A 72,089-nucleotide genomic window follows, 5' to 3' on the forward strand; every position below is an offset into this window, starting at 1 on the left:
GTGTGTTGGATGCAGAACTGCAGGTGGGGTTTCATGAGAGTGGAGCAGAGGGGCAGAATCACCTCCCTCATCCTGCTGCCCACACTGCCCAGGACACGTTTGGCTTTCTAGGCTGCAAGTGCACATTGCTGGGTCACACTGATCTTCTAATCAACCAACACCCCCAAGTCTTTCTCCTCAGGGCTTCTCTCACTGTCACAGACTGCACAGAGTGGCAGTTTATCTATGTGAATTAAAAGTGAACAATTAAAGAGCTAATATTTGTAAAAGGAATGTTCATAGGGGAAAATTAACACAATTCTGAAGGAAAAAATGAGTAACTTGTGGCAGCCTGAGGGCAGGAGGAACTGACACGATGTTATTGCACACTTTATGCCCATGCAATATTAATGCAATCACCATGGCAACCATGACATCCTCTGAAATTATACACCTTTACAACTATGGAACATCTTCTGAAGGAAAAAAAACCCCACATCTACAGCTTGCAAGAAGGCTGCTTTATCTAAAATCTATCCTTTTTATAAGGATTCAAACATTTCTTCAACCTCCCTTTTTCCTAAAGGCTACTGTAAGTTTGTTTCTAATGTGTATCTGAACCAAGCATAGCCATGGCTGTCTGGTTCTTTTGCCATCCTAAAAAATAAATGTATGCTCTAAATTTACAAGATTATAATTTAAAGGCAGCAAGTCATACAAGAAAAAAAGAAAAAAAGTCTGCACAAAGTAGCTGACCAAAGTCTTATAAAAACTGAAATGTTCAACATGTCAAAACCAATCACGGCTACACCCACCAGACACCTTGCTTAATCAGGAGCTGAGGTAGGATGCATCTTTTACATTTCTATAGTGTTAGCACAGTGTTTTCAGTGAACAAATAATCTGGATCGCACTGAGAAAAATATGGGAAACTACATAATCTAGGAGCCTGAATAGGAGCCATAAAGTAATTGCTCAGAAAAGTAATATAAAGGCCACCAGACACTGTGTCACGGCAATGTTATCCTTTTCATAATGTATTCAGAAAAATCAAAATGACATAAGCAGGCTTTAGTAATGATGCCTCACTTCTAGAAAAATGCCTCGTGGATTGCATACACTGCAATCCTCTGCTTTTTATAGCCTTGTTACATTTCCTTCCAAATTGAAACCAGGCTGGGTTTCAAACGCACATTCTTCCACTCATTTCAATGGGAAGTGAAAGCATCAAAGTACCTCAGGTTTATTAGAGAGAAAATGCGTAAAAACAGAGTGGTAAGTGTCCTGCCCCCAGCAAAATCTGGGCCAGAGGTTTAAGGTAGCAGCTACTTAATTTTGTTGCCCTGTTACTGGGGATGGATGCACTGGACGGTGTCAGAGGGATATCAGCCTCACTTTGTGCAGTGGCTGAAGTCCTCATCCAAAAAAAAAAAAAACCTTAAAAGCATTTAAGAGTTTCAATGTCCCTGCTTATTTTCATAAAAAGCTGAAGATAGAGAAAAAGATAAGACAAACTGACAACTCCTTGATCCATCAAAATCAAGTTCAAAAGTCCAAAATTCATCCAGCTTTGCCGTTTCCTGGTTGGACACATACATGGATCTTCCCACTGCTTTAGCCTTACAAGGTACTCCAGCACAAACACAGCATACTCAGAACTTATGACAGACATCAACACATTTCAGTGTCAGACAGCCACTCTAACACATTGCCAGAAGAACCCTGCACTGGGTTTGTCTCTCTTACACTCCAGGCAGACAGCGGGAGCACAGCTCTGGTGTCAGGTAATGCTCTGCCTCCAGAGGCATTTCCAGGCAGAGGAGGAGAGGGATGCTATGGTGCCAGGTGGCTGGTTCTGACCAAAGCATTCATCCAGTTGAAAGCCTGGACACTGACCTCAGGGATGGACACAGCTACTCGTGAGAATTCTCCAGCATCTTTGCTGTTTCCCCAACTCCAACACAGATTCCCTCGTGTGCTTGTCTTGGGAACAAAGACAGAACCATTGGAGACAGGCTCTGTGTGATTACGTGGCCCCACCCAGGGGAACAGAGCAAACACTGCCTTTTAATGAATCCCTACTCTCACCATGCTTATAGTGATGCCTAAAGATTTTAGCTTTTTATACATTTTTCATATTTTGTAGTTTTGTAGAGTGTTAATACATGGTTATATGGCTCCTTGTATTTTTCCTGCCCTTTCTCTTGGATTTTAGAATAATAAGCTAACCCTTCTAACAGATACTTGGAATTCTGTTTAGTCTTATTCTTAAGAAAAAGAAGCCTGACAAAGACATTTTGTTTTCCACTAGAACATAGAAGACATAACAAGAAAGCCCCTGGAACAACTCTAATGGGGCAGAACATGGGGGGAAATTGCCTAACCAACTGCTCTTCTAATTGGACAATATTTGTTAGACTAATTTGTTAAACTTATAAAAATTGTAGAAAACTGATGCCAGGTCGGTGCATAACCGGGCACCTGGAAGCTTGCATTAAAGATCTGCTTTTTGTCTTACTATTTTAACACTGTTGTGAGTTTTGTTGTATTTTTATTTTATTTTAGACAAAAATAGCAGAAGTGAAATTGTCCCAGTGACACAAATTCTTGAGCATAATTTAGTGGGTATAACAGTGTCTACTTCTGGCAGTGGCTGACTAGTGCAATATGGGGTAAGACTTGCAAAGGAGAGAGTGGGAGCCCTGGAGAGAGATATTTGCTGTATTGCTTAAACCTCTGTATGCTTTGCCACAGTAACAATAGCAGCATAGTATGGGTGATCAAACAGGGGCTTGGCATAAAGATAGATAATAGTCTTACACTTTCAGATGAAAAGTTATATAACCAGAAAAACTAACCAAGAAATGTAGAACACATCAAATGTTTTTCCCTACAACACCCCCTGCCAAAAAACCATATAAAAAAACAGTCAAGTAAACTAAATCTGAAAATTCTTGGGATACATTTTGTCCTACATTTAGTCAAAATATTTTATACATGTATATGCTAGAAAAACCTGGAAGGGTTGTATAACATCTTTTTTTGGAAAATACTACTGTCAAACAACATTATGCAGAGCTCAGTTCCAGTGACACAATTTTATTCGTGACACTAATTTCTGTGATTATATTGGCAGGAATCATTGAGCCACCCACTAAAAAAAATATTAGAACATTTTTTTAATACATGGGTTTTGGATATACATTTATGCACATTCACTAAGATGAAACCACTTCTGAAGCCAAAAAGAACAAGCAGAAGGCACTTTAAGGTCAAATTTGAGCCAAACTGGTAGGATCAGATAAGGCAAACACTGCTAAATCTTTACCTCTGTATGGAGCAAATCAGGCTACAGCCCCTTCTAAAGGACTGAGATCACAGCAGGAAACCCCTGAACTCTCAGCTCCCCAGCTGAGCCCAAGCCCCACTCATGGAAGCCTGACAAACACCAGACTTCAATCATTACATCATGCCTTCGAACTTATCATTTACCCTGGAATTCTACTATTATAATTTGGGTTATCATAACACCATGGAACGCCATGAAGAACACTACTTTGAGAACACACAACAAGAGGCTCCATAACCTTGACTAAGTTCTGTAGCCTCAGCACAAAGCAAGAACCAGGAGATTGTGCACACACACTGGTGTAGAAAAAGCAGTGAAACAATGTCTGTTAGCACAACTAGCCAGGATCCCAGCACATCAGTGGGTTGACTGTTGTAAATTAAGCCAATGGAACTGTGCTGATTTACTGAGAAAATATCCTGTCGAGTGTGTATTATACTTAACTGCTGCTTCATATTTAATTATAAAAATCTTAAAGCAACACAAAAGCCTACAGCAACACAGTAGATGCCTGCTGTGCACCAGCTGTCTGCAGTGACAGAGCATGACAGCCAGCCCCAGCCTTGGGGGGGTCTAAGGACTAAAGCAGTCCCTCAGCAACCAAAACCACTGGCTTCTTCATGCATTACAATCTTTGTTGCAAGAGTACTTTCCCACTGTGTCCATTTCCATCACTGGGAAATAATTAATGTTGTCTGGACAGATTCTGTTTTCATTTCCTTCAGTGTGAGGAAAAACACCATGAGAAAGAAATTACAGGGCTGGAATTTTAATCCTAATGCATCTTTTGGGAAGACTGAAGTCCAAATTCCCCTGATCTTTCCAGTGTTGCCCACTGGATGGGCAGCGCCTGGTACTCAACCCAGGGGAAGCTCCAGGACTCTGCCAGGCCATCCAAAGCCCCACTCCCAAAGCACAGGCAGCACTCCAGGTGTTGAGGAAGTAAAAACAGCAGGCAGAAATCCTTCCTTTCAGGGAGGAAAAAAACCCATGATGACCACCTGATGTACAAGTAAGAGCTCATGGTTAGCTGGGGAGAGAGAACTCAGATTCAGCCCTGGATTTGTGTTTTGGGGGAACAGGAAAAAAAAAAACCTAGAATGGTATTTTTTCCTCCTGGACAAATTTAGTGAGTCAGTTTCAGCAAATTACTGTCATTAAACACATTTGAAAGCAGCTGTAAGTAGGGGAAAAACCAAAGATAGTCATACACAGAATCATGCTGCCAGGACTACAGCAAGAGTATTTAATATTTTAGAGGAGACTGGAAGAAACTTATAATAATGCTAAATTATGAAATAACCAAGCCAGAAGAGATTTTTATTTCTGCCTTCAGCTGCTGAAGATGAATGCCTGATAAGTCCCAAAGGATGTTCCCTCCCCTCTTCACTCTCCATTCCCTCCCAAAAAAAAAAAAAAAAAAAAGAAAAAAAAAAAAAAAGAGAAAATATAAAAACAGGCTCCAAGTTTTCTGCACAGTCTGAATCTGAGATCAAAAGAAATGAAGTTAATAGAAGGGGATCCAACACAGAATATCACTCGCAACTTGTCAATCTTATTTTCAGTCTCCCCTTCAGGTATTAATCACTTTTCCATCTGTGTCAAGAGAGGATCTCTATGATTTTGGAAAATCAAATGTGATAAAAATCATGCTAAAAATATTTCAGTTGCAAAATATGATGCTTCATACCAGAAGGCCAGAAATAATTCACAAGGAAGCTTTGAAAATGCTTCAAGAACACTTTTGGTAAAATTGCACTCTGAATCATAAAAACCCTAGGAGAGAGAGGGGTCCCCAAATAAATTTAAAGCTAACTGAAACTTTTTGTAAATTAACATTTAGAAAGAAGAAAAAAGAAGAAAAACATTGAAGACATTTTCAAATGCGCTTTACAAAGAGGACCCTGGGTAGATAGTCACACCTCCAGTTCAAAAGGTTTATATTTAAATTTTCAGATAAAATTTAGAGAAATTTAGGTGGAACTTTAAGGAATTTGTAACACATGCTACTTGAACAAACTCTGTAACAATGGGATTTTCGTGTGTCACCAGTCACCTGCAGAGCCAGGCACGATGGCTCTGTGCTGTTCTGATTCCATTGTAAAGAACATGAACTGACAACACCTTGACAGTTGAGTTTGCATTTGCCTGTGACTGTGAGCACACACATGGTTAATCAGCTCAGCTGACAGCAGTAATTCATGTCAGCTACGCTGCTCCACTCACTGCATGTTCATGTGTGAAAAGCCAGTTCCTAATTTGTCTCAGGCAACTCTTTGAGTCATTATTAGTTTGCAAAAATACCCAGCACTTCTGTTTCTGACTAATTCACTTAATTATAATCTCTCTATATGCTTTAACATGTCAATTCCTCTGTGCCTTTGGAGTGGGCTGCATTTTTCACATGAAAGGAAGATTGAGATCCAGAAGCAAATTTTAGCTATCTGCAGTCAATATTTTACATCACCATTTCACAAGGCCAGGAAGAGGTTTAGTGCTGCTCCTCCTGAAGCAGAGCAGTAAGGCAATATTAGAAATGATCTTGTAAACCACACTTCAGTGTGCTACATTTGAACTGCTCCAGAGATGGCTCTGAGAGAGAAAAATCAAGAAAATCATGTGCCAAGAAAGGGCAAAAGGCAGGCAAGAACAGAGAACCATTAAATTCACTATCGACTGTATTATTTTTGACCATTTATTTGTGACAATACCCTCTCTGCTGTCTTTCTTCCACTTTGTGTTATTTTAAATGACAAGACAGACAAAATATTGTACTGCAACACCCAATGCAATAACACATTTTCAGAAAATTCTCATCTTACTGTAGCCAATAAACATGCAATCATCTAATGTAAGCAGGCCAAATTACATGGCTGAACAACTCAGCTCTCTCCATGTGTTTAAAAGAGCCACAATGATGAGCATAAAGCTTAAATTTGTAATTTTTAATCCCTTGCTACCATATACACTAGTAATTCTGCACAGTTGTGTATACCTCCCCAGGAAGCAAGCTGTCAGCATAATGACCACATTTAAATATTATTTCTGAGATCAAATTGGTCTAAACCAAAGAAAAACATAACAACTCAGTAGCCTTCACAGTCTGCCACTTGTGCGTTAGCATCATGGAACGAGCTTTTCATTTCTGCCTTCCTAGGTGGGAAACTCCAAACTTTCCATTCCAAACTTTATATGTGCACCCTGTAGCAGATATTACAATGCCAATCAAATGTGCTACTGCTGTCCATGCTGTTCTTCAGCTAGAGCAGCCGTGCTAGGCTTCTGTAACTCATAGCAAGTCATAACAATGTTACTGTCTGTGAATAATCACCTGTGAGAACTGCTGACAGAGGGGAAGGAGGAAAGACTCTCCATTATGTTAAATCCAGCTTGGAAGAGCCCAAAGGGAGGGGGAAGCACAGACTCGTGGTCCTAAGGTGCTTTCAGAGCACCCTACCATGCTCCAGGCAACATCCTCTCCCAGCTTTCCAAAGCTCTGACATGTCCAAGTATGGGCACACAGCAGGGCCAAAGGCAGCCTGGTGTCTGTGCACAGCAGCTCTGTTTCTTGGAGACTCTACGTAATAAAATGACCAGAAAGCCAGAAAGGGTTGAATTCCACCTCCTATTCTACAAGACAGAGGATGAGGGCAGAAAATATTTCTTCTGTAACATCACCCACATTATGGAGAAGGCTTGGCTTATCACAAGAGCCTATGTTGTCCCAGGAGCATCGAGAGGAATCAGTAGTTTAGATCTACAGGAATTTTATGGTTAGACCTATGGGACAACCTTTGGAGCTTGCAACTCTCCCACTTATCTTCAGTGGCATTTACTAATGAGCAGCAAAGCAAGCACTCTGTTGGTTTGAAGAATTTTCAAAATAGATTTTGTTCTGCAGGTGTGTGGAATAGTCAAAGCAGACAGGAAGGCTGCTGTGAAGAATTAAAGCAGATCAGAAAAAAAGAAAGAAAAAAAAGATGTTCTATTCCTTTATTCCTTTATTAGTGCAGTTGTAATGTTTTGCTTCAGCAATATGTTTGTTGCTGCTGTGAAATAGGATATTGATCGGAGAGAAACAAGGAATCCACAAAAGCCTGAAATATCAAAATTGTTTAAGTATGTCAATTTTGGGGAATGTCTGGTCTAGAATAGTCGAAAGAGCATTTGATATTTGCTTCTTTTCTTTCCCCTTTCAGTCACAGACAGCTGCAAATATAGATCTGAAAAAACAAGAGTCAGTTGCAAAAAGAAAAAGATTCATTTTAGAAGATGCTTTATGCCTTATTTTTGATTATCACGCATGTTACATATTTGCTTAGAGTATTTACTTTTACTTTGTTAAAGTATAGGTCCAAATTCATTAACATACTGTACTTGCTTTATACTACCCCAAAGAAGAAAAGCAGCCATAAACTGCTGAAAAGCACCTGATTCGACTTGCTTTGTATGGACAGAATTAAATAAACCAGCATGAATACATCAGTCATCGTGGACATAAAAATCTGGTTCTGCTGGTAATAGATAATTTCCATCCTAAAATGTTAAGCTTTAAATGGCAGATGTGCATCTTTTCTTCTGACATAATTTCCATCTTTGCTATAACATTGAGATACATCTTAAAAATTACATATTATGATTGTAGTTCATGTTTTTTAAAGGTCATTTTTACCACATTTCTAAATCTGTTGATGATTGAGCTTAAACACCAGGGGAAGGATTCCTGTAATGGCTTTGTCTGCTCAGTGTCTATTTCTCTCTATTTCCTGAAGGAAATCAAATCATGAGGAGTATTTAAGTCCCTGGTCACATATGTGAAAATTTCATAAGAGAATTCTGTATTTATTTTCCTAAGAGAAAAGGGATTCAACTCTGAATTACTCTGTTTAATATAAAGTATTACATCCAAAGTATACAAAAGTCAATTCAAGCATCCTGAATGACATTAGTTGACTTAACATCAGGCCTTAAAGTCATTTGTGGCAGAACAAAGATGCCCCTGTATGCCTGGCTCTTTAGATTGAAAGCCATTGAACTTGTTCATTACGAATAAGTTGATGATTTGAACATTATTTGTTGCACTTTCAACTCCAGATACAAGTCAGAGACATCTTGGAAGGCCACTTCATCATTTTCTCCTCACTTCCCTTATTGTTACACATTGGAGCCCAAAGACACGGTCAGGTCTGTATGAGGAAAACCTGGGTAGTACACACGACGTGTGTCATTCAGCCGTTTTCTTTACAGTTTGCAGTACTTTCCCTGAGCTGTTAATGAACTTGTCTGTGTACTGGCTCAGCCACATCACGAGCTGTTACACGTCTTCCTCTCTCTGCTAGAGCATCTACATTTTCACAGGAAGTAGAAGATGAAAAGTTCGCAAAACTGTCTGTGATTTAATATACTCATCTTTAAAAACACCTCATAGATCTCAGTCATAATTAGCAATGCAATATAGAGGTTGTTTAACTAGAATCTCCCCTTCACTGAAAGTCTCACAATAATTTAAAAAGTTTGGGGGTTTTTAATTACCCTTGAGATGAAAAAGAAAACCAGCTTTTTTTCCTCTCCCAACAGATAAATATTTTCATGCCAATTTCAAGACAGTGCTGTCTTTAGGAAAGACAGTCAGCAGACCACCAGCTTCCAGTGCTCAAGCAACAGAAATACATTGTTGGGAACCCTTCCTGCTAGACTTCAGCTGTGCTGCCTCTTTAATTACATGATTTAGTCATGCAATATTCCCTCTTGGACTCATCTGAAAGCAATACAATATTTTGAGGACAGAATTATAAGCAAACCTACCTCAAAGTAGTAATGATGCCTGGCAGCAAAGTGCACATGATTTACATCAGCTCCTTCTTCTCCTTCTTCTCCTCCTTCTCCTCCTCCTTCTCCTCCTTCTTCTTCTTCTTCTTCTTCTTCTTCTTCTTCTTCTTCTTCTTCTTCTTCTTATTATTATTATTATTATTATTATTATTATTATTATTATTATTATTATTATTCACTCTAGTACTTGGATGCTGCAATGCTGGGAATGTCTCTTTCTTTCTTGCAGTTTCTAAAAGAGCAAATCTTCATTTACTTTTGACATTCAGAGCCAATGTAGCTTCTTAAACAAGATGAATAGAGTTGGCATCAGACACGCAGAAACTCTCAGAGTCCTGGTGCTAGGCAGAACCAAGTCAGAGCTTCACCGTCTACTTCTTTTTAAGGAAATACTCTTACATATATTGACACCCAACCATATCCAACGTGACAGGGCACAGATATCTCATACGAACAGCACAATTATCCAAAATATGAAATACAGACGTAAGGCCTCCTGAAGAGGGAGTCATACACATACAGGTTTTGGTTCTTTGCTCAGCAAACTTGCCATAATCTACAGGACTTTTGTCTTTTATGTAGGACAGTGATAACCCTTAATTTCTGAATGTATTATTTTTGCCTACGGATGCTGGATACCCCCTATGTGGTGAGTACATATACCACCTATGTGGATGATATGGGATACATTGACACTGAATTCTGAAAGCAGGACAATCTTTCTGATTTTTACAGTAGGCTGACACATTGCCCAGTGACCCTTTTAGCACTCTTCTACTTCAGTTTTTCACTCATAGGGATGGAATAACTATTTATTTCTTTTAATAAAGTCCTTTGAATGAATATTAATATATTTATATAAATAAATTCTGTAGCATTAATAAACTCTGTAACACTGCACTACCAATAATTTGTTACATAAGTATCATAACATATTTATTTATGAAGAACTTAAGGATTAATAAGAATCATATTAATCTTGATTAAATGTTTGCATTAAGGTAAAACACTTCACAATAGTGTTAAAAAGCATGATGCAAAAGGCAGCTGAAAATTATCAATGCAAGGAGGACAATCCTTCCTCTTAGAGCCAAGTACACATGAATACCAAACACTTCAACCGCACCAAAAATGTCCATCGCTTGGAAAAAAGGAAATAAGAAAACAAATGGAATTCCTCAGGGCTGAAATGTAATAATCTCTGAGATTAGACTTCTGTTAGGAGTCTCGTGTGCAACCATTACACACTTAAGCAGACCTGACCAACCTGCTCAGGGGAGCGGAAAAAAAAAACAAAAACCCCAACAAACCACCAAAAGTAAGAAAACTCACTGGAATTTGGAGTATAATTGATAATCTTTCTGCTAACAAAAAAATATCATGACTGTTAAAGAAATCTCCTTAAATAGGCTCATGGGTTACAAGTTTCATTTGAAACAAATACCTTTAGCTTGAGTCAAGGCACTTCAAAAGATAATTTTTCATCTCTTAAAATTAAAATTGTCGTTATTTTCTAGAAAACAGGAGATTAATTAGAGAGACTCTGAACTTCCTTTATTAGGACAATAGAGTAGTTTTTCTTCCTTTTCTTCTTTTTGTAGTTTGCTTGGTTTTGCCATTTTTTAGCAACAAATAGGAATTCTGAAAGCCCAAAATTTGTCACTCACATAATCAGGTGATTTCATTAATTGAAGAAATTATTAAGGACCTGAAAAAAAAAAAAAATATTAACTCTGTTGACACATGGAACACAACATTAAATACCTGGTGTTTACCACCAGCTTTATCACTTTATCACTTGAGGAAAAAGCCTATATGGGTAGATATACTTTTTGGGTTTTTTTTTAAATAACAACAGATGTCCCTGAAGAAAGCCCAAATGACCCTGCCTTCTCATTTTCACTGCATATTGGCTCAGCCTCAAAGCTAACCAGAGGTCACTCCTCTCAAACACAGGACTGTGAAACCCCTGCTCTCAGGGTCTAACCCTTGTTCTAGAAGGGTGACATCATTGCCAAGCACCAGTAAACTGAAATAAGACCAAGCAGATTTCCTGTTACTTCGTGTACCTCCCTGAAAGATGCACTTTACAGTCCGAGTTCACTGCCTTGCAGGAAGAGGATGCTTATTTTTAGCAACAACCTTGAATGTTTCGACCAGTGTGCAGATATAGAAGCAAACAGGACAATTGCTAAATCTCATTACTCTGTTTTTTTTGTTACTGAAGGACAAAGTTAAATAGAATACAATGGTGGATTTATATTGCATAATCAAGCACCAAAGACTGGAAAGAAAAATATAATCATCTTATGATCTTTTTTATTAACTTTTTAATTTAAAAAGTAAGAAAACAAATTGAGGTCACAGTTTATTTTTCCAAACAGAATGATTCACATCTACAGTTTTGAAAACATTACAAAATTCAGACTATGCAATCGACCAGCTTCAGAAGATTTGACTTTAGAAACCTCCAGCAGCAAATCTGCCCTTTTCCTTTTCTTCCCATGCCAACAGTATCTGGTCTGCCATGGTATCTGCCATAAGATTCCTGAAAGGAATTACATATTATTTCACCAGAGTTTTCTTCACCCATCAGTTCAGCATCAGTATTTCTTGAATTGAGACAAGGACAGAAGCTGCAGATCCTCAGATTTGCCATTTGGCATCTCAGAGTTCACATCCCCATGATAGCTTTCCTCTGATTTGGGAAATCCTAAGTATTCCATGTGCTACAACTGCATGGACTCAATACCTCTGAGGCCCTTGAAGGCCTTAAACACAACATCATCACCACCTTCCTGCCTCAGTCACAAACAGCCCACCCCAGCCCCATTATGGTAAGGCAAAGAGCAGGAGCAGCCCTGCATGGCTTGGGCTGTGTTTGTGTGGGCAGGAGGATGTGCCACCAGAAGCTGCCAGCTGGGGACACGTGGTATGGGATGAAAGCCAGCAGCTGTGGGAGATGGACATCACAAAACATGAGTCACTCAGTGTGGAACAGCTGATTACTATCCCACTGGCATCTTCCCTGGCCTCCACACTCTACCTTCTTCCCACAAGACTGTTCCAAGCTTCCAAGACTGCTTGTCCTCTACCAGGACAGCCTGGCCACGGTGTGGATCCCAAATATTGACCTCCTTGGAAGAAGGAATAATGGTAGATTTTCCTGCAGTGCCCGCGCCACGTATTTTACTGCAACCAGGAAGAGAAGCAGATTCCATAGTCTCAGATGTGGCCAAGAAGAGCAACTCCCAGCAGAAGGGCATGTTTCCCCAAAGGACGATGTGGCTACTGTGATTAATTATGGATCAAATCCTTCCATCAGTGCAAAGGCAGCATCCAGTCCCTTCTGAGCAAACAACAAGGGAAAAACAGGAATGGATCAGTAGTATCAAACCCTTCCCACAACACACCCAGCCCAACACTCCCAACTCAACTGCTGTTTCCCACAAAAAAACTCATTCCAGGTTCTCATCTCTAGGTTATTATGGAAACAGGGAGATCATTCAGAGTGAACACAGGGCACTGCCATACTCTCCCTCTCCACACTGAAGGACATTTAGCAGTAGTTAGTATGTCATCTCAGTATCCAGTTGTTTTCAATGTTAAGTTTTCAATCTCTTTTTGTTAAAAATAAACGGGTGAAATGTTGGGGTCTCCCCCTGCCATGTGGTCCTGGGAGAGGGGCCCTGGGAGGGAGGCACGGGGTTTCCCTGCCCCTGGTCAGCCTCGTTCCCCATTGGTTGTTTTGTGTTCCCCTGCATGGGCAAAGGACCCTCGGGTCCCGTGATGGAGCAGTTCCTCGGCAGAGCCCGGCCATGCAGCTGGAGAAATAAACATCTCTGAAACATCTACCAAGAATCCATCCGTATATATTTCTTTTCCACAGGCCTCATTGATTGATACACGTGTTGCAGTTTCCCCACTGTAACACTTCTGTAAGAAGTTTTTTTGGTATTGTCATCAAGGTGAATACTCTTGCTAAAACCTTTAGTTTTGAGATCCCAGTAAGCTAAGCACAGAGAGGGGAAACAATGCATGTCTTCAGACTAAAACAGTTCCTCACCACAAAAAGATCAGAGACTTTAGCCTCACCTATCCCCAGGCTTGCACATACAATTCAGTGTGGGTCACACATCAGCAGGTTGATTTTCAAAATGTTGCAAAAAAGAGAAGCAGAAGCAATAGAAAAACAGACTGTCTGATGGGCTGCATTTGAAGGAAGATCGTGGACACCAAGAAAAGAGCAGTTCCTTGGTCGTGTTTTCTAATCCAAGTCTCCTATCCCAGAAGACCCCATGACAGGACACTTTTCTGGCTCTACAAGGTGTAGCAGGTGTCCAGGCAGAGGCCAAGTAGGGTGCCATCAAGACAGCTGACAGCCTCTCCCCAGTCTCCTCCCCACACAGGCTGGCTGGATCCATATAAAAAAAAAATCTTAAAAAACAGGTTTTTTCAGTGTTTTGATGGGAGCCTTTTCTGCTCCTACACCTCTCACAAACATTAAGCTTTTTATCAAGAAGTCAGCCCAAATAGATGGTTGATACAGAAATCCAGGCTCCTAAACAGAGAGTTATGATGGAGGAACGCTTTATCTCCACAGATAAAAGGCTGCCAGCAGTAAGGAGAAACACCCAGAACCTGTAGAGGTTTGGTGATAGCTAAAGAGCAGCCTTCCAGCAGCCTAAGAGCTTTCACAAAAACTTTCATAGCCCTGTAGAACAAGGATAATCTTTATGGTCAATAAAGGCAACATACTGCTTGTGCCTTATAAGGGTGTCCTTATGAAGTGCCCTTATGCATTATGGGACATTTCGTGCACGCAGCAAGCTTCCACTGTGGAGAAAAGATCAGTGCTCTAGGGAGGGAAACAAACAATACAGATAAGTGCAATGTCTGGTTGTGCAAGAAAGGGGATAGGGAAGTTTGGAGAACGGCAGCCTTAGACAAGGCTGAACAATTCACTGGGACTGTATGGCACAGCTCACAGCTCTCTGCACAGTGGTTTCAAGCACCTTACACTGCTGGTAGAAAGGCTGCCCCAGACCATCCTTCTCCTTAATGAGATGACAGAAAACATCCTGCACGTCAACAGAGAAGAGTTAGGAGACTCTCAAAGCAAGTGCATGTACCTCTACCTCCACTGGTAGAGCTGAATGGTAATGAAGACCATGGAGAATGAGTTTTTCTTTGAGGAGAAGAAATATACCTTCAGTGGAAAAAGGCTGATGTGTAAAAGCCAATTTGTGATGTAAGTAGTTGTCTCTGCTGTTGTTGCAGAGACTCAGTGAGACAACTCTTCCACAACCTTCCACAACAGCACACAGGGCCTGTAAAATGACAGAACAATAATTACTACTTCATACAATCATGATTTTATTATGGAAGCTGCATACAGGGATGTGTACTCCTTTTTAGTTGAGAAATAACTAATAACACACCAGTACTGATTAACCTTGGGTATACAACCGTTACAGACCAAACTACACTAAAAGTGAAATATGGCATCACAAGCTTAGGCCACCAGCAGAGTCATCTTACTTTGAATTGATTCCTCACTGACCAGTGCAACAGCAGGATTTTCAAGATCCAGAGAGCAGTGGTAAGGCTCTCTTCCAGAGGTATGAGCTCCCAGGAGACCACACCTCCACTGGAAATAAGAGCACTAGGCATGGTGGCTGTAGACAGGTTGCTGCTTGTTTCACAGAGGCTGAGCATCTGTGTACAGTCTCCCTGAAGTGAATAATGAGGTGGGTGTGTCTCCACTAGTTTGAATTTTCACCAGGAATGTGTTTCCAAAGGAAATGCATCCTTTTTTTTCCCATGGTGAATACATTCTGCAAATCTGGTTCTGCACCAGGAGTGCTGAGCTGCTGAGGGGCACTTGGTCCAAAAGAGCAGCTGGTTCAGAGTAACATCCCATGAAACAGAGACCTTGGGCATTGCACCCTGAACAACAGGCATTTTACTCAAACAAATCTGCTTCTCATGGTCTGTGCTGCTTGCTATCAGGTATAGCCAAGGTGAGTGTGAAACAAGTGACCCACAGGCACGGGTGGATGAGAAACACACTCCAGAAAAAAACAAGAGTTGGTGTTGCACAGTACAGCCCAGGCAAGCCACTGTAGAGCACAAGCAAGAACAGTATGGTGACAAGTCAGTCTGCAATACATTGAAGAAGGACTTAAATGCCCTCCCTGATGATCCCTATAAAAGCTTGCAGAGATGCAATTCTCCACTGATTCTTTCTATTCGCAAGGTATGTTACAAGTGTTCTGCTCTTCTCTAGTGGATATAAAAAGCATGTCATGCTGGAACAGGTCTGGCAATTTTAGTTTCAGCTACCAGCTGGTTTTAGTACCAGCTTTTATGAATCCTTGAAAAGATGTTCAATTTAACTTTAACAGGATTGCTGACAGATCATATTGTAAAGTGTTAGTACATAACATTTACTACCTTATGCCTGGATTTGAGAACACTATATCTGAAGAGAAACTATGAAATCTATTTTCTATGGAGAAGTTAATACCACTCTGAAGTCAGCTATTTTTTATCAGAGAGAAAATATGATAAAACCAACTAATTTAAGATAAGGTTCATATAAACATGTTTTCTAAAAGGACATAAGCACACATTTTCCAAGAAAAAGTTTATAGATCTAGTTTCTAAAGAAGTCTTTTACTGTCTCTTTGGAAAGTTTAGACTGCTTTTCTAACCTACGCCTTTAAAGAAAGGCTCAGTACCTTTCCAGGACATGAGGCTAATTAAATACTAAAAAATTGGTCTGTACTACATCACTGCAGCTCAGAGAACCAGATCTCAGAAATGGCTGAGGGATAATAGTGCAGTTTTAGAGATACCTAAAGAGTAAGGCTGAATATGATTATCTCATATTCACTTGCTCTGTCACAGACTTCACGTGCAACCTCAAGTAAGAAATTTATTATAATGAGTGAGGCATGCCAGGAAATGGTCTTTCAGAGATTCTACAGAAGTCAGTTTTGGTCTCTGTTTTCAGTAATAGAGTAATACCTCAAGCCATTTCCACCAGTGGAAAAGAAATTCCAGTTTGCTCTTACAGAAAATATCTTTACCACATGATAGCACATTACAGCACATGTTTTACATGTAGAAGAACCCTTCTCAGCTATACTGCACATGGCATTGTTTATATACTCATACAGAATAAATAAAAAGCAACTGAACTCAGAATAAAAGGGGGATTTTAAAATATACAGAACCACCTTGTTGATGTTATTGTTTATGACAGCATTTGGATCTAATTGCATCAGACTAAACAGAGAGCATCTTAAAAGCTCACTAGATGCTAACTATCATGATAAAAAGTTATGCATCAGCCAACATCCATTATGCAGCCAACATCCATTTTAAGTCCTGCCATGTTAAAAGGTGGTCGCTCACCTGACTTACTGGCCAGCATGGGGCTTTGTGGTCATCACAGGTAAGGCAGAATTCAGCTGCGTGGGATAGACAATGCTGAACACAAAACTCCCATCCATGTTGGCAGCAAAGTGATGGGCAGCACTGTCAGGTATGTTTTAGTGTTGTATTCTAGTACCAGAACCTTTTGCTTGTGTCTTGAGAGAAAATTCCTGACCTCTGATGTTGGTTTTGAGGCATGAAATGTGATGTGGTCTGATGTTTGTGAGTTTTTTTCCTAAAGAGGATTTATATCCCTCTCCAGACCAGGCTAACATCTCTAGTTTATTTACTGCAGTGAAACCCTGTCCGACTGGTAAATCATGATGTCCACTGCACATGCTGCAGACTCCTTCAGCTGTGATTCACTTTGCAGGATGACTGCTTACATGTCCCAAATAACTGTGGGGAATTGAAAACTACCCACAGCTCAGTCTCATTAAATGCTATTTCAGATAATTCACCTCAAACAATCATGTATGGAAACAAAGCAAAAAGGGTCTTGCATTCGTGGTCAGAGCAAGTATTTGTGTAGGAAATGAGGCAACTTCCAAATGGCAACTTCCAGTTCAGGATGAGTTTGTTCGCTTCAAATGGGAAAGATCTAGATAGTCTGGTTTTGGCAGTCCTCTAACTCATCTTGGATCATCACTGCTTCATCCCTGATTTAGCATGGTTTCACACTTGGCACTCCACTGCCTTGGGTCAGACTGACCAGCTGTGTCTCCCACCATTGAAACAGCAGCCAGCCAAGGAGTTCTTGTTCCACCAGCAGGGTAAGAGTGACCGAAAACAACACTTTTAAAAGTACCAACCCCAATAAAGACACATGGTTACCATTTATAGTGGGGCATAAAGCATTTAAGAACACAACACAGGTGCTCAGAAACAGATGCCAAAACCTTCTTCGATCACACATAAAGACATGTCACTCAGGAGTTGCGTAGTGGACAGCCAGAGGCTGTGTACATAACCATGTAATCATCATACGGAAACTGTTGCAAAAGAGGAAACACATAAGGATTCTATATTGCTTTAAAAGGGCTTATTCTTTATCTTTCCACAGTGTGCAGACCTGATAGCCTCTTTCCATCTGCTTCCTCTCCAGAACACTAAATGTAGCATTCACAAGACAGATGTTAAAATATTATTTTTCAGGTACAACAAATCCCACAGCCACTGGCCTCCCCAGCTGTTTCCTCTTCCCCAAGATCCACTCACTGCATTTCCTGTTACTTCCCTCTCCTAAAAAAAATTCCCCTAAATCAATTCATCACTTGGCAAGCACATTTATTGTAGCTGTGGATAAATAACTAGAGAGGGGGGGGGAAGCCCTGTAAATAGAAAGGTACACTGGTCACAGCTTCATGGAACTACTCAGCTTTTACCAAAGTGTGTTTTGTGAGCTAATGGCCCAAGTTAAGCTACAGAGAGATTTCAGGCAGCCTGAACTAAAAAGTAATTTTGAAAAGCGCTGAAGAGTAATTTTAAAAAGCACTCAAAGCTTCAAGTGCAGAACGAAAACAGAAAAAGAAAACATGCATGACGCTTCTAAACTGCAGAGGAAAACAGTTACTGTGGTCCATAATAATTGACGTATCAGCAAGACTATAAGTACTTGTGGGGGTTTTTTTATCAGTATCTTTAGCACAGCTGCAGTACTACAGAACACCCAAAAGAGTGCAACAACAGAAAAATTAAAAAAGAAACCACAGAAGGAAAAAAGACCTCTAAATTAGACCCATCAAATATTTAAACCCATAGCAAGACAATGAGCAAGCTTATATTGATTATTTGAGGCATTTTCCATATATTGCATATATGGAAAGCTCTCAGAAGAGTGATAGTGATGAGGGAAAACTTTCCAATAAAGACAGTACGAAATTTTTTTAGAACATTGCAAACTACTGCAGCCACAAAACTACCTACCTGCCTCTTGAGCTGAAGAGCCTCCAGGGAGTAGCAGGCAGCTCAGATCTAAAGCAAAGACCCATTGAACAAAGCTATTCAAATATCCCACAGAACTATTGAGCTCTGTCACTTAGTTGTAACTCCTCCATTATCTATAGTCTTTAGCATCAGAACCAAACTCATCCTTGTGACGCAAAATACATTTTGCTGACGCTGTTTCGTGATTCTCATTCTCTGTGCCTTGACCTCCAGGCTGTTTGACAGCAATAGAAAAACAAATCAGATATTAAAGACTAGTCAATATAGGAGGATAAATGATTGTACCTTCTTGTTACAGCGGGGATTCTGTAACACAATGCACCAAACCAGGAGTCCCGTGGAAAGGAAATATGTATGGACCGATTCTTGGTAGATGTTTCAGAGATGTTTATTTCTCCAGCCACATGGCCGGGCTCTGCCGAAGAACTGCTCAATCATGGGACCCGAGGGTCCTTGCCCGCACAGGGGAACACAAAACAACCAATGGGGAAAGAGGCTGACCAGGGCAGGGAAATGCCATGCCTCCTCTCAGGGCCCCTCTCCCAGGGCTACATGGCAGAGGGAGGAGACCCCAACACCTTCTCACCATACTTCTCATGTCATTTCTCTTTCAAAGAATTCAGCAGGACTGGGCTCCTAACAAAGAACACAAGTGAAGAGGTGTGCTGATACAACAGCTAACAAAGCACCTTATTTGATATAATGAAATGCTATAAACATCACTTTGCTGTGTTTAAAGCACAGAAGCCTGTGTAGACATGTTAACTCTACTATCTTGCCTTCTAAAATAAGGCTCATAAGAAAGATCTGCCTTAGAAGTCCAGTTTATACCTCCTGGGCCATTGGAAAATTGATTTCCTAAGAATCTTTTTTTGAACACAACAAAGATTAATGGCTCTAAAGCAGAATAGTGGTTGGCAATGAGGCAAAGAAATGCTTTCACAGCAGCCTTTAGTTAAAGTCCATTCAGGCAATGGACAAACACCTTGAAAGGAAGCTGCATGTCTTCATTCAGGAATTTGAAAGTGTTCCATTATTCAGTTAAACTCCTGCAGTCCTGTTTCATCATTCAGCCTTTCCTCAGTGTGCTACCTGAATTCTTCCAGAATGAACACAGTATTCCGATTTTTGTCTGTCTCCCCTATGTCTAATGGCATCATGAGTTAATGAAGTCATCAATTAACAATTCTTGTCTGACCAGAAACAGGACAGAGGCAAAAAGGGGATTAAGTATGAGTTTTCTTTTTAATCTGATTTTTTTTGTAATAAAGCGTATTAAATAGTTTAGCAATGTACAAACCTCTCAAGTAATGTCTCATCTTTAGGAATGGAAAATTTTGAAGCTTGCTGAGATGATTCAAACTGGTATTTTTTAGTAAAACACTCATTTTGTATTCCATCCCCATCCATCCTACCAAAAGGAAATTAAAAAAAAAAAAAAAGCTTTCCACTTTTAAAGCCCTTTCATTTATAAATAACTCCACAATTCAAGATACACAAGGAGAAATGCAAACTGATGCAAGAAAAAACTGCAAGAATGAATGGCCTAAGAACACATGCATTGTACACAAAGTCTCCTCAGGCCAAATCCATCCAGCTCAAAAGAGAAACAGCTAATGTATGACCCACCCAGTCTTAAGTGAGCTGGCAGTTCAAAAAAATGATTTCAAACTGAATTAGACATTGTGAACTATTGTAAGTAAGATGGTGTCTGTGAAAAAAAAAAAAAAGTCTGAAAGGATGATTTTGTTATCATCCAAAGGTGAAGAGGAGGGACAGAAATATTCTCACACGATAGAGTACAACTGGCTCAGGTCCTCCTTCAGGATACCGACAGAATTCAGCTTCAGTTCAGGGCAAGAAGCTGAGTAAGGGCCTCACTCTGAGACCTTCTATGGAACTTATTTTATCTTAGTAGAAGATACAGACATTTGTTGCAAAGGAATGAATGGTTAGGATGCAACTGTGACACAGATTCTAGTCCTTCAAGGAGAGAGGTCAGTATCATATAAATGAAATCAAATCGACATGACAAGGTAAAATAACACTTTCAGGGTATCTACTTGCCCGTGTGTCAGGAAGATTTTCTCAGATATCAGCAGGCCAAATGTAATTCAAAAATCAGACTGAGACTCAGCATCCCAACTGCCACCCAAACATCCTTGCAATTGGACTATAGAAAATACTATTAGTGTCATCATCCCCTCACTTACATAGAAAGCATGGCAATGAGAAATGCTCCCTGGCATAGATCTATTTCAAAAATTGAGTTTCTGAAATGCTGACATGAGTGTGTTATTGGAAGAATGCAAGTCTTAGTTACCTAATATGCAATTTTAATTTTGCAAATTATTTCCTTAGTGATCATGGCCTCCTTACTTCTCAGAAGTACAAGTTTTGTTGTTTTAAATAATGTGAACTACATTGCACTCGCCAAAGGCTAAGAAAACATATTACCCCATGCCAGCTGACAGGCAATCACTTGAAGAACTCTTTTAACTCACTTGAAATGCTGAACATTAAAGTGAAGCAAATTATGCATTTCTAGCAGGACTATTCATTGCTTTCTGCAGTCCTTTTGAAAGTGAAGGAACAGGTAACTCCTTTCAAAGCTTTCTCTGAAAGTCAGTTTGTATAAACAACCCATTTGCAGCAGACATCACAGTTTGGCCTCAAATGACCCGAACACTTGTACTCTGGTAGTTTAGGGTCCTATATCATTGATACTATTCCAGTATTTCTCTCCTCTTTGCCAAGGATGTCAACTGTCAGCATACTGGATTAAAAACACAAGTGTTATCAGGAAGTGCTATCAGTTCTTTGCTGTAATTCCATGGGAGACAAATCCTTCATTCTGCTTCTCTTACAGCCTAAGGAAGCATTGTATTTCAACACTGGTCTTGGGAAGACTCACACAGAGCACTTGGAGTTCTTTATTCATCTTCATTTCACAGATTTACTGGGGAAAAAATGAAGTGATATAAAATAGCTTGTTCCTGTCTCTGCACTTTAATATTTAAAACACTATAAAGCCCATTTAACCTCCTGATTTATCTTTCAGATCATCTTTGAAATGCTGCAACACTAAAATTATCTGGTGAAGACAAAACTCATTCAAAACTAGCAAACTATTACTCTGCAGCTCTAGCAGCATTTCTTTCCGGTGTGGCTTTTAACTAGAGGGAGAAAGATCTTGAATGACTGAGAATCTGGATAGGACAACATGCTCCAAGACTAAGCGTACAGCATACCAACAGCTGTCTCCTAGCAGCACCCAAATACAGCACCTCTACCTGTAAAACTGCACTAAACCATGATAGGACTCAAATACAAACTTAACAGACATCAGAAGTGCAGCTGTGTCCCTCCTCCTCCACCTCTATTCACTCTGCTGAAGAGTGCTTCCTGTCTCCTCTCCAGGAGGATCAAGGGTGCCTCCTGCCCATTTCTTTTTGCTGAGCAGCTCAGAACCCTTTCCCTCAATATATGGAAGATCAGGCAGCCTGGGCCTTTAACACACGGACATCAACCACTGCACCTGGGAAAGGGATAGGTAGCTGAGCAACTGCAAATACCTCACTGTTACTTTCTCATGATTAGAGCTCCACACAACAAAAGCATGCAAAAAACATACCAAAAAAACAACTTCATGCCACAACACCCTCTCAAAGCTGCTTTCTTCAAATGCTGGACAGAGCTGTGAAGATCATCGCTAAATACTTTCTTTAAATGTTTTCCCAGAACTAAAATCTCATGTGCCAGACTGACTACAAACATCTTGAAAATGGTTTTTTGTCTCAGCAGATCATAAAATTTATGACTTTCTTCCATTCCTTAAATAGAGTCAGAGGGCCAAAGACTGAGAATTTTACAAAGAATTAAGTTAATAGGTAGAAAAATAAGGCAAACTAACGACATTTAAGCCAAACCAACTTAGCTATGAAAGATACTGGCAGAATCTATACGCAACAACTTCAGAATTTGATCAAATGTACTCATCTCCATGTGCAGTCCCTAACAAATTTGACTTTTTTTCCAGTAATCTGTCTGGAACTATGAAGGATTAAAATCACATTTTTGTTGAAGGCCAAAAATAGTAGAAAGGTCATCATTACTGGATGTAATGAAGTATCCTTGCTGACTTACAGACCTACAGGCCAAATTCACATCTTCAACACGTTTTAATGTTTACAACAGTAAAATTACAATGTAATTTTGATTTTTTTCTTGGTTGTTAGTGTTCAGTTTTACACTCTAAATTATGCTGTTGACAACTACAGATATTTGTTTTTAAAAATTCCCCTTTAATTCTTATTAAGAGGAACAGAAGCCTAAGTTTTGTCAATTCACACCAAATCAAAGTTAGTATTCTCACAAGAATATTCTGTGTTTTAGTAACAAAGCTCTTGATGAAAGTTAGACAAGGTATTGTAGGTTTGTGATTTATGGAACCAAAAGAGGAATAGCTTCCTTTGTTTTAATCTATCAAAAAAAAAAAAAAAAAAAAAATCATGACTTACAGGACAAGTATTAGCATTTTTTAATCAAAACAATTTAACATTCTCAGGATGACAGTTTCATAGGGTTTTTAGAACAGATTTTGTGGCTTGGTTATTTATTCACATTTCAAGAGAATCATGACACTGGAACAGAGGAAGAGTGAAAATTTGTGACCGTAACTCACCGTATTTTTTTCACAGGAAGATTATAGTTCCTGAGACAAATTATTATGAAACTATATACAAAACTGCTGTTTTATTCATCTGATTTAGTCTAGAAAACTGTTACTTTACTCTGACAAAGGACAAAACCGTCTAGAAGTATGTTTCTATTTGCAATGTGTTTCCCACTCAGTCACTTGTACTGTACTCAGTGCATTCTGATTTTGTAGACAGGAGGACACTTGTTTGGAAGAGGTATTTGCGATGTGCTTGGTGTCATGTTGTAAGGACTTTTGATCAGCCTGTGGATCATTGTGGAACTTACTGTAAGCTACAGAACTGAAAAGCTTCACCTGCTCGGGGTTCCTGGTTTCCTAGACTTTTCTTCATGCTCTTCAATACAAACATATGCAGTTTTAAATACACTTATTTTCTAATCAATCTGCATATTCTTACATTACCATACTAATAATAATCTTACATCAGGCATCTGCATGTTCTTGATCTGCAAAAGAAAGTACATATCAGCATATTCTGCAGGATTCAAGGTACCCATTCCTCAGATGTCGACACAAATAGCACAACCCGTGAGGGAAAGCACAGTGATACCACCTCTCCCCAAACTTCTCAGTAAGTGGGAGGACAGAAAAGGAGGGAGACTAAAGACTTAGGTAGCTGGGAACAGCTAGTTCTGTGAAGCTGCAGTGAGTTCCAGTGACAATGTATTTGGTCTTAAATGTCTTTTGTTCCATTGCAATTAAAAACAGTCAAATTTCAGATAGCACATTCTGATCAGTACATCTTTGCATGCGTAAGTCTTTCTTTTGTAACAGATGCTCTGAAATTCCTTTCAGAATTGACACACAGCGCTAAAAAAATACAGTTCTACTACAGAAGTGTATTTCTACACTGTGGGCTCAACTTTTTCCTGTCCCAATACTCAGAAGGGAGTGTGACCAAAAATGGTATAGCATTACACTATCCCACAGATAGATCCCAACCTATTGACGGCACTTTTAAAAGGAAGTCTAACTATGCCTTAGATCAAGTAAATTACTCCTACTGCTCAATAATCCTGATCTCTGTTGTGTCAGGTACCAGTCAAAGTTTTCTCACTACCACAAAAAAGAAAACACAAGCACAGCAAACCAGCCAGAAACACCATGTCTGGAATCATGACCAACTTTGAAAAGCACTGCTTCTAAATACACTAAGGACAAAAAGCTTCATAAATGCATTTTAACTCAGCCATTTTTAAGTACAGCATATTTTCATGACCTGGAAATACAACTGAGTAAAATACTGGACCTAGGTCCCTCTATGTCAAGCCAGCTTCTTTGCAAGAACTCCAGGGACAAAAACACAAAATAGTTTTCCTGCACCTAACAAAACTGAAATTTCAATATTACTGTTCATCAGAGTCCAAAAACCCAATACTTGCACAAGAACTACAAGCACTGCTTATAGTTCCATGACTGATTAAGCTCCTCTTTTACCAGTTTCATCTTCCACATTCACAGCCCATGAATGCACTAGCATGGGCTGTGAGTTATTCAAGGTTTTTAAAGACTTCTGTTGCACCTCCTACACCTTTTAAAAAATGAAATAGAGTCAAGGCTTTGAAGCTTACAAGCCTGGCATTACACTTTGACCCACAGGATCTTAGTTATTAATATGAAGTAAAGCAACTTCAAGAGATATTCACACAGTAGGATAGCCAGCATCCTGGCAGGGTTTCCTTTTTGCTTGATTTGAAACAGACAATTATCTTTTAATTTTCCCCAATTCTGAAAGCACACCAGCCACCATGCTGTTCAGCCTGCTGCAGATGGATCTCTTTTGCTCTCTAAGGTTTTACATAGATTTTAAATCATGAAGATGCTAATTGCCTACATGGAACCAGAAACAGCAATCCAGCAAATGCTATATTGTTCCCATGCTGTGATCCTGGACCTTGTTTTAGTTAATGGTTACTACATTTAATATCAAATTAACTCCAGATTCCATAGGTCGTGTAACGAAGCCAAACAGCAAATTTTCCAAACCACCCTTCCACTGTGTTAAGCCTCTTAAAAATAGCTACATGTTTAATGACAGCTGCATTTTACTGAGACTTCAATCAGACACGTCCACAAGAGCACGGGGGCTGGAGAAGTCACCCCAAAGGTCTGATTTTTTACATATACTACATTTACAATAGCCTGAAGGAATTTCTAAGGTAATAGAGGGAGCTTCCCTGTGCAATGCTAGAGAAAGCGGTTTGCCAGCACACTCTGCAAGAAGAAATGAGAGGAAGGGGGAACTGGAAGAGAACGGAGCTCAGGCTGCTGAGGGCCGAGACCGTCCCACACACAGTGGTGCACCTGCAGCATTTCCTCTGTGTTCTGCAATGCTCTGACACAGAAGCAGGCTCCTGATGGAAGAGAGGCGCAGTGGAGCCTTATTACAGCTGCAGTGAAAAGTAAGAGTGTGGCTCCCACCACAACTGCAGGCAAAATCTAGCTTTTCCTAGAGAAGTGGGCTAGGCTGACAACTTTATCTCTGGACAAAGACTGACCAACCAGTGCAGCACATCCACATGGAAACATCCCTGCTGGCTACCCATCAGGTCAGAAAAAACAAGATTATCTGTGGACTAGCAAGCAAAATCAATTCACAATTTTGTTCTGTGTTAAGATATGAATAAACCACTAGGTTAAGAAATTCCAAAAATTCTCCAAGTGAAGGTGCTGGGAAAAATGGTAAAGGAAAAATATTAATTAATTAATAATTAATGCTTCTAGCACAAAGTTTTTACATTTACTCTTAACTTCCTATCTTCTCACTTTTACTACCTATTTACCTCCACAGAATGGATGCAAAAAGATTTCCATCAGCACATTTAATGAAAAACATTTCTTTCAAGCAAGGCACAAAATTTCAATTTATTTAATTTGATTAATCCCAATTTTTTGTTTTACATTAAGTACAAAAACCAGCTTGAACGTAGGTGTAAATACAATTCCACAAAGTAGTTCAGTGAGATTTAAAATCATATCCAGAACTGTAAAGCACAATTAAAAGCAGCCCAGGATATACAGATTGCTTACCATAACTGCTGAAAGAGCTCATGATGTATCAACATATTTAACAACCTCCAGCAATAAGTTATCTCCTTTCTAATCTTTCATTTAAAATGCATTTACCAATTCTGTACCTAACAAACAAAGCACTGAAGAATGAGAAGTGCAGGTAAGTTTTACTCAAGCAGAGGCCCAACTTAAACACATACACAATCAAAAATTAAACAACAGAACAATGACCTCGATATTTTGAACATGTCTAAGAACATAAATGCTAAGATAATACAGAAAAATAGCCACAGGCTCCAAGACTTATTTACTTCTCAAAGAACGTATGGTGTACTGTAGCTGCCTGAAATATTTTAACAATTATAGAAAATTGTATCTCCAGGTTTGGTACGTTTGTGTTTTCTAGATGACAACATACATTTAAGACAACCATCAGCTTATTTACAGTTAGAAGCTTATTCCTTTTAAAATCTGTATTAAAAAAATCAGTTTTGGCACTATCCCTAAGGCAATGGATGATATGTACCTAAGATAGCAAATCACATAATGAAAGCATAACCAGAAGAAAAACATCTTTAACTTAAAAGAAACTGTGAGGCTATAATTAAAGAGAAAATTAAAGAATCAGGACTTCTAAGTCACTAAAACGCCCTATCCAAAATACTGAAGAGTCTTGCTATATGCAACAGGAAATTGCTTCAATTTCTGAAGTCCCTGTGCCTTGTTTTGTGGGAGAACCCAATATTTCTATGGTTATTAAGTTGTCCATCTAGTTTTATTACCAGAAAATAGCAAAAAGTTAAAGGAGAACATGAACTTATGTTTTAAGTAAGCAGAAAAAACATTACTTTGAAGTCTAGCCTTTGCTAACTGTCTATTTAAAAAACCCCAAAGGTAACTTTTCCATTCACTCCACTGAGTAAAGACCACAGCATCAAATTTTTTCATTGATATGAATAGTTTTAACAACTTCCTTTTTGCATTTCCATCAGCTTCAGTGATAGCTGACCCTTAAACATTTATTTCCCAGTGCTGTCACATTTCCACTGCAAAGACAGCAAGCCTAGATTTCATAAACTGTGGATTTCACTTAAATTTTAGAATAATCTTTGCATTTATCCTAAATTTATAAAAAGATTATTTTTCAAAACTTAAGGCAAAAAACAAGTTTATTGGTTATGTTTCTTTAAGTCTGAGAAGGTCTACGAGGCTGTTTAAATATCAAAAAAGCTAACGCCATATACAGTATTACCAACAAAAACAAAGAATAAGGCAGCATGCACCCTTAAGATGAAAAGAAAATTTAATTTTACAAGATGTTTAAATAATCCAAAGGCAAAAAGTGTCTGTCTCCTCTAAGAGTAAAACAAGGAAATTTTAGAGGAATGTTTTAGAGGACATCAAGTTACTAAAATATTCCGTTCAACGTTTATACAAATACATTACTACAATTGTAAGTTTACATACAATCAACTGACATCTCAGTGTTAACTAATTACTTAAATTTACAAGACAAACATAAATAAAGCTGTTAAAACAGGCAAGTACAGTACTGATCTATCATTCAGCACAATGCATTTTGTACTTCTTTCACCTTGAAAAGAATCAGATTAGAATTGTGCGAAGTCAATCTCCAAACCTAAAAATAAAATAAAAGAGAATTAAGTATATCTATGCAGGTTTTACACAGCATGGGTATATTCCAAATGTTTAAGTCCTGTTTTCAGGCATGTAATTTACCATTTAACAACCTTTTGTCTGTTCTCAGAAGAGGCCACAGTCTTTAAGGTTATTTTTAATAATGACATCAGTTACAGCATCAAAAACAAACTGCACATTTTTTGTGTCTGTGGCACATGTGAAGTGAGTGTAGATTTCCTTTGTGTCTTTTCTCTTGTTCAGATCTTCAAACTGACACTGAATGTAAGCAGCTGCTTCTTCATAAGTGTTTGACCCTAGAAGAAGAAAATTGCACAGTAAGCAGGTTTCCAACAGAGGAAGAACAAGATGCACACTACCTTTGAAGGCACTGGTTCTTTGGAAACAGTTTACCTAAACCTGAAGAAGAGTGATTCCACACCCATTGCTTTAAGATAGCACTAAAAAAAACTTTTGGATGCATTTGTAAGAATAAAACCTTAGCAACCAATTCAGTTCCAGGCGCAGGAATAGTCATTCCATAGTCCTCCATGCCAGAGGAACAAGTCATTAATGACCCATCACTTTGCTAGATAAGGATATTTTGTTTCCTTCATTCAAGTTATGTGCTTTCAAATTTTATCTTTTTAAAAGGTTTGGGGTTTTCCCACACTCAAAAGACACTTGGCATACACATTTTTCCTAAGCTTTTTACCTCCAACATGCTATTTTCTCTACAATGCAGTAGTCTGAAGTTACAGTGAAAATGACACATAAAAATGCTGACCTGTTAAATGAATTCATTCTCCTTTGCTATGTATATCCTGAATAAGCCACATGTCAAAATGTATGTACACTCCCTGTTCAAAAAATTCTCATGTATCTCAGGAATTCCTACTTATATCAAAGTACAAAAGTAAGAGAACATCAGAAATAAGAATGGGCTAAATAAATGAGCCTCAATAGTTGCAGCAGTAACATATAAATGCTATCAGTGGACCAGCATTATTTCATCTGGATAAAAAGACTTAAGCACTATTTTATTTATGATCCATAAAAAGAACTCCCCATCTTAAACCTTAGGTCATATAAGTATTTTAGATGCCTAGAGTCATACAACTCCTCATGATCTGTGCATCAAAAACTAGGTATTTAACAAAAAACCCCCTTGATATCTGCACATCCCTCCAATACCTGCATATTCAGGGTAGCAAATAGTGAGAGGACTTCTTTTGATTTTTTCTTCGAAAAGATCTTTCTTGTTCAGGAATAGAATAATAGAAGTGTCTGTGAACCATTTATTGTTGCAGATACTGTCAAACAATTTCATGCTCTCATGCATCCGATTCTGTAATTGAAAAAAACCCCAGTCACTTTGTATTTTATCAGACTTCAGTAGTAAGATCAGGATACATATTTTTGATTAGTTACAAATGAACCAGTTACAAATCTTAGTTTTTAGCAAACAAAATCACATTTTACTGCAGGGAAATAGAGAGAGGCCAAGACTACCACAAAGATCACTTCCACCAGCAGGGTTTAAGCAAGTACTTTTTCTCATTTCCAGGTTTAAGTTTTTAATATTACAGAAATTTTTAAGTGTTTTTTGACATTTTGCAGTACAGATATTCAATTGCTGAGTTACCTGAATTTGTCTTAACACTGATTAGATATTCTGGAAATTGAAAATAAATTCTGCACCTAGCTGATATTCCAGAATAAGGAAAAAAGTTCTACAAAACTAGAGAATCAAGTAAGCAGGTATTTTAACTCTTACCATAATATTTGTATATCTGTAGAAAAATTATCCAACATGTAAGTACTTTGGCCAAGTGCCAGTCATTTAAGTAGAAGGATACTAGCTATGACCTTCTTTGACTACATTTGACTTGAAAGGTTTTCTTATTTCTCTGTCCTCCCCAAATTATATTTTATAGAATGTTGCAGAACACAAGGAAGAGCACAAGAGTCTATTAATGATTCACACATAAGAGGCAAGCATCACTTCAGACGACAAGACAGTAAAATGTGCACAGTGACACAGAAGGAGTAAACTCTTGAAAGAGGAGAAAGGAGCCAAGGGTGTTGGAAAGGAAAAGGAAGAGAAACATTTCTGAAACTATGACAAGAGACTGGAGAAACACAGTTAGAAAGAAACAAAAACTGAAGACTGAGGAAGGAAAGGAAAACAAAATGTACTAAAGCAGATACAGGTAAGTAAAAAAATTTCTTTCCATGTACTTCTAGCATCCATAAAGAGACTAAAATGTGTATTACTGACAATGAATCCTCATTAATTTATGGCTCCTATAAAACATGAGAAGTGTAGTTAAAAGAATATTTGTCTTTTAATATTCCTTCTGAGAATATGAGGAAATACTTTGGAACCCAAAAGCATGACTTGCATCACCATTTCACTCATTTCACTGAGAAAGCACAAACCCCATACATCTTATAAAGCAGTAATACTTCAAAAGACCCATCTATAGCTCTCCTTCCAAGCTTAGCTTCTGTCCAACAACTATTCCCTTCTTCAACATTAGGGTACTTGCCATTTCTTCGTCTTCAGCCAAGACCAAGTCATAATCACTTAGTGCCACACAAAAAATAATTGCTGTAACACCCTCAAAACAATGAATCCACTTCTTCCGCTCTGATCTTTGGCCTCCAACATCAAACATTCTGCAAAACAGAAGTACAAAGTAGGGAGTGAACTTTGGAATTTCTAGCTTTCTGAACATTAACCAGTAAAATCTGGAATTATCAGCTGTGTAAGTCTGAGAACAACATCTTAAAAAGAAAGCAAAAATCCCTGTATCATTAATTACTATTTTTCTCAGTATAAACCTCAATTTTAATAAAGCCTTAAAAGTCTTCTTACACATTTTAGAGAACAAGAGAATGTATGATGTGAAAGATAAACAAAATTAATTATTTACAATATTATATTTCATTAACAAAGTTAATTATAACCTGTATAAAATAAAGAGTTAGCTTTACTAAAAAGTCTAAAATGATAAAAGATACTGATCAACAACATGGACTCTCAATCCTGGTGAGTTTTAGCTCCTCTCTTTACTAAATCAAATTACAACTTAAATCTGTTCTTCAACTGGCCATGTTTAAATAGGCTATTTTTTTAAGAGATTATCTTAGAAGACAAAATAAGCATTAACACAGTAAAAATAACCATCATTTTCCCTCTAATAAATGCATTTTCTGGAAATGCAGTTAGGTCTCACATATGACACACTTACTGAAGCTGACTTGTACTTTTTATTATCCCCCTTTCCTGTTTTCCTTGAGTTGCAACCTTTCAAGGGCAGGGCAGGTAAAAAATCCCACCGATTTAATGGTAGCGCACTACACAAACCCTGTAAATTGCACTTGAAGGGATTCAATTACACTTGTTATTTTTAGGTATCTTAAAGTGTTCCAAGTTGGTAGATATTAATTTGAAAAACAAACACAGTAAAAGTAAGTAGAAAAGGAAACAAATTAGAAAAAAAAGAAAAGAGCCTTTGCTTTCTCGTGGAAAACTGTCAAAACACTGTAACCTCTGACAAGGTCTTCTACTTGGGTGAACAACTGCCTAAGTGACAATGCTCACTGTCCTTTTAATATTCTACACTGAGATAATGCCATGTTAAAAACACTGGAAAGATTATTCCTGGTGGAAAAAAGGAAAGATATTCCTGCTCCTTACCTTCAGAAATATATTTGAAGGGAAGTCTTTGGATATCACCCTATACAAATGTAAGCCAGCCACTTACTACTCCTACTTAGTTCTCAAACTATCAGCAATGGCTGTACCCATAGAAGATACTTTATACTTGTATACCTTAATAATGAATCCCTTAAATTTTAGTAATTACTTCTGTCAATTTTAATGCTATGCTTTATAACTTTATACTGAGACCTGAATTTCCATATTAACACTTGTACAAAAAAAGTATTATTCAAACACAAAAGTAGTAAATAATCAGACTCAACTTTTGGACTAGTCTAAAGAAACAGGATGAAGATGACTTGGTATTTGCATTTTGGATTGAACCAATAATCAAAGCTATGCTAAGCGCTTTATAGAGAAGACTGAATTGAGGCTCAGTCTGAAAGAATCTAAACACACACAGCAGAACAGGAAAGAAAAGATCATGAAAAAAAATGATCCTGTGCAGCTAGTCATACTTCTGTACCCTTGTCTTGGTATAATCGAGCCTTTCATGCCTTTGCTTCATCTTAAAAGCTCTTTTCAAGGTTATGTAAGAGTGTACTTCAAGCCCTCCCAATAACTCATTACGCCTATTGCCTAAGGCACAGGTACAGGTGTTTGAATGTACAACATTACAGCTAAATAATTCCACAGGCCTGGCTCAGAGACACATTTTACAGAAGTGTAACCATATGGTCCTAGTAACAGTCCCAATAATCTGTACAGACCGGACCCATCTATAATAGAGAACAAGAAACATTAGAAAGTGAGAAGATAGAGAGGTCCTGAGAATACTGAAGTCCTCTCTTGAGACTTGGCTAAGGACCACTCTCCTTATGTTTGCAAGAGATTCATTACCATTTATCAGATATTCTTTTGTGGATTAATACAATTTTGTTTTCTTAAACCCTAAAATAAGGAAACAAAACAGATTTCCACAGTACTGATGGTCCTGAAGTATCCATATGTCAGTATTGCTGTGCATTTCCATGAGAAAAAGTATTTTCAATGAAGATACTAAGCAAATTTATAATATAGACATGCTGACAACAATTTCTGCATATTTAATGTGTGTTTTACTGAGTTTTTTTCACATTCTTCCTCATCAGTAGGAAGCAGTGTACTATGATGGCTAACACTATCTTGTGTTTTCACCTTGAATGCTGCACATGAGTCAGGAAAAACTTTTTACAAGAGCATGTTGTGAGAGGACAAGGGGGAAATGACTTCAAAGAGAAAGAGCGTAGGTTTAGATTAGTTATTAGGAAGAAATCCTTTACTGTGAGGGTGGAGATGCACTGGAACAGGTTGCCCAGGGAAGTTGTGGATGTCCCATCCCTGGAAGTGTTCAAGGCCAGGTTGGATGGGGCCTTGAGCAAACTGGTCTAGTGGAAGGCATTCCTGTCCACTGTAGCGGGGTTAGAACTAGATGATCTTTAAGGTCCCTTCCAACCCAAACCATTCTATGTCTTTAGACATAAAATGCTCAGAATATTAACATCATTTTAGAAATCCCACACCACAGAAAACATAAGTTTTTCATCTCTAAACTACTACCTTTAAGTACAGCACATATTTGAATTCAGCTCTTCAGGAAAATGGATTTACTCTTTAATACAACACCAGCAAACTCTTATAAGCCTCCAGTTCTCCAATAGAATTTAAAACAAGAATACAATAGAACAGCTATTTAACATGGCAAAAAATGCAATATTTGGCTTTGAGATTGAATTTACATCAAAAGTATCCTTACAAAACATTTTCAATAAAACCAAAACATTTATCAGAGCTCCAACAACTCCCACATGCCTTTTTTTTTTTTCCCCATAAAAAAATGGGGGGAGGGGAAATAAACTTGTGATTAGACAAATTTGTTAAATTACACAATTGAGTGCCCTATTCTATAATTTTACAGGAACTTTGATGGACAGATAACCATGCAGCATGATTTACATACTTAAAATGAAGATCTTTGAAAGTAAAGTGAGTTTCCACTATTCCTGTAGTTTTCACTCTAGTCCTGAGAACGTCCTGTTGAGTTGGAATGTAGCTGGTTTGTGCTATCCTGTCCAAGTCATTCAAGTAACTAAAGGTAAAAATAAACACTGCTTTCAGTTATTCATAAAACAGCAACAAAATAATTGCAAAAAAATTACAGAAGTTCTAGGTCCATTCATTACATTGTGCTTGAATTTTATAAAATAGTTTTCTCTGAGACACAAAAGACACAATATTCCACTCAAATTTCCAAGTTTTTTCAAAATAAGCTTTAGACACACAACGAAATTTCATCCTAGATGAAAGAAAACTTAGGCAATTTATTCCACTGCAGAGAAGTTTTCCTTTGCAATTCCAAAATGCAAACATGGTTCCATATACATCAATGTTATTTGCACTAATTAGAACATCTTCGTAACCTATTGAACTGCAGATTACTTTGAACCATAAACAAAGCCCAAAACCTCTCTATTTGGTAACAGATATGAAAAGAGTAACTCAGTGTTTCGCCCAAAATTAATGTGTCTAAAAAAATGCCTAATACATAACAATTAAGTTTCTATCGAGAATTTCTAATTGCACATCTTTTACAATTAGCATGCTTTCATTGCCAAAATTCTTGCAATGTAGGCCAAGTCCAGTGTTTCCAAAAACCATAGAGCTTACTCGTACTTTTCCCATAGTAAACAGGGAAGGCATTGTGTTCTATTTTCTTCATAACAAGAAGTTAACAATTTTACAGATACATTTATATGGCTAGAAGAACAGTTTTCTTATGAAACTTGAGTTAGAGGTTTCTAAAACAACAAAACAGAACACAGGAGGTTACCACAGGAGAGTATGTGAATCTCCAAATGAAGTGCTCCATATGGAATAAAGTTTACACAAGTGAGAAAAAACTTCAAGCACTACAAAATACTTCAGAATCATAAAGCTTTAAAAAATTGCACTATAAGGCAGTATCACTGCTATTGCTACGCTTTACCATCTTATATTTCCCTCAGTAGACTCTCTTCCTTTACTGACTTACCATTACTTGCTACCACACCATCATATTTTTGCATTCCTAATTCCTTAATATTTTATTTTCTTACTGAAGTGCCCTGGCATAAAAGATACATTCTAACTGTTTCTTGGCTCAACATATTTCCAGTAGAGACCATTAATTAACAATGAAAACGTAGCAATGTTGAAATAGGACTATTACGAACATGAAAGTAGTATCCTTGGTAATACAGATCATGTCATCACATTTTTTGGACACGTTCAGATACTGAAAAGGTACTTAACTCATGGTTTTGTAATAGAAATGCTATTAAAGCACCTTAAAGCAATTTTTGTCTTCTTTAAGGGAGTGAAACCTGGTCAGAACATGACAAGTTCCTAATTACACTACACCCCATCCTTTCCAACCTCAAATCTTTGCTGCAGCATTTTGACCCAAGCATACACTATCTTTGTTCAGATACTTCTGTGGTTTCCATCTACATAGGAGCAGAATTTGTCAAAAGATGGCACCTCATACTGCTTTAGCTACTAGTTAGAAGGCAAAGGGAATCTTGTCTGTCAGACTGTACTTACTAGGCAGCAGAGTCATTGAGCTGGTATTCTCGAGATCTGTTGAAACAGGCTTGAACCCCGCTATCTTTCCACAGTCTCCTGATAACTCCAGCAAGCTCTGAAGTCATAAATCCTTCTTCTGCTGCTCCAGCCAACACAAAGAGCTGACGAGCATCATCCTTTAGGGTGTAAACACAAGGTGAAGAGAGAAATATTGAGAACTACAACAGAAGTATTATCACCTAAGTAATGCATTTGCTGAATATAGTTCTTAACTTAGTAAATGTGAATGTAACCAAACTAAAAAGTGTGAATGAAAACAATTAATTTTAGTGTTCTGCATTGGATATTAATTCCCACATTTTTCAACAACAGAAAGACTACAAAATCAAATTTCTCATTAGTTGATAAAGCTTCTCCTCGTCTGCTTATAACTTGAGCTAAGTTTTTGTAAACAGGAGTAGTAAGATATTTTGTGCTCAAACCTAAAGTTAACCATATTTGCTCATAAAATACCACATATTGGATAAAATGGTTACAATACAGACTAGACCCTTCAGAAGTGCAGATGTATATTGAATAACTTAGGAAAACACATTAATTACTTAATTTTAATTAATTACACAACTTCAAAAGTGAGAAATAATCACTTCTTCCCAAATCATGTGTCAGGAATTAGAAAAACACTTCTAAAAACCTTTCCAGATAAATCAGCTACAAATATCCATTGCCTTAATTATTCTACAGAGACCAGGTTTTCCTGGTAATGGAGTATCAAGCAAACATGAAGATTTTAACAGCAAATCCTGGATTTTAAAACTATATATAATAACTGGCTTTGACAGTGAGGCTAATGGAGTACAAGGTGTAAATCCACCATTCCCCTTTTAATAGTATTTGACCAGTTGACCAGTGACATCCAATTTTGACTAAGAAACTTAGTATTTTATTTTTTAAAGTATTTCTATTACATTTAGACCTGTAAGGCACTGAAGGAAAGACAGCAGATGGGTATAGGGAAGGTCCACATTAGTACTCTCCTGTGGGTAGCTGCTTGACCTTGGTTATTGGCAGAACATGATCCAATGCCAAGGTACATCAGCCAGAAAAATCAGCTTGTAACTACTACCCACAGCATGTACAGTTTGTCCAGTAATTAAAAGAAAGAGAACAATGCATCTGGAAAGGAGGAAGGAGAAAAGAGAGACTTAGACACATCAGCTGGGAACTGGAAGTATTTCAAGAAAGAGGAGGATTTAAAAAGGCAACATATAAGGTTATTCTCATAAAACAGTAAGTGAAGACACAGATGCAAATCTGTAGAAAAATCTGTCACTTTGCTGTTCAAACACTAAGCTGTGGAAAAAAAAACATTTTCAGGATAAGCACAGAAAGCAGTGATTGTTCTAAAGATACTGTCCACTGTAGACCTAAATAATCAAAGATTGTGTGACCTAACAGGGGAATTGTTTACAGATGGATTGGGTGATACTAAATTTCAGAATCTGAAAATGAAAGGCTTGCAGTCCAGCCAACACAACACAAACTTGAGAGGTTTAAACACATATATATACATTTGTAGGTACACATATGAAGAACAGTTATCTGATGTATAATTTAAAGTGTCTTTTGAAAGCTAGAGTAGGTAGAAATCTAAAAGAACATTCGTCAAACAAAAATACTGATTACTATACATAGACCACACAAATTGTGGACAAATAATCTAAATTTAATGGATTGTTCTAATAATTACATACAAAACCCAGAGCTGTAAAGATCAAAGGGTTGGAAAGTCAGATCTCAGGGACTTTAACTTGAGCACTATGCCTGCATAACAGAAACCTGAATGACAATTCTGGTCTTGAATATTGCTCGTGGATGCAAATGCAACTACAACTCACAAAAGCAGCAAATCTTTAAGAGGAGACAATATATTAAGACCCATGATGAAAACAGGTTAGAAACTGACGGTTTTGTCAGAAAACGTGATGACTTTTTATACCTAAGATGGTCTGACTTTTATGTATATGCTCTCAAACAGGGGGGTGGGGAAAGAGAAGGTAGAACAAGAGAACTGATTTCAGCTTTTTAAAAGGCCAAACATTAAAATCAAAAATGGTCTCTGTTACTCCATTCTCCTTCTGCTAAAGATGGCATACCAAAGACACCACAAGAGAGGCAGTATGCAATGATCAAGTCCTATTTTCATTATTAATCAATGCTAGATACTTTCCTATAGTTATACTGAAATGGGGGAGCTTCCTCTACAGGTGTCAATCTTTTTAATCCGATTCCATACATGAAGTAACGTAAAAAAACTAATTTAACTATCTCTCTAACTAGTGTAAATCTGACATTCAGAAAGTGGTCTATAGTCCTTTGAAGTACATTTACTAAATGCCTCTCAAAACACAGTTTCTACTTAAACTGTCCTGAAGCACAGAGGAACATACACCATACTTACAACGGACCATTACTGAAGCTGCTGGTGTTATCTGTGCTCCCTTGATTCAATAATTTGAAAAAGGAGAACATTCAACTCACTGCTCTACCATTAGTCTTACGACAGAAATAAAAGTATATGATTTTTAAAGAAACATTACCCCATTTAGAGTAAAACCCTCAGAAAATAACCTCAGAAATTTAAGGAAAATAATCTGAATATAACAGTTTACACCAGCAGATACAATTTTGAGCTTCTTTTTCCCCCCAAAAGACAATAACATTAAAACAAAATGGAATAAAATTGAAAATAAATGATGTATAAACATACTAGTACTAACAACCAGTGCTAATGTTCCATAGCAATGTTGCTCTGGAAAAAAAAATAATTTGGACCTCCAAGATGTGACTAAGTACAAAGGGATGGATAACTATTTTAAGATCATTCCTGACAGAAGTTTGCCTCATCATTTTTATAGCTCTCTGAAGTCGAGAAACTCAGATGACTTAAAACTGACATCATCTATAAGATAGCCCTCAAAATCTTCTTGTTAGTCATTTTATCTGCTAGCACCTAAATTTACTCCTCCTCCATTTTCTCTTACTATGCATTTAGTAACATAAGTCTACCATCTGCCTCTTTCCAACATTAACTGCCAGACTCCAGAGAGGACTGCACAAACACTGAACTAACAAGCAGTGAAATACTGTCAGTGTTCTGGAAAACTTTGGTCGTAAGGGCAGACTACAGCAAACATGAGAGCAAATGTGGAGATGAATAACCAATGAAATTGAAGCTTTTACTAGTTATGCTTACAGCTGAAGAGACATCAGGTAGAACTAACATATGTACATAAAATAATGGCTATAATTGGCTGTCAGTCAGATTTAGACTTCAGATACAACTTTATGACTCACTATACATAATCTTACAAATGTCTTCCTTATGGCAACCATACGTACTGCATTTCACAAGGTTACTGAATGAATACTCTCTAACATTTATAAATTGCTTTTCAAGCAACCAATAAAATCTTGAATACAAGACTGTCAAGAATGAAGATTCCACATACTGTTTCTTATTTTTAAAGACCCTCCTCTCCTCCCAAACTGTAATTCCACCTTAAAGTGATAGAAAGAATTTATGACAAAGTATGCCTCTTATTTCAATACCCAAAGGGCAAAACCCTTCCTCCATCTCTCCTGAGAGACAGACACAATGTGGGCAAGTTCCAGCTTCAAAACTGGTACTGGCAAGCATTCCACACTGTGACACTTACTTCTAAGGGGAGGAGATAAAAGCATACATCCTGAATCAAGTTTAACTGCTATTCAGACTAACAAGTTTGGGTGTAAATTTCAGCACTGCAGCACAGACTGTATAGACTCTTGTAACGAGACAACAAGCAAAAACCATGTAAACTGAGCATTTTATGGAGACAGTTCAAGCATCTCCCTGCCTGACCACATGTGGACATAACCAGGGTCACCACAGGTAAGAGCACAGGGTTAGGACTGGAGATACCAATAGGTGGAATGGCAAATAAACTCATCAGAGCTTTGCATGTGGGACATTAGATGAAATAAGATGGAAAAGGTGCAGAAAAGCTTAGGAAAAGGTCTCATTTCTTGGGAAAAATCCCAAGATTGGTATAATGAAAAAATGGAATCCCAGCAGTAGGTCCATGCCCATGTCTCTTTGAGCAAAATAAAAGTCCTCAGTACTGGAAATCAGTATGAAACAGGATCGAGCTCAGATGCTGGCAATGTTTCAGGCACTGCTGTGTCTATGACCTAATAGAGAAGTGCAGACAGTACAGTGCAGAAGTAGCTAGATGCCTCCCTATTTAAGCTATTTTTTTAAAAAGTATTTTTTAAGGAATGTGAAGATGTCTAACTTAAATGACCTACCTAATAGCCCACAAGTCTATACAAATAGAGACATGACTGTGGACTCCGTAAGACCCAGATGTTTAGTTCTCCAAATTTAGACAGGATTTGGAAAATACTATCTAAACCAAATAGTTGTTGTGAATCAACCCACGGCTGATTTCTCCACAGGTCACCTTGCCATGTAAAGACCAAAAGCATTTAGTTTTCACTGTATCTTACAAAGATTTCTGAAGCAAATAGTATGGATATTTCAGCTGTATGTCTGTGTATGTACTTCAATACTCACAGCCCTGATTGGATCACCAAAATCTATCTTCAACCTCCCCATTGCTCTAATGATAGCAATAATGGACTGAATGGTGTTACTGTAGACAACAGCTTTGTACTGTTTACATTCTTCTTCTGAATAACCAGCTTCATGGATAATCCTATGGAAGAAAAAAAAAATAAATTCTCTAATCAAATTAAAAAATATTTCTCTATCACAGTATTTTACCACACTTACTTCATTTGCTTGACAATTGTGCTTTTCCCCGATTCACCAGCTCCTGAAAAAAAAATGTGTGAAAATTCAACATTAGACTTTTACTATTCTTTGGAAACTCATTTTGATTCTACACTTCATGTATCTAACCAATATAAATACCTTCAATAGGTAAAAGAAGACGTTACAAACTGATTTTTAATATAGAAATGCATCTTCAGCAGAAAATTTCAAAATCAACCATTTTAAGAACAAATCTCAGTTCTAAAAAGTCTTTTCTTTTACCAGAAGTGAGCATAATCTTCACACAGTCTGCTCGTGTTTCTAATGCGAACAGATGATAAATTGCTCAACTTCAAAGGGATCTGAAGCTTAATTCTTCCAACTGCCTTTTTAATCAAAACCTAACCAAAATCCATTCTTCACACTGTATTAATGGTCTCCCATGTTGCAAATGAACGCCTTAAACTCTTCAAGGCTTTAGTCCTTGTAACCCTCTTTTAACCTTTGCACGAATAAACCAAGTCAGCTTACTTTTTGTTAAAACAGATGGCATGAGGTTTGCCAGTCAACTTGCTATAATTTTTAGTGTTTTAACTAAAACAAAACAAAACAAAAGCTATGTCAGAAAAACAGTATCTCTGTCAACAGATAGGGAAAAAGATGCAGTTTTTGCTACCTCAACAATCTATCTTTAGTCTGCTTCTTTCTCTAAAAAATACATGGAACTCTTAGAGCTTCAGTCTAATCCCTGTAGATAGCAAGCTCCCAGTTTGCCTGTGACTTGGGCTGAATTCTCCCTCTCAAAGATCCCCTTTCTCAGTATAGCTTTGCAGAAGTGAGCATAATCTTCATACAGTCTACAGGTATTTCTAATGCAAAGAGATCACCCGTTGTCCAATTCCAATATAACCAAAGAACACTCTGACCACAAAAAAGCATTGATAAAGGCTGTACTTATTCATCACCAAAAAAGGGCAAGAACCTGAAGCATGACAGTCAACCTCATCTTGGACAAAGTAAGGTTATTGAGAATTGCCAACATGCACTTAGTAAGTTTTCAGGAAAAGGAAGGAAACAGGTGGGTTTGGGGGTGAAGGACACTAAAAGATGTAATTTACTTTGAATCTAAAAAGGCTTCTGATGCCACCTCCCACGGCATCCCTTGTACCAAGCTAGGTAAGTACCAACTTTGGGGTGTCTGAAAATCTGCCCAGACAGCCACACTTAAAGGCTTGTGTCAGTGGCTCAAAAATCTAGCTGAAATGCATTTAGACAGTCTCCAGGAGACCATACTGGGCTAATACAGTTTAGCATCTTCACCAATGACCTGAAAGCGAAGGCAAAAGGCATTAACACCAGTTTGCAGCTGATATCAGCCCAGAAGGCCAGGAAGTGGTTACAGTGTTAGAGAACAGAGGTGCTATTCAAAAGTCCTCAACACGCTAGAGGACTGAGCTAAGGAATCTCATGACAGTGAACAGAGACAATTGTGAAGTCCTGCAAGTGGCACAGAATAACACATCCAACACTTCAGATTTGGGACTAATGGGTTAGGAAAATTGTGAGGTTCAACAAACTCAAGAGTCAGCAGTGGGGCCTTGTGGTGATGAAGGTCAACCGCATTCCAGGCTGCTGCACTGGGTCTGTCTGGAACAGTTAACTCTCTTCACAGCAGCCCTTATGGTGCTGTACTTTAGATTTGTAGCTAAACCAGTGTTGGTAACACTCATTAGAAAGAGAAACTGATGGTTCTCTTGTTGCTGAAAATTGCATGAGCAGCATCAAGGCATTTTTTCTTTTCCACCACGTCCCCACCCCTAGTGAGTAGGCTGGGTGTGGACAAGATGTTGAGAAGGGACGCTGCCAGGACAGCTGACCAAGTCAACCAAAGGGATATTCCATACACCACGATGCCACGCTCAGCAGTAAAAACTCAGGGAAGGGAGAAGGAGGGGTAGTCATTTGTTGTTGCATTGTTTGTCTAAACCTTTTTTTGTTAGAACCTTTGGAAGTGTGGTTATGGTTAAGGGTCTGGGGCACAACTCATATAAGGAGCAGCTGAGGGAGCTAGGGTTTTTTAACCTGGAGAAAAGGTTCAGGGGAGACCTCACCACTCTCTACAACTACCTCAAAGGAGTGTGTAGCCAGGTGTGGTCAATGTCATCTCCCAGCTAATAAGCGACAGAACAATAGTAAATGGCCTCAGGCTGCACCAGGAGAGGTTAAGACTGGCTATTAGGAAAAATGTCTTCGTCAAAAGGGTTGTCAAGTATTGAAACGGTCACCCAGGAAGTGGTGGAGTCACCATCCCTGGAGGTATTTAAAAACTCTAGATCTGGTACCTGGGGACATGGTTTAGTGGTGGACTTGGCAGTGCTGGGTTAATGGTTGGGCACAATAACATTATAAGCTTTTTCCAAACTAAACAATTCTTTGATTCTTTTCACACAGCCATTATGCATGCCAAGGCCCTGCTTTCCAGGAGGTGGCCAAACACCTGCCTCCCAGTGAGAAGGAAGGAATTAATTCTTCTTTTTGCTTTGCTAGTGTGTGCAAGCTGTGGCTTTCCCTATTAAAACATCATTATCTTGTCCATGAGTCTTCTTGCCTTCCTTCTACTCTTTCCTTATCCCAAGGGAGAGGAGAGTGATCGCACAGCTGTGTGGGTGTTTGGGTTGACCCTGGCCAACAGCTTCCACTGCTGCAGTGGCAAAAGTGCAGACAAGTCAAAGGACGCTGCTCTTCCCCAGCAGGCACCATTCATTAAGCTGTATCCGAGCACTGTATACAATTCTCCCCCTTGGTGCCCAGTAAATGAGATACTGATAAACTAGATAGAAAACAGTTAAAGGTCACTTAGTTGTTTAGATGACACATGACATTCAAGGAAAACCTACAAGGAACTGGGCATTTTAATCCTACAAAGATTGGGATGATGGGACAAGATGATCTGTAAGCTTCTGTCCTTTCCATAGCATAAGACAGCTTAAAGCGGAAGTAAACTTGTCAGACGTACACAACAAAGAGACGTGAGGCAATCAAGAACCTCTAGCACAGGCAATTTCACAGAGATATATGGGAAGGGCGTGCAGGGAACCTATTCCATGAAAGAGGTTGTACTGCACAGAGAGGAGGGAGAAACTCAACCTTGGAGATCTTCAAGATTCAACTGGACAAGCCTCTGAGCAATCTTACCTATTTTAATGTTAGCCTGGCTTTGAGCCAAGGGCTAAACTAGATGACCTCTAAGAGGTTTCTTCCAACTTAAAGTACTGAACTTCTGTTAACAGACTATCTCTATACTTGAATACTGTATAGTGATGCTTTTAGGATATTCCTCTTATGAAATAAATATGTACATTCAGGACAAGCTTAGCCCAATTTAAGACTGCATCTTGAAAGCTGTCCCACATCCTTTCCAGCACTGCTACTGATGTGGCTACACTTCCCTTCCTCCAGCACCATAGAATGAGCACTGGCACCAAGAGGAGCCATTGAGCTTGGAGTTAAGCAAACTAAGGAATAGAGTAGGCCTGTCAGCATCAATCTAGATTGCCATCTTTAGCTCATGTCCAAGCAAAAGACCCAGTCTTTTATAAATCTGCAAGTTTCTTTATAGAGCAGCAATAGTTCTGAGACTCTGAGCTGCCATGGAAGTACACTAATATAAGCAGAAATCAGAGACACCAGCACTAAAGTAATTTGTTATTTAGACATCTGAAGCATTTATAAATCAAGTTAAGAATCTCAAAATAGCTAATTATGCACTTAATCACAAATAGGTGACAAAAGTTAAAAGATTAGTTTTATTAATGCAATTACTATAATTTGCTTTGGATTAGTATTTTTATTCAAATAATTTAAAGATGGTATATCCCCTGCATTCAGCAGCAATTCTGGAGATATTAAGAAATATACTACAGCATTTAATTTACATAACCTCATAAAATGTTCTGTTAAAAATTTATCAAATTTGACTAACCAAGAATGTGTCAGGGCTAGTTACAGTACAAAAATTTAATTATTTTTGTCAAATACTTTCTACTTCATTTTTTGAGTCAGATATCCATGTTTCTCTATGGTGTTAGAATTCACATGTACCAAATACCTACAATTATCATAAAAACATTCTCAGTAACATAACCACAAGCACCCATAATACATATAAAGAATAATTAAGTCATTTATTACAGAGTACCTAACATCAACAGTGAGTTCCTGGAAGGTGAATTCCCCTATGTTATTTAATGGAAAATAGAAATGGTTGTGTTTGGTTTGGGTTTTTCCTTTAACTGCACACTGAAATGACTGTAGCATTCCTAATAATCTTTGCAAAGTAGATGGGAAAATTTCACCTTACTCATTGTCCCACACTGAAAGGAAATTCATTATTTTTGCAATCCTGAATGCAGAACTCTGCCAGGTTTTCTGACAGATACACTTTATAAAATTCCCTCCTTTATCTCAGCATAAATAAGTTGCCCATATATCAATATGAGAACTAACTCTGGTTTAGAAGGTTTTAGACAGGAGCAAGCAGTATTAAATATTACATGTGACAGCTGCATATAAAATATCAGAGCTAGCTATACTGTCACAACCAAACACTACCTAAATTTAGACAGACTTGATTGTATATTCCTCAATCATCTAGTAAAGGATGCTATTTATTGCTTGCTATGTATTTATGGGAGCAAAGCACATCCAACCTAAATAGCAAAATTTCACATTTTCCCCATAGATTCTACTATAATCTGAAGGGTCTTCTGCATCAAAGTGTAATACTTAGGCTCTACCTTCACATGTCAGTATGTCACAGCAAATACTGTGCTATCCAAAGCAGTCATTTACCTGGATCCAGCATGAATTCTGACAACACTCCAGGAATTCAGAGCCAGCACACAAACCCAGGCCTGTGACTAACCCTACCGTACCATCCACAGCATGGTGAATCTGACGCTCGGCTAAATAAAAGGAACTAAGCTGTATTATGATTTTTCTTTCAAAGCCAGCTTTCAACTTTGGAAATAGAAAAAAATCAAAGCATCTTCATGCTCAAAAAACCCAACCAAAAAACCATTTAACAGATCAGTCTCACTGAATCTTCCTCCTGACAGAATCAAGTAAGGTCAGCAGAGCTCAAATAAATTTAAGAAACAGCTAAACCAATATTTGATTCTCCAAGCTGCGATTTGGTCAATTACAGGAGAAAAAATTTAAAAAAAAATTAAAAAGATTGGGTTGGACCCGATCTTAAGGTTCTTTTCCAACCTAAATGATTTTATCACCCTATGACTCATTACTATGAAATTGTAGCAAATACCATCTTAGATTGAATATTTTTTCCAAATGGAGCAAATCTGTGTTAAAAATGAATTGAAGCATTTAATAATTTGATTAAAATTAACAGGTAAGCAAAAATGTTACTTTAAACTACTTAGAGTGTCTCACGATTTATTATCCCACACACTGCCTACATAGCAAGCATTCCAGAACTACAAATTTCTGGAACAAATGTTTTATGCCCCCAAGTACTGAAACTGCTGCTTGGAAGGGCTGAAACCTTCATAGTAAGATTTCTAAGTTACAACACATTTGCTAGTTGGTTACTAAAGAAACAAATCAAATACCAAAGTAAAAAGCAAGGCAAACTTCAAGTTCACAGTATCCCTCTTTGGAGGAAACCAACTGTCAAATACAACTATTTCTAATAGAATAAATATACTCCTTGTAATATTAACACAGAAAAAAAAATACAGACTAAATTAAAGTAACTTAAGCGTTATATAAAAACTAAAGAGAAAAAGTTGGGCTGGCTTTGAAATAACACCAGGTAAGTCAGACAAAGGAACAGAATCCACAAAAACGTAGAACAGCCTTTTATGTATGGACAAGAGTAATTAATTTAAAACTTTCAATGGATGTTTGCCAGCTTTTCAGCAGGTAGAACAGGACACTTACACCATATTAATTTAAGCATAGAGACACATGCGAAATTTAAAATAAAACATATTGATTTGTAAATTTTTGGATTCAGGAACTGTAAAGTTCTCTCCCCCCAACCTTCTTATCAATTCTGTCAGACACTCGTATTTCACAGCAGAAGGCACAAGCTGTATGGTGCCACAGCTGCCACTAGTCACAGTACAAGCTAAATTCCCAGTGATTTCTACTCTTTCTGCTGTGAGGTCAGTAATCTCCTACAAAAACACATGGCTTTGTAGCTTGGAAGTATAATCTCTTAAATGTATCACCTCATGACACATTATTAGACATGAGATTTAAATGAGAATGCAAGCTGCTAATCAGTGTTACTATATTCAAAATACAACAATGCTAGTACAAGAAACCCACAGTGGAAACTTTGCTACAACACACTCTGGACAGGTTGAACACCAAATGAAACATTCTCTGAAAGCCACACTGCTCTATCTGTCTGAATTTTCTTATTTTGTCCACTCCCCCTCTTTGAAGTTTATCTACCACCATCCTGTATTCTTCTAATTCTGGGGCAGCTGCTGGCCCTGGTAGTTTACAACCTTTTTCCCGTTCCTGTTTTCATATGGTCAACCAAAGGTGGATAGAGCTAATGTGGCATTAGTCTTGGAATGTCCACAGCTACTGGAATTTGAATGTGCCAGGAAACTTTCAACGAATTAAGAATCAGTATGATTAGTATCTGGCAGAAAATATTTCAGTAACTTAGCCATGTAGTAACAGAGTGTGAATCCCAGATTACATCCCTGGTTCAAAGCAGAGAAGTGACAGATTCTAAAATTATGGCACTGACTCAGATAAAAGATCTGAGATAATTCTCAAGGTTTCAGTAGCTGCATGCTTAGTCCTACAGAAGGAGTATCATTTACACCCATATGCCACTGCCACTTTTGCAAATCCCTTAACAAAACAAGAATTAATTACAACTAATTATTTCTTTCCTAGGTCTCCCGTACCGCTTGTAGTAGATGTTTGAAATCAGCACTATACAATAAAATAGTCAATATATTACACATAAAACATCATTTAAGAAAACTGTTAAGATAAAATGTTACCTCAAGTATTAACTCGTGGTAGCATCCTGTATGTTTATTAAGGTCTAGATGTCTAATAGACTGCTCTGAGTTTCTTAAATACCTAGAGGCTGCTACTAGAGCAAACACAGAAGCAAGTAATAAAGACTGTTAATTAGTTTAGTATTGAAACAAGGAGAAAGTATGGGTTTACATTCAGTATAACTTCTGGAACCCAATGAATTCTAAAAATCAATCTTACAGTGAAACAAGGAGGGCACAGACTCCATTTTGCAAACCTTAAGGTATGTTCTATTCACATCTTTATCTTTAGAAGTATGAATTGAATTTCAAGCTACTTGTAATTTTCAACTAGTGCTTCATATCTTTTTATGACAAAAGTTTCATGAAATGTTCTTTTTGCTTAGAATTCAATCATGTGATAAGCAGACACCTTAGCAGAAATTATGTGCGATTTTATGTACCACACAAAATTAAATGCATGCAGCTTTTCAATACAAATTCTATCTAGCTTTTCAAAAACACTTCTATATTCCTCAGCTGTTTCAAGTTACTAGCTACATAGTAGGAACCCTTTTATCATTATGTGCATCACTTACACCATAACTGTATTGGGGACTCATTGTCTCACTCTAAAGAAGAGCACCAGTACAATGCCAAGTGTCATATTTCAGAAACTTTGTGAAACATTCAAAAGGAAATGCAGTACCTTGAAAGTGAAGCTACTTTAAAAAGACCTTATGTAAAGAATGTACAGGAGTTCTCCTAAACACCAGTACCATTGTCTTGGACAGGGACAGTGCCATTGAAGTTTTTCCTTCAATTAACATAGCATCCTTTGTCTGAAGTGCCAAACCCAGCAAGACCATGACAAGCTGAGACCCAAAGGTTTGGAAATAAACTTCTTATGCCAGGAACGTATGCCAGAAAATAAATACAGGTGTTAAAGCACATATCATGCTTGCTGCCCAACAAGTACATGCCACAATACCAGCAGCTAACATTTGTGGCTTCAGGTTTATCTAAGGGGTCAATACCAGCTTGATAAGATTACCAGTTGATTACTTAAATGTATCATAGGCCAGCATCCACACTACAATCACCTAAAATACTTGGGAAGCTCTTCAAAATTCAAAGTCCAAAAACTTGTTAGTATTTCGAATGGAACTTCAATATAGCAAATAACTGATCTCCTCTGCAAAACTGAAATAAGATTTAAATTTGCTACTTAAAAAAATTAAAGTGGCTTTCTTCTTCCATCCAAAGTAGTATGCTCAGAAACAATTACTACATAATTTAAAATCACAATATGAAAGAACATGATTAAAGACCTTCTTGAACATGTTTCTGCAGTTATTGTGTATGAGCCCAATCCAGGAGACAAATACTGACTGCTCCAACAGAAAGAACTAATTCCTTTACTCTTAAAATGTTTATCAAGAGAGTTACCATCAATTTCTGCCAACAGAGTACAGCATGCCTCACCCAGACTTTCAAATACATATCTAATAAACCTCTAGAAATCCAGAATGCCTTGACATTGCTCTCCACAGTGCGGTTGGCCTTCATGGCCTTTTATTGTGCACCATGCTATAAATATAGTGAGTAAAGATGGCAGGTTCAGAGATAACAGAGCAAGCTTACTAAGCAGGCTATCATTAATCACAATGGAAAATGCTTTATAAAAAATTCCCCACTACAACAAAGGCATACTTTATGCAGGTTGTTCTGGCAGAGAGATACAACAAAAGAACAAAAACTTGGAATAACAACGTATTTTCATTGCAGGCTACAATTCCAATTCAGAACAACACTACTGTTGTATTACCTACAATTCTGACAGAACCTACTGTCCCAGCTACCTCATATAACTATGTAACTGTGCAAAGAGTTGGGACAATCAGAAAACTGCGTGTGCATTTCTATCAAAACAGGAAGAAGATCTCTCATGTAAATCTCAACTGATTTTATTCAAAGCTCTACTTGTCACATAACACCAAGGCATTAGTTGCAAATGTGATAAATGGGTACTGTCAAAGTTTACACCAGGGAAAATGCAATTACACTAAAAGCTGTCCCATTATTGTAGAAACAAAGCAATAAACTTCAGTTCATGTAAATTTTCAGTATTCATCCACACCTAACTTCAAAGTGTTTTTCATCCTGTAGCTCAAGGACTAAGATCTACAAAAATAAGGAGAAAAAGCATATTGTTAGTTGACCCAAATTCACTTCAGTGTCTCCAACTCCACCAGAATCTGGATGGACTTAAAGTGACAGACTAAAATGTAAAAAGATCCTAGATATCAGTGAACAATCTTTTTCAATTACATTTTCAGAACTCCTATTTGTATTTGAAGCAAGAAAGTTCATGAGCATAGTCAACTACATTTTCTGTTACATGCACATGCACTTTACACACAAAACTACCCTCAAGCAGGGTGAATAGCACTTAAAAAAAATCTGGCTATTTTGGGTTTTTGTTGTTTAAACAGAATTTGTATTTAACTGGTCTCATATTAAACTGACACATCCTTAAAGTGTGTAAAATTTCAACCCCCTCCAAGACAAAAGTTGCACCCAATAATCCCAGAAGCAAGGAACAGGACAGACAGCTACATAAACAGCAGCCTGTTAGGCCTCAAACAAGTATGTAATCAAAGACTGATCACTTCTGAACACTTCTATGTTCCAGAACAACAGATAGAGAAAATTATGTAAATAGACCCTCATCTAGGAATTAGACGACAGCATTTGCTAGCTAACACTAAAGCATATTAGAAGCAGCCCTAAAGCATATTAGAAGGAATCCCTGTCAATGATTTAAGAGCTTTATGCTTAAGCATTTATATGCTTTACAAAGTATATAATGGTTTTGCCAAGAGTTTACCCAATTTATTAAGGATCTGCATACAGTGGGGAAATCCACTTTCAAAATGCTTCAAGAAACATTTAACACATCAAGGATACAGACAGCACTTCAGTGAGACTTAGCAACTATTTTTCAGTCCACCACTGTATAAAACATTACTGATAGACCTGAAAGCAACAGGAATTCAAAATAACACTTCATTAAATAAACTCTAAAACTGCTCAAAACAATTGTCTGGTTTATTCCCATTTTTTTTTTTATTGCAAGACCCATATCTCCAGCTATAGCAAGTTTTAAAACTGTATTCCAATACTGCATTCACACCGTATTCTATTTTAATGTTACTACAACTTTACTGTTGCCTCCATTCTCTTCTTTACTGTTTTCACACTGGGCTGGCAGTTGTACTTCTTGCCCACTACCATCTTGCATTCTTCACCAAGAACTAGGTAGAAGAAGATTCCTCCTAGTCAAGCCTACAACCTATAAAATAGAAGAGCATGAGGAAGCACAAATCTGAGACTCCCTGGATTTGAACTCTTACCTCTAACTTGCAATCAGCTCATTCCTTAAGGCTCATACCTCCTATTGCAGCAAAAAATCCTTAAAAATGTGGGGTTTAAATAGTTTAACATGTCTACCAAATGGACCTTGCAGGTGAACACAATTTCACATTATTCCTAATCCAATTCTACAGTGAACTGTGACACGGAAATACAGAAATTGAAAGCATCCTATTCTGCACCCATTTTCCCCTCCACCTGCTAACTCTGCATTTCCAGCACTCCATCTGCATACAGCACATATCTCTGCTCCTCATCATGCTTTTAGTCAGACTCATCAGACCATCATGAAATACCAGGTGAATTGACCACTCCAGCAGCAAACTAAGTCCCGTCAGGACAGCCAGTTTGACTACTTAACCAGAAAAAAACTGAATTAATCATTTAAAAGTGACAGGGAGAAGGCAAAGCCATTTAGCCAGATGCTGCAAGAGCACTCTCCTTTTTAGCAAGACAGAGCTTCTAGACTAGCTTTGCTGCTTATAAAACAACATCCACTACTTAGTTCCAGCATTCCAATACAGATTTAGAAAGTAGGCAAGAACCCCTTGAGTTTTACTAGAAACTATTAAAAAACCCCAGAGATTCAGAATGTCCTTAAAACTGTGGTTGATAAAAACTTGTATCCAAACAACAACAGCTTCATCCATGTAAAAAAAAACCCCGAAGTTGTATGCAAAAAATTATTTTACCAACTTTGAGAAAGGAAGATGGGATTACAGATAGCCATTTGATTCCAATAGTATTCTCATTTCAAGAAACAGCTCATATTAAATTCTAGACAATATTAATTATAAACCTGCTTCAACATTTCAACAGGAATTTTCATTACAGTACATTGATTACTTCTATAAAAGCAATCTGCTTAGAGCAATGATTGTAAAGACTTCCCATCCATTCTGGTTGCCTAGATACTGTTATATTTCACTAAAGATTTAATCAGGTACCTTTGCTAAGTATATTACTCACTACAAAGGCAACCCTACATGTCTAAGAAGAATATATGAAAAAGTAATGAGATACAGTCTATTTCAGAAGTTGAAGCACAGTATATTTGAATGCCGTTGATTCCTTTCAATAAGTTGCTTCACAAAAAGTATTTTCTAATTCCAGTATCAATTTTATAGGTACAGACTATATTGAAGTTTACATGTATCGGTAAATATAAATACAGAGCACCCATGTAAGCATACATCTATAAGTCAACACAGTAACTTGATTATCAAGTTGTTACCAAAATATACCAAAGTGGTCTTTCTTAAAGCTTCAATGACCCTTCAACTACCAAAGCCAGAAGACCAATCTACTTGCTTATCACAAGTTTAACAAGAATTTATTTGCTTATCACATGTTTAACAAATCTCCTATTTAAAGAATTGGTTCTTAACTGCTTTATGTCAATTAGCTCCATCAGCTGAGATCCTAAGAGAATTACACCAAGAGTAACTTTAAAATAACACAAAAGTATGTTTCAAGGGAAGGGGTAGCCAGCAATTAAACCAAAATGAAACAAAGGTCAAAATCTAACCTCAACAGGTAACACACTTTCAAATCAAGGATTGGTGTATATGGGTATCTGTGACTTGAGGTGATACTTAACGCCTATAAGCTTTAAGCTTTAGATAACTCCACAGACCCTGAAGTTGGCTCCACAGCTTTGCAAACACTAAGGCCAAAGCTGTGATGATGGGAAACATCTTCCAAGTCCCCAACTCTAATACTTCTTACACCTATACTGTAGAAGGACTATGAACAGTCACAAACATGGGTAATTAGTCTACAGAATCACTCCTTTACTTCCCGTCCTCACTAAGAAATCGTATTTTGTCTTGTCTGTTCCTATTTAATGGTCCAGGAGAACAAAATGTTTAGCGTTAAGAAAAGAGGAGTTCAAACCTCTTACTGCAGAAGCATACCTTCCTAGTACACAAAAGTGTCTCAGCAAAACCAGTTTGTCTTACCAGTGTAATTTCAAAATCTTAATTATCCTTCCACTCAGAAATGTCACTAAGTTAAGCCACTGCAAAAACTGGATTTTTCTCAACAGTGCACTCAAAACTTTTCACTCTCAGAAATTCAAAGTTCTGATTTTTCAACTACTCTATATACCTTACCAACTTCAATAGTTTGTGGATACAAAATCCCTCAGGTAAAGCCAACCAAGTTCCATTTACAGAATAATTGTGTAATTTACACAAAGCATGAGGTAACAGTAGGGCACTGAGCAAACAAGTGGAATAAACAGAACAGAAAACCTAGTGTAAAAGCTGGACAATGACTAAGATTCAGAATAGGAAGTTTTTATTAATACACATTCTCCTATACATGTCTTGGGAAAAAAAAAACCCCAAACTTTTAATAGCTAATTATCAAGTCAGTTAAGATCTTTATTTCAGTGTTTCCAGGGCAAAAAAAAAACACACCCTCACACTTAACAGAACATCTTAAATACCTCTTTTCTAGATCCAGTTTTGCTGTACCACAACATTCGCTACACAGCATGTTACAGGAAACACTGCACACATCCATCAGCTAGACAGCAAAACTGACTTCAGAATTTTACGCCCTCTGAGCCAGACTCATGGCTTGGTTTCAAATTATTTAGCCAGACTTTAGGATGTGCTGGCTACTCAATTATTCCTTCTCAGAAGACCAAAACAACTAAAGGGTAAAATGTGTCAGAAAAAGAAGAACCCACTTTGGCAATATGAGTATATAAATCACTACAGACTAACTATAGCACAAAGCCCCAAGTTCAAGTTGTGCCAACACAACTATGCAGGGAGCTGTACTGTAAACTCTAGTTCTGATGCAAGTTAAAAATAATTTCACAGAAGGAGGTTAGCTGAAATGCACAATCATTTTGGTAATCTCATCTACAGGACAGAATCAACTGTCGTGTATACAACAATGTTGATACAATAAACTGTGCTGCCAGAAAAAAAGTAGGAAGATGCTAATTACATCATAGCTTATTACAGAATTTATGAGTGGTCTTGAGGCACCACTGCTGCTGGGAGTGGACAGCTTACCAAAAAGTACCTTACTAGAAGCCTTCAATTCAGAATGAGGGGAAAAAATAAAAGAAGCAACTTTATCTTGTTTTTGAAAGAAAAGTTGAAGAAAAACCATTTCTCAAGTTTAAAATGTTTCTTAACTCTTAAAATATTACAAAATCCCTTAATATCTGGTACCTTGCAACTAGTTTTTATGTATCTGTAACTAGATTTTTTAATATTTTAAAAAAGCTACTGTATCACAACATAGCACATAAAGTACAGTTTCTCTTTAACCCTTTCTAAAACAGTATGTACAGAAGTAAATGTTGTCTTTAGAATGTTTAAGAACTAAAATCATGATATAATCATAAACAGTGATTTTATAAAGAAGAATTATAATGTTACACAAGACCTGAAATCACTGAAGACAATTTGTATTGAAGTTTACACACACATTAAAGACCGATATTATGATGTTGTAAACTTTTACACCAACATTCAAATAGAAGGAGACAAGCATAAAAGAACCCAAACTGCAATTGCACAAACACAACCATAACTAAATGGCTGTGCTTTCTGCACATCCCTGAGTCTTCTTTCACAAAAGCAAGGGGGATTATTACACTATCAGAATCTAGTAACTCCACACAAATAACATCCGGATTGGCAGAGTCCAACTGTGCCATATTAAAATGCAAGAGAGCTCCTAGTTCAGCACTGCTGCTAAATCTAAGCAGACAGGCAGGAATGGGAGGCGGGGGTGTTCACACTAACAAAGACAAGACCAACAAGCACAAACCCAAACATTAAACACTTCTCTTTTAGGTATCACAAATCAGCTTTTAAATAAGAGGTGAACTTCCTAAACGTCTGTAGATAGCTGTCTCTGAAGGCATGACAGGAAATATTTTGTTAGAAATGTTTTAGAATAGGCTGGCATAATTTATGAAGATGAGGTCAACATCTCTGAAATGTGCAATACTTGTTTGTGAGAACAAGGCTTTTCTGAGACCTCCCTTAAGTTCAGACTTCTAAAGTCTTTCTTGTCTGCAAGTGTGGAGAAAGAGAATACTCTGGAGGAAAGGCAAGAGAAGTAATGGTACAAACAGCATTGATGTATTTTTTCAGTCCAATGTGCAATGGGGTCTGGAGGAAGCCAGGTACTGCCAAGCACTGTGAGGATCATGCTGCTGAAATGATGAGTATGCAGCGGGAGTCAGTTTGACTGAGCACACAGAAAGATGCAGGTCTGTAACAAAAGAAAAGCAGACAGAAAAAGATGCCTGAGATGTGAAGAGTTAGAAAAACAACTATATAGAATTGTTCTAGTTACCGTCTTAAGGAACAGGAAGCCGCAGTGGAAAAGATTAAATGCAGTACTGCCTTAAGTTAAATGCCACTTATCTTTTACGAGCATGACATGAACACGGTCCACTATGAATCACAAGGATCTATTCAGGAACAGAAAAGCGGCTCTGCTGGTCATGAGGATGAAGGTATCCATTGAACTCAAACCTACAAGCGTGATTATCCAGGAAGGAGACATAGAATTACAGCTGTCAAATAAATGGCCTGTGACCTCCTAGATGGCAGGATCCTCTCCTAGAGAATGTTTAAGACTTAACTATTGCTTTTTTCATTCAAGATACAAAGAACCTTAACACCAAATTTGCTATATTAGGTGAAGAATGTGATAATTCACAAGACAAAGTGCTAATCCTATAAACTCATGGTGCCAGTTTGAATGTATTCATAAAACCTGATGAGTTAACCTCATACCAGAAAGCATTCTGCTAAATGAGGTACTGGCTGTTCTCCTGCAGTTGGCATAAATTCAGTCTTATGTGCTCTAGCTATTTCAACAGAAATGTACTTGCAGATGCACACCTGACCGAGATCACATGTCTATTAATGCAGCCCACAGATCGGTCACTAAGAAGCATCACCTCCCAACATGAGTAGGATTACACACATTCTGCAATCATCACTAGAATTTTTATTTGCTGAATATTAAAAGATGAGGAACCATGGAAGAAAAAAACAACTTGGGTCTACTACTTTCTCTACCTGGAAGCCACCCAAAATATAAACTGGTTTTCAGAAATCTTACATTATGTATATGAGTTTATCTATTAAAAAAACCCAACAGAAAATACAAGAAAAGAAAATATTACTTCAATTAGGACACAGAAGTTTAAGAACTGTCAACTTGTCACAAATAAAGTGCTTAGCAAAAAATATATACTTTTGTATGTTGAACTTTTAGCATTGGCCAATATACTATACTGCACTTATATTTTTTGCTGAGTTCTCATGAAATTTAAGTATTTGTTACATATTGACTGAAAATAGTATTAAAGTAAATAAGCTTGTTTATGTAATGATTTTAAAAGATAAAAATAATCAAATCACATGTATAAACAAGCATTTTCCATCTGGCTTACCAACTACAAGCTCAAATTCAGCTTACTTCTAAGAATGATGCTTCTCAGAAATTTTCCAGGAAAGGCTCTCCTGCTGTTAGGACAGCACACCAAAGTGCATAGACTTACAAGGTTAAAATAGCTATACATGGATAATGTTTAGAATCCAGTACTTTTATTCCTAATGACCTGCATTCAAAATTTTATGAAGTGATGAACCAATTTACACGTATGACAAAAGAACTTAGACAATCCAGGTCAATAGCATTTTGCACAGATATCTGCTTACTCCTAGAGACAGTACAACAAAATATAAATCTAACATGGATCAGTGATATTGTTCACAGTGATGGTTCAGGTACAGCAGTGCCACATCTCTCTCAATTAAATCCCTGCAATTTCCTGGTTTAGGGGAAAAAATTTAGAAAAGCATATAATGGAATAAATTAAATTTCCAGTCTAGAAATAGACTGATTTTATGAACATATCTTCCATAAATTGAGCATTCTAGCTCAAGCTTCAGTAGGATTCTCTAATCACCATGCAAAAATACAATTTTTATATATGCTGCAATAAACCCAATTTATTGGGTCAATAATAATAATGAATTGGTATACAGCTACAAGACCTTTTTCTACATAAACAAGGTGCTTCAGATGCCACTCATACACTGCATTTTACCGGCAGCAGACCACAATTTGTACTTTTCCTTTTAGTTAAGTATCTATTTAGCAGAACAAACCCATAAATAGATGTAGGAGTACAACTGAGTAGATGACAAACTGTGACATGTGGGCTGAACAAGCAATTGGGAAAGTGAGTGGTGAGAAGAAAGTAACTCTAGTGGAAGTAACTTTAAATAGTTTTGTCATCAGATAAAGCATTCATATCACATTCAAGACATCTGACAGACTTGCAAAGAATAGAAAAACTTTCATTCCAAAACATGTGAAATACATATACGCATCCATGGGTGTATGCACAAAACCTCATCCAGAGTTCACTAAACATTTAGGTAATCTTTGTTTAAACAATCATGCAAACACTGGTCCCAGGAGAAGCCAGGCTGCCAGCCTTCACACCTCTTTTTAGTAGGGGAGAGGGGAACGCTAACCCAGCTGAGCTGCTGCTCAGAACACTGTGAGAACCCACATGTACTTGACCATTTATTCCACATTCTTAGATCTCACGAGAGCCCAGCAGAAAGGCCTTCCAGCATTAGAAACAGAATTTATGAAATTTAAGCTCATATTATAGGACTTGGTGCATAAGAGCATTAAAATAGTGAGGAAACCCGCTCTTAAGTTTAAAGCATCTTTAAACAGACCTCATCTGTACCCAAGAATTATGAAAAATATATAAACAAGTACCAAACTACAGGCACCACAAGTTCCATACAGAAGAGCAAAACACTGAAAATTAACTTCAAATGCCTTGCCAGATGACACATAAAGCATTACTTTGCCACTTTTTAAAAAGGCAATAACATTTTCTACATAATTGCTGTTATCACACACATGAAAACCTTGCATACAACAATCTGAGGACTCAAAAGGTGTACAGGACTAGGCACAGTACCAGCCTAAAACCTAACACTTCCCGGAAAACAAACAATTAAAGCTTTTGTTTCTGGTTTACCTCACAAGTAACATTTTAGATCTATAAACACATTTTAGGACCTTTGTTTTTCCTTTACTAGGTTTCATTTCTTCATCTACAATGAAAGTTGCTCAGTCTTTTGTCTCTTTCTGGAGCCATCTTAGAATTTAGCAACAGAAAGTTATTTAAGAGGTCTACTACATTTGTAGCGAACAGAGCACTGTAGGAGAGCAAAATCAATGTCGAGGGGAGTGAGAAATAGCGCATCATTTAAAAAGTTTGCCCGAAACTTCACCTCTGAGAGGGAAGCTGCAGCTCAGCAGCTATTTTAACTCACTATTAGAAGGATCCAGCCTGGTTCAGATACACAGAATATACTGTGAAACTCCCTACGACATTAATTCTATGCAAATCTTGCAGCATTCAACTGTCCCCAACCTACGGTAGTTTTAGTCCTGAACAAATGTATTCTAATTAAAATCCTCACTTCCTTTTTTCTAGTAATTTTAAAAATAATCCTGATCTTACTTATCTTTACACACAAGGATATCTTAAAATACACAAAAAGGCGAACTTCAAGTACTTGTAAGCAAAACTCGAGAACACATGATGGCACGTTATGTGTAACTATATTACACACATAGTAGCTCCATCAAGGTGGTATTTCCCGTTGTAAGATCTCAATAACACAAGCAAGTTCTACAAAATTAAAAAAAAAAGAAAAAAAAACAACACCAAAAAATCAATGCAAAAAGTTCAGTGGTGCTTTGCCTTTTGTTCTTTTGACACTTTCTACACTTCACTCTCATAGCAACAGTTTAGGACATGTTCGGGTCTACAAGAAACATTAAGAATAAATATCCCCCCAACGTAACATTTCCTTCCTTTCAACAGAGGAACAGAGAATCCAGGTCAAAAGTTCCAGGCGTTATCCCTTTGCTGTAGAAGTCAGGGCCCGGACAGACCACGCCGTGCCGCTTCCCCGGGGCGCTGCCTCTAATCCCTCAAGGAGCCGAGGCGCCCATCTGCGCCAAGGAGCTGCTGTGCCTCCCGCGACCCCAAAACTTCCGAAGGGCCCCGAGCACGTACCTCGGGGTCCGAGGGCAGCACCGCCCCCCGCCCAGCCCGGCAAGTACCGATAAAACTATACCCCCTTGGCAGGCGAAGGAGCTTCGGGAAGCGGCTGCCTCAAGAAGAGCCTCCCCTCACGGCATCCCTTACCCAAGAGGAGCAGCTTGACCTCCCTGGCCGCCTTCTCGCCGTCCTCCCGCAGGTTCCTGTCGATCATCTTGCTCCTCTCCACCGCCGCCTTGTCCTCGGCGCTCAGCGTGCAGCCCATCTTGGGAAGGGGCTGTTTGGCTCCGCCAGGGGAAGAGAATCAGGGAGCGGCGGGGTTCGGCGCCGGGAGCGGCGGGGAGGCGCTGAGGAGGGAGGGGAAGCGAGTGCGCTCCCCGCTCGCTCTCTCCTTCCCCCGCTCCCTCACCTGGGGCGCAGCGGCGTCGCGGGCAGCGCGCGCCGGGTTCGCCTCACGGCCAAGAGGGGAGGCAGCGAACGGGAGGAGAGAGGGGAGGCTCGGCCGGGGGAGCGCGGAGCAGGGACAACGGGGCTGCGGACGGGCGGACCGAGGCCTCGCACGGGAGCCACCACTCCCGCCGCCGGCCCTGAGGCTGCTGCGCGCGCGGCACCGCCCCCGCCCCGCCAGAGGCGCGCGACCGCGCGCGTACCGCCCACGCCGGGAGGGGAGAAAGGAGGGGCGCGTGCACGGCGGGATGCGCGGCGGGCGCGTGTACGCGTGCGCATGGCGGCGGCGAGGCGTTTTGGGGCGGGGGGCGGGATGGCGGTAGCGCAGCGGGACTGGAACGCGAATGGGGTTGGAAATGGGGGCACAGCGGGAGCGGAACGTGAATGGGGCCGGAAAGGACGCGGCTCGTGACGGCCCCGGGCGCGAGCCCCGGGCACCTGCCGGGGAGGGGCAGCCGTTGAGGGGCTCGAATTTAAACGGCTCCGCGCGCGGGAGGTTCCATTGCTCGGCGGGGCGGGGAAGCGCTTGCAGGGCTGTACCAATGGGGTACCCGCAGGGGGGGTGCAGGAGCCGAGAGCCTCGTCCGCTGCTGGCCGGTCCCCCCTTCCCGGTGCTTCCCGCTGCCGGGATCCTGGGAAGCCCCTCGGGGTTCAGCCCCGCCGGCGCTGGGTGCTGCCGGTCTGCCCTCGGGAGGGGCAGCAGCAGGACTCTTACCCGGACTGATCAGTCAGCAGTACTTTACCCCACGAATACAAAGCCAAACGATCCATCCCACCTCACCGCTCAAAGCTGCTCATCGCGCTCCCTTTTCCTATGGACCCTGATTCATCCATGTATATAAGTATTTAAATCGGGAGGGGGTGCCAGGAGGATGGAGCCGGGCTGTTCCCGGTGGTACCAAGCAGTGGGACAAGAGGTAACAGGCAGGCAGTGGTGCACACAAAGTTCTGCCTGGACATGAGAAAGAGCAGCTTTGCTGTGTAGTGACCGAGCATGGAACAGGTTCCCCAGAGATGCCGTGGAGCCTTCCTCACTGGAGGTACTCCAGAACCATTCGGATGCAATCCTGTGCTAAGTGCTCTGGGCTGACCCTGCTTGAGCAGGGAGGTTGGACCAGATGCCCCACTGTGGTCTCCTCCAGCCTGACCCACTCTGTGATTGTTGCCCTATCTCAGAGCCCAGGCATGGGGCTGTCTGCACATCTGTGACGAGTCAGAGGTTGTTTTATGACTTGTTTTGCTCTTTAATATAAAAACCCTGGGAAAACTATGCATTGTTTACAAGTCTTTCCCCACCACGCACATGTTGCGCTGTTTGGATTGCAAAAGAAAGATCCCATTGCCCGATAATAGGATCATGGAACAAATGGGGTTGAAGGCACCTCGGGATAATCCATCCCAAGGTCAGCTGAGCTGCGGTGTGACTGGGACCCACCACCCCAGCTGGTGAACACTGATAGGGTGAAGCAGTGATTTCACTGAAATTCCTAGATAAAACTCTGCACAGGCAATAAAACTTCGTGAATCTCAGGAAAAACTTCAGTCAAAACATAAGGTGCAAAAGCCTACAAGGCAAATCTGTTAAATTAAGATTCATCATCCCAGTGCATCCTTAGGAATTTTGTTTCTATAGAATCTCAAGAACTTCTTCCCCCAGAATGAGCTCAAAAAGAGCAACATTTTACAGCACAGAAGGTGTTTTAGCATTATAGTGCAACGACTTTAAGTCAGACTCAGCTATTACTATACTTAGCAAATTAAAAGGCTTTTTTTCCTGTAATACTCAGTGGAAAAGCGTATCAAATGTTCTATTTTTATTGGATGTGTTGGTTTTTCTTCTTTGCAGGGGTCTTTGGATGCTGACAATGAATAAACCATAAGTAATGGTGTAAAAATGAAGTTGATAATACTCAAACTGTAACTTGAATATTTTTCACATTCTCTGGTTGGTAGGCATGCTCTCAGCCCTAGCAAAGGATGGTATAGAATCCTTTCTTAAAGAAACCACTAACAACATCAGTTTTCAAGACTTTATAAGACCTCTGAGACATTTTATTTGGCTATCTTCATTGTGTTACTGCTATGGAGAATGCCAGGGCACCTGAGAGGTATCTCTTGCTTCTCTGCCCTCCTGAGTTGTTCAGGTGCATCGTCCATTTTGTGTTCTCTTGGACAGACTTCCACATTGGTATGGTGTGGGATAAAAGCTTTTACGAATTGGTTCATCTCACGTATGGAAATCTAGTCTTGTTTTAGGGTTCCTGGCCTCTCCTGCAGTAGAGATAGCAATGTCAACTGCTGCTCAGGAAAGAACAGAGTTAGGGGAGATGAAAGTTAATAAGCTTAGGGATACTTTTCTGATTTGGAAATCAAGGATAAAGAATGATTTCTGAGATAAACAACACGTGGTTAGGATATTTGCAAGTGAAAGTACAGATTAAGGGATAAGAAAGTAGTAAACAGAGATTATGGTAGGTGGAAATAATGTGATAACGAGAGAAGCAGATGTTACAAAGATGGAGATACTACAAGTAGGACACCTCAACTTTGTGTGGATTTTGTTTCATTTAATCATGTGCATAGAGCACACATTTCTATACTTTTGACCAGGAGTATTTGCTAGGGTTCTCTCTCTGTCCTTTTTCCCCTTTAACATTGTCACTACACTCCTAGGCAAAAAGGGTAAAATAGACCTAAGTTCCATTTCTTTTTATCACCCTGTATCTGGAAAACAGGGTGATACTATATAGTATCTGCTCTTTTACAAATATAGCTTAGTCTTAAAAATAAAGATTGAATTCTCTTTTTAGTTCTATTTAACCTAAACCCACTTTATTTCATAATTAGAACTTTTCTACTGCCTTTACCTATTACAACCCTGTGGATAAATTGTACCTTGTTGTACATGGGCAACATTACAAAAACCAGGGCTACGCCTGAGTATCTGACATGCATTCATTTGAAATTTGAAGCCAATTTGTATTGATTTTTAATTTTCCAGGAGTGGAAGTACTACATGGTACAGGTTACATAGGATTCACCAATATTATTTCTTTATGCAGTGTTCTTTGAAATGATAAGAGATCTTTTGAACAGTGCTCAGCAATGTCAGTTGTTTAGTTCTACTTATGCAATAATGGCCCAGGGGATAAATTATTGTATTCTAGTTACTTCACATACATAGCAGCTCTCAGGATCATGGAATAGCAGAAATTCTTTTTACCGTGCACAAGAAGGCTGAAGAATGATTGTGGTACCTCTGTTGTGGCCAGGAAACTCCCAATATTCAGAATAAAGGTTGTCAGTGCAGTGTTTTACAACAAATAATGTCTTACATGATGCTGTAGAGCAGTGTAGGCCTGAATCTCTGTCTGGAGCTATCACAGTAGCTGATGTCTGAAAGTATTTTCTTACAAGATAGTCTACTAGATAGTGAAAGAAACTATAGTAAAATAGTTGAATATAGTCTGTATTTGGACAGTGCACTGTTGATCCCCTTTATTCCAAATTTTAGGGAATGTATAAGCTCTAACTCGTTGATTAGTGTTGCTTCATAGCAATATGGTTATGTGAGACAGTGTATTTCATCCCTGCAGATAGAACTGTGCAGCTTTTACCTTCATCTGACAAGCTGGGACATTGCTCAGGAGCTATGTTTGTGTTTCATGGCCTCATTCCTGAGAGGGGATTATTTCAAGAGATTTTGTTGTTTTTCTTGGTTTAACAATAAATAGCTGTTGTTTAATATGACCTCCTTTTGAGTCCCTGTCACCAGCTCTTGGGCTCATTTTTCTGTAAGATTATCTTTAGCTGCTGCTGCATGGGCTTAATAGATAAATTAATTTTGTTGGGTGTGGAACACACAGTGTTTTATGGGGATAATGATCAGCCTTCTATTTTGCTGGTTTTCAGATTTTAATTTAAATTATAAGATTTAGTCATCTTATTACTCTCATCTTTAACCAGACACAGTACACAAAATCATATATGAGAAATTGAATACAGTTGTTACAAAAAAAGAGAGGAAAGCGGGCAAGAATTTGAATTTCTGCCTTTGGAAAAGTGAGTTGAGCAAGGTGAAATACTTTCTGAATGAAGTGTGTAACTATATGCACAATTATATCTCAATGCCTGAACTAAAATATTTTTATCTAATTATTTTATAATTATAAATAGTTTTACCTATTTAATTTCCTTTTGTGCTAAGAAAATAAAATGTTCCCAAAGTATGGTGCAAGGTATCTTCTTCCATACTGCTCATTCCAACCCTTCTGCCATGGGCAGGGACACCTTCCACTAGACCAGGTTGCTCAAAGCCCCATCCAGCCTGACCTTGAACACTTCCAGGGATGGGACATCCACAACTTCCCTGTTCCAGTGCCTTACCACCCTCACAGTAAAGAATTTCTTCCTAATATCTGATCTAAACCTACTCTCTGTCAGTTGGAATCCATCCAAGGACCCTTGTCCTGTCACTACATGCTCTTGAGAAAAGTCCCTCTCCATCTTCCTTAGGCTCCTTTCAGGTGCTGAAGGGCCACAGTGAGGTCACCCCGAAGCCTTCTCTTTTCCAGGCTGAACAAACCCAGTTCTCTCAGCCTTTCCTCACAGGAGAGGTGCTCCATCCATCCAATCAACTTGGTATCTATCTGTCCTCTGAACTTGCTCCAACAGGTCCAGTTCCTTCCTGTGCTGGAGACCCCAGACCTGGATGCAGTGCTCCAGGTGGGGCAGAATCCCCTCCTGACCTGCTGCCCACAGTGCTCTGGATGCAGCCCAGGACATGGCTGGCTTTCTGAATCTAAACCAACAGCTGTATTACACCATTTGAAATTTAAACAGATGAAAAAATGATTAAACAGACAGCAAATACGAACCCTCCATATGAATTGAATGTCAAAGGCCCCTCTGCCCCATTGCTGACTCTTCCAGCAAAGTGCTTTCAGTGCACCTTCAAGAACCTCTGGATTACACTGTATGCATACACAATGGTGATTCTTCTCTCACGTTACTGTGATTAATTAATGGATAGTGGATACTTTAGATATTAATTAGCTAGGATAATGTCCCTGTTCAGCAATGTCACTAATGACAGGGCAGAGCTCATGCAACACCTCAGTGAAGGACCTTTCTGAGTAAGAGATTTTGTAGGCTTGATTCAAAATGAAATTTTTCTTGGTACCACAAAACAAGTTTGGCTTTAAAAACTTCCCAACGCTGTAGGTGAGCAATACTGATTTTATTAAGCTGTAGCTTGGTAGCATACTAACACCTATAGTGCTTGTTAATATGGATGCAAATAATTATTGTCAGAGCCTTGGGGTATTCCAAGGTGTATATTGTGCGAGGCAGGTGTTGTTGGCAGGGAGAGGAGGCGTGTGCTGTGTCTGCCAGTGAGTGCTATGCACATCCTAGGACTCACTGTTGCTTTGAAATAAACAGTGAGAATTCTGTTAATTTTAATGAAGGCAGTGTAATTACAGTGATGTGGGAAGAAAATCAGCTTTGTATATGCACACTGTGTAATCCAGAGGTCCTTGGAGGTGGACTGCATGTATTTTGCTAGGAGAAGGCTGAGCAATGGGGCAGAAGGGAATTTGACACTCCATTCATTTTGTGTTAACCTTTCCAAGAGACCAGGTCTCCAACAGGTTGTGCAAGTACCTAAGTTGATAATTTCAATGTTCAAAACACTGTAGATAGGTCCTCTCCTAGAATATGATAGAATCAGGAGGAAATGTTCAGCAAAGCAGATTTCTTTTTGTGTAGTCAGCATGTTTTTTAAATATTACCATGTTAGATTTAATTCTGAGTAGTTATAGCAGAAGAAACTACATTATCTAATGTCTGTTAAACCCCAGCCTGCTAATGAACTAATAATGGTACAGACTTCATAGTTTAAATAAAGGAAAAACTAATTGAAAAATTGAGCACTTTTTGATAAAGATTGTATTAGTTTATAAGAGAGACACACACACCCTGATAGACATTTATTTCCATATTGCTAAGAGACCAGCACAAAATCCTGTAGAACTTCAGGACATAATGTCTTTAGTATACCCGTAGCAGAAATGCATTGCACATAAATTAAACCACAAAAAATCAGGTAATCCTGTAATATTACGGAATACATGGCTTTTTGGGATGTGATCTGGGCTGTTAAGTTATGTTTTGTTCCTTTGTACATATTGGTAAATTGAAATTATTTCCCAGTAAGTGTGAAATAGCACTGAAACACCAGGTGTTGTATTTGTAAATGTTACTGCATGTTACTAATACTTTCATACATAAATAGATATAGTCATGTGCAATTGTCACATCAGTAAAAATTATAAAGTGGATATCGTTCAATTTGTGTAAAGCTTCAGTAACACTTTTTTATAGTGACATTTAATTTTGAATTGTAGGAAGTAAACATCAGTGTATATGCAAAGATATCCAACAGTATAATATTTCCTGTTACAATGCTAAATCTTCATAAATTGTTGTCTTTTTAATGACTTTATGCTAAATATATTTATTCAAGATTCATAAAAGTACAGTAAGTGAAACAACTGCATAAGATGTTACAATAAATGAGATATTCAGGAAAATCACTGCAGGAACGGTCAATTTTTTCTCTCACATAAGCACAGCATGACTATAAGATAATACAACCACTTTTTGACTGTCATATCTAAGTGTCTTCACACATGCTCTGAAAGGCAGCTCATATGAGTAGATACCTTGATTAGTCTGTTTTCTTTTACTGCATATGAAAATATATGAACATAGTGTGATTAGTTCTATAATGTATTAATACAAGGATTTTATTCCAGTTATAAATTTAGTATAAATCCAGCAATGATTTTGCTGACAAAGCATATCAACAAAACAAAGAATAGAACTGATTACTTACAGAAATTCAGAGAGTTTTTCAGTAATTGCAATTTCAAAATAAATTGCAGGTAAAGTGTATTGATTGAAAGGAGTCAACTATGACCATGTTATCTAATAAATATTATTTGTTTTGTTTCAAATGAAAGTTACACAATATTTACATGGAAATGAAAAGTATTTTTTTAATAAGTGGTCCTTTTTATTTTTGCAACTATTTATGTGTGGGCTATGGCAATAGTCTTTCCATTTTAGAATGCTGAACAACCATGAATGCTGATCTGTAAATACCAGGTAAAATAACTTTGAAATATTTATCAAAGTGGGTTTGTCCTTCTCCCTAGGCATGATGACAGTGACTCTAATACTAGACTTTGGGATTTTTGTTCTATAACTGTAAAAGATTCCCCTGATTACAAAAGATGGAGAAGAAACGAAGTGGTAAAACCGCCTGCCTCCTTCAGTGATTGTTATGGAGCAGTGGCAGGAAGCAGGTCTGACAGAAGGCCTTTGCTGTGGTTTTGTGTTTACATGTTTGCTGAATCTTCAAAATGTTCCTTTTCATTCTCAGTCATGCCAGCTCCCAGATTCAATCCAGAGTTATACTTACACCTATCCTTTCTTTTACTCTCAGCTTGTAATTAGCTCTGAATTCTGCAGCTTCTGAAGATGGGCTTGTGTACACCAAAGCTTGTCTGTTTTTCCTGAGCTACACCAGTTAATCTAAATAAGCCAACAAGCTTTAGTTTTAGGCATTTCATTAAAAGTAATGAAGTTCGTGGTTCAAATCCTGGATACACTGGGGTCAATGGAAATGTGACTATTACTATTAGTTTACCATTACTGTATGTAAGTACAGCCAGAATTTCTCTTTTAGAACTGCTCAAGTGCTTCAAGTTACACATGTGTTTAAGTGCATTCCTGATCTACAGCCAGGCTCCTCAGCATCTTTCGAAATTGTTTTATAGTTAAATTATGCTGACACTGTTGCAAAACCATTGCTTCTACTGGGTCAATGAAAAAAGTTATTGTACTTTTTGTCTAAAATCAGATCCTAAATTATTTGTTAGGAAAGATACAGTTAAAGTTTAGATCTTGAAATAGTAACGTCTAAGTTTATTTCCATTTAAAATTTTGTGTTTCTGTTGACTGACTAATTTTCTCATTTAATTCTCCTTAAATGGCATAAAAAAGGCTGAATACTTCATGTCACCACAAAGACACAGATAAATATGCAGGTTATTCTCTAATGCAGTGACAAGACTGGTTGTATCTTGTTTATTTATATGAAAGTAATAATTTCTCAGAGCAAAGCAGGTATGAGCCTTATTGCAGGAAATTGTGGTTTTGAATGTTACTTCCTTTGTCTTGCAAACAGGAACATGTAAACCCAGCACATATTTGGTTATATTCCAGTGCCCCTTTGTTTGTCTTGGCATTTGCTTTGCTTTTATATAAATTAGTACAAGTTGCCTGGGTAATGTTCTTCATTCTATTGTTTGTTTACATGTCCAATATCCTTAAAGCTTGTAGAAATAATGGGCTGCTACTTTTTTTCCTCAAGTAGACTAGTTCACTTTTCTCATATCTATGCAGAATACAGAAAATCAATGGTTGCAAAGTTATTAATTTTTAATTTTCATTGTGGATTGGATACTGTTATAGTGTTCAGCTGAATAATACATTGTGTCTAATGGTGCCTGGTATTATAAATTACATATTGAATGTAATATTTACTTTAAAAGCTAAGCAGTTTTGCCTTGGAGTACTCTTTATCTGTTTAGATCTCACTCACTTCCCCCAAAAAAACTACATGTGCCAGAGGAGGATTCTGACAGAAGGTTTTCTCTTCTTGAGTAAAGTTTGTAGAATCAGTTGTGTGAACAAAATAAAATCAAGCAACACAAGCAGTGTTTTTTGTAAAAATACAATGATGAAACAGTCATGATACCTATTTGTAAAATAACATGAAAATATGTTCAGAAATATTTTGTCCTAAAAATTTTATTATTAACAACAGAAATAAAATACATGAGCTAAACACTGTCAACCTTATTAATACCAAATCCCAGGTCCGCTGTAAGGGAAGACGATCACTGTCATCAACATCTGTAAGACTTGGTTGTGGCTTTGCATTACATAATGTTGGAGACAGTGGTAAAAGACACTAGAAATAAAAACCCTGCATAACAAAATAATTTCTTCTCTCCAGTATGCAAAGATAATTCCTCCTTGTCTGTCACAAGATCACCTGATTGAATAATCTGGCAAACTACTCTATACAGTTTACTCCATCATGTTGAGCTCTGGCTAGTTATCTAGGCTTCGTTCCCAAGAAAATACAGGCTTTTTTCAAGCTTCTCTCATGAGGCATTTTTGGAAGATCCAGATATTTCCATAGCTGAGCAGAACTATAAAACTGAGTTGTGAGCCTCTGCTTCAAGAATTTGGAAAACCCAGATTAAGAAAACTATGTATTGATAAAACTGTCTAAGGGAACAAAAACAGGAAATGTTTTTGGATGAGAAAGAGCTATCAGGAATTTAAACAGGAAAGGCTGAGTACTGTTTGTTACTGCAGAATGCTAATGCTGTGTGCAGAATGACCATTGCCCTGACTATGAGAGCTATGACAGACACTCTGTCCAAGGATAGGCAGTCCAGATCAGCAGTGCAAAGTTGCCCACAAGGTGCTTCACTGGTTGAAAAAGCTGAAAATGGAATTAGAGTCAATGGAGTCAGGCATCCAGCTATCCCCTAAATTAGTAGGACCAAGCTGCAAACAAGAATTATGATCAGACAAAAGATATCAGACATGTTAAAAAAGCACAGTATTACAGCTGGGGTCAGAGGAGTCAGAGGCAAACTGAGGAAACCAGACAAGCAGCGAGCTCCAGCTGGAGCTGAGTGTTCGAGTATGGAGACAGTAATCCAGAGCTGGTCACAAGTGGAGATATGAGCAGATATGGTGCTGGCACTCAGAATGGGTTGTCATCTGCAGGACAGAGGGCCTTGGAAAGAAGAAGGAGGTCTCAGTGCCATCGTGGCAGGTGCTCTGTGGTGTGAGTGCAGAGCTGCACTGACTGGGGCTGTTGCACGTGGGCTACGAACAGGCACATGTTGGGCCAGGGGCTCACAGGCCTGCCCATCCCTGGTGGGCTCTGAAACTGCCCAGCTGAGACAGCAGTGCAGGTCTCAGTGGCTCCTCTGACGATGGATGAGGATGGTTCTGTCAGTGAATAGCTGCAGTTCTCAGGTTTCAGTTCCCGAAGCTCACAGCAGTCCCTCCTGCAGCGCAGGCTGGGGCAGAGCTCTGGTTTCTCAATAGACCTGTAAGCCATGGGCAGGTTTCCCCCAGCACAGTCCTAGAGTGAAAGCAGATCAGTAGTGTAGGGAGTGAGCAAGAGAGTTCAGAATCCACAAACTGCATTTTTACAAAAAGACCAAAAACAACCAAACGAAAAATCAAACCACAAACAACTCCTAACCCCCACCTTGCAATCTGCCCCCAACATTCATAACATCATCAGAAGTTCTAAACTGACTTATTTGGTAGGTAAGCTTTCTCACTCACTGACCTATGCATCCTTTGTATATTGAGGCAAAATCAGAGTTAGTCCCGGCCCAAGTCTTAGTTTTGCTAGGCAAAGTTGGCATGAGTTTGGGCTATATTGTGCTTTTCCATTTCTGAAGTATTTTTAATTAATGTATAAATAATAGGTCTCTACAAGAATCTGTTCCTACAAAACCAGATCTGATGTTATTGTATTATATTATAAAAGCAGCAATGAGATTATGCATATAGAAAAGTTGTTTTGTTGGGTTTTTTTAAATTATGGCAATAACATTGAAATAGTGCTGCTAAGATACCCCTGCTACAGTAGGCTGGTCAGTCTGACCAAAAATAACAGAAAACAGATACACAATTTTTTCTTCTTTATGAAGTAAAAGGTAGGAATAAAATCAATTCCAACCAACATTTTACTGAATTTTATTTTCCAAAAATAAATCTTTATACTTCTGTGGTGAAAATCTGTAAGGTTTTTGACTAAGTATTCCATGACATTCAGACTGAAAATGCAGCAAAATGCTTTTTCCATGATTCAGACCTTAGAGGGATTTCAGAGAAGTGAGCTGGCAGATTTTTAAATGTATATAAAATTTTGTGCCTTTATATAGATATGTATTTTTGTCATTTGTGACATTTATGTAAATACTTTGTCCAGATTTTTATGGACAGATGGAATTTGTAGAAGAGTTCAGCAGAACTCATTTCTGTTGTGTTCAGCTTAGTGTGTGATAACTTTGAATTTTTTTTCATACCATATCTGATAAAACTTGCATATGACACACAGGCCAACAAAACATTAAGTAATGATGAGGCTAAAGCAGTTATATGCAGTGTCCTAAAATTACCATACTGCAGGGCCCTGGGAAGGGAGGAAAAAGTTGTTTATGCACCTAAACAAAGAGTCAGTGTATGAAGAGGCAGTTTTATCTCTCCTTGAAGTTTTAAGGAGACCAATATTGAAATACTACTTACAGAACTAATGTGAATGCACCAAAAAAAAAAAGAGGAAATTGAAAGTCTACAGTATAAATCATTATTAAAATGCCCAGGGAGAATTCTCTGATAAAAAGGATGAGGAACATGAGCAGCAGCAGAAGGAACTGGCTGCCCTGCATCTGGCAGTGGCTTGGACAATCTCTCAGAAGGTGTCACACATTCAAGTGGTACCAGGGAACAGGAAGGGATGGATGTGAAGTGGCTGCCTCATGCCAGGCAGGGCACTGAGGAGACCACTGAAACTGTCTTTTTCAAATGACAAGTATACAATTTAAGGGTTAGTGAGAGATGGAATATTAAACTAGATAATCCACTGTTTATGCTTCCTTAATGTCAGCATGCCTGTAAATAATAAGTAAAATAGTTTAGGAATAAACTGTAACAAATCTCCTCTGACTAGAGATTAGAAATTGCTCCAATATGATCTTGCAAAGGAAAGATCCTCCAAGTGAAGCTGATTCTCAAAGCAGCATGATTGTCCCTTAGTTAAAATAAAGCTGTGTGACTTGCCACAGATAGCTGTGACACAGAATTCTTTAATTTGAATAAAAGAAACCTTTTAGCTCATTCTGAAACATGGTGGAGATACCTGGCAACTTTGATGTTCCTTTGAACTCCCTTTTAGCTCATTGCTAGCCAAATGGCTTCTGGGCCTTGCAGATACAGTTCAAAGCCTGATTTATGTTGCTGATTAAAAATCATGTAAAAGCCTCTGGAAAAGAGAAGTATAGGCACATAATAATGCAGTATCCACCAGCTTTACCGAGCCTTTTACTGGATCTGGCTGCTGAGTTTTGAGTCTTATATACACTAAATTTTCAGATCTTGGTGAGTGGCAGGAAAAAGAAGTTGGTGTTGGCACTAAAAAATCACTTAGGTAGTGATGTTATTGTGCAGAGTAGTCCAACTCCTCAGTCTGTCATCTGATATCTAAACAGGATAATGTATGTAACTGATAAATGTGGTAATGGGGAGAGAAGAGATAGTGCTCCCCAGTTGTGCCATCACAGGTGAACATGTGATGTGACTGTGTGACTTGACCATGGTGAGTGCAGACACAGATGACACTGTCAGCAGCACTGACAGGGAGCTGGCTTTGCACAGGAGGCCCCACACTGTGCATTGCAGGAGCAGGGCAAGTTCTGAGCTAACAGGGCTGTGAAAGGAAAATACTTTGCATTACTGTTCTCCAATGAGGGCTTGTAAGGCCAGGCAGCGCTGCCATACCTGGCCTGCCCTGCAGAACTGGGTCCCTGGCCTCTCTGGCCCCCCTGGCCCCTCAGCACAGTTTGAAAGTGTCTATGTGACCTGGACACCCTCTGGTAGAGTCCACAGTACAAACAGTAATGAATGTTCATGTCTTGCTGTGCCCTATTTAATGCCATAATAAGACAGTAAACAAGCTGGATTTCAGGGATGAGGAACTATAAAGATATCATAGAACCATGGCCTTTTTCTTAGGAATAGGTCTTCTTCAGTACTGCCCTGGCCACAGAAGCCTAGCCTATCCAAACATAAATGTTATTTTTCACACCAAACTTTTTAATTTTAACTTCCTCTTTATGTATGTGTATATATTGTTTATTCACAAGCATATCACAGCTTCCAGTGGGTTGAAACAGGCAGTGGG

The 72,089-nt window shown here is 38.5% G+C and overlaps 1 protein-coding gene and 2 long non-coding RNA genes across 5 annotated transcripts in view; 1 reads left to right on the forward strand and 2 right to left on the reverse strand.

The window, feature by feature from the left end:
- Positions 1-26,102: 26,102 nt before the first annotated feature.
- Positions 26,103-59,232, reverse strand: GNAI1 (G protein subunit alpha i1). Of its 2 annotated transcripts, none has more exons than XM_069035686.1 (9): positions 58,718-59,232; positions 40,028-40,070; positions 39,809-39,950; positions 35,209-35,366; positions 33,587-33,715; positions 30,470-30,599; positions 29,112-29,265; positions 28,031-28,234; positions 26,103-27,918 (listed from the first exon to the last, which is right to left on the reverse strand). In XM_069035686.1, exons 1-8 carry the CDS (start codon positions 58,833-58,835, stop codon positions 28,044-28,046), a joined length of 1,065 nt encoding a protein of 354 aa, XP_068891787.1. In that variant the 5' UTR covers positions 58,836-59,232; the 3' UTR covers positions 26,103-27,918; positions 28,031-28,043. The 2 variants fall into 2 exon arrangements, with proteins under 2 accessions (XP_068891787.1, XP_068891781.1); XM_069035680.1 differs by having other exon boundaries at positions 28,020-28,234; positions 58,718-59,230.
- LOC138121829 (uncharacterized) lies at positions 29,272-42,600 on the forward strand. Of its 2 annotated transcripts, none has more exons than XR_011156282.1 (3): positions 29,272-30,130; positions 38,993-39,124; positions 42,461-42,600. It is a non-coding gene; the product is annotated as an uncharacterized lncRNA (long non-coding RNA). The 2 variants fall into 2 exon arrangements; XR_011156283.1 differs by lacking the exon at positions 29,272-30,130 and adding an exon at positions 33,635-33,721.
- Positions 59,233-66,860: 7,628 nt separating the features above from the next.
- Positions 66,861-72,089, reverse strand: part of LOC138104574 (uncharacterized) — an 11,026-nt gene continuing 5,797 nt past the window's right edge. Inside the window, exon 3 of the long non-coding RNA XR_011148120.1 lies at positions 66,861-69,257. This is a non-coding gene — a long non-coding RNA (uncharacterized lncRNA). The remainder of the gene's footprint in view (positions 69,258-72,089) is intronic.

Source organism: Aphelocoma coerulescens, chromosome 1A (genome assembly GCF_041296385.1).
Source record: "Aphelocoma coerulescens isolate FSJ_1873_10779 chromosome 1A, UR_Acoe_1.0, whole genome shotgun sequence".
In the NCBI taxonomy this organism is placed as follows: Eukaryota; Metazoa; Chordata; class Aves; order Passeriformes; family Corvidae; genus Aphelocoma; species Aphelocoma coerulescens.

Excerpts from the sequence above, each read along its gene's own strand:
- GNAI1 (XM_069035686.1), bottom strand. The coding sequence starts at position 58,835 with ATGGGCTGCACGCTGAGCGCCGAGGACAAGGCGGCGGTGGAGAGGAGC. Across the intron at positions 29,266-30,469 it reads TGGCTGAAGACGAAGAAATG|AATCGGATGCATGAGAGCAT; the intron begins GCAAGTACCCTA and ends TTTCAATTACAG. Across the intron at positions 28,235-29,111 it reads TTGCTACCCTGAATATGCAG|GGTCAAACACTTATGAAGAA; the intron begins GTATTGGAGGGA and ends TTCTTCTTCTAG.